Genomic DNA, 72,089 nt, shown 5'->3' on the forward strand with positions numbered 1-72,089 from the left:
TTCTTAACTATCCAGATGTTGTCTCATGTGTTTCTTCTTTTAATTGGGTTCGTTCACCAAAAAGAAAATCGTGGCACTAAAAAAAAAAAGTATCAATTGCGACGGAACTTTTGCCATGGAAATTTACTACCATTGTAAAAAATCCAATTATTGTTATGGCACCCACATAAACCGTAATATTTAGGGAATATATTCCAAGGGAGAAAACGGTGGTAAAAAACTCCGTATATACCACGATTAAAGTCTCCCGTGATCATTGATTGACTAAATGCTACGGTAATTACCGTGGCAAATAGTCAATTTCAAATTCCTTTAATTTGTTTATGGCAATTAGACTATTTGCCTGGGTGATTATAAGGCAAAAACTCCACATATACCTTCTGAAATTGTATAACAAATAGAATATTTCCATGGAAATTTACTACCGTAGCAAAAAACTTCATATATACCATTAACAATTAAAATATATGCTACGGTAATAAATTACCGTAGCAAATAGTCAGCTTCATGTTTATAGCAATTAGACTATATGCTACGGTAATATTACCGTAGTTGTCAATAATTGAATAAGCACCTATTACCCCACTTCGAATGGAGTTCAAGAATCACAAGCTGCTTTTCTGTAGTAAGGTTTTCACGCTTCACATCTGGTTTCCACACTTCACATTGGGTCGGGTCCGGTCTTGGGCCACCTATGGTACCAGGCCCATGCATTTTATGCGCTAGTCTCCCCCTCTTTAGTCCTTATGAGCTATAAATTTCCTCCCTTTCAACCTTATGTATGGATGTTGTCCTAATTGTTTATACTTTAAAATTGCGAAGTGACAGAATATTTACTTCTACTGCCCTTGGTTGAGGTCTTTACATGGCCCAAACCATGCCATGCACCACCCTGTTGACAATAGAAGTTTTTTAGACATGTTGGAATCATATGTCAATTTGGTAACATTCAGCGAATCTGATGGAAAGGTTGAAAGTTGGTTGACAATTCAAGGTTGGCAGATTTGGGGAAACTTCATTTCAGCCACTGAAAATACAAGAATCCTAGCTCGTATCCTTCTTTCTGCCTTTTAAGTTTAATGAAAAGCACTATAATTTTTTAGCCCTTCTGTTAGATTGCACTCCATACATGGTTTTCTTGAATAATAATTTTCTTACAGAGTAATTCATTATTTGGGGTTTTTCTTCTGTAATAAAAAAACTTTATCTGAACCTAAAATCTCATCTTTAAATATCTCTTTTCTCTTTCACTGCTCCCACGTTTCTTTTTTCCTTTTTTCTTTTTTCTCATTCCCATTGCTTTTTTTGACACTTAATTCCTCATATAGCACTATTATGAAATATGATTTTGCTAGAGTACTCACTCTTTGGCAATACATAAAATATATGAGACTTCCACTCTCTCAAAACATATTTACTGTTATGGCATGTGCTAAAACCTAGTTATCCTATAATACAGACTTTAATTGTCCCAGCAGACTTTATCACTGGATGGAAAATTGCAACAGACAGATAAGAGTATTCCTTCCCGTTCCTACCTTCTTTAAATTCTTGGTGAATATGCTAGGCATTTCTCTGCCTAGTTTTTGTGCCTAATATTCTGATGTTTATCAGAAGTTGTCTAATCCTTACCTCGCAGGAATGGGAAATGATCCAATGCTTCAACGGTGGTACCTGTTGGAGCATTTTGGAGCTTTCTAAAATTAAGTGGTTTCAATGTTTTACTCTCAGTCTGTCTCGACAGTTCATTCACAAGGTTATAAGCAGAAGTTATTTCACCTGCAGTAAATAATTGGAAAACATGGCACTGATGACTGAATACATTTTTCTCTTCTTCTTTCAATTGAGGGAGTTCTTGTCTGTTTTATGATGCTTGAAGTTTGCTGAATCTTTGCCTCTTTCATTTAGCCTTACTCTTTTGCCTGTGACAGTTAAAGATTACACACTTCATAGATTATGCCAATAACTGCTGAAGAAAAGGAAATTAGAAGTATCTCATATCATCTCGTGTTTTTTCTGAATTATTAATTTCTCATGGTGCAGCAAGTATATGATTATGACACATTTTCAGCTGATGACATAATGGGGGTAGCTGAGATTGATATTCAGCCTCTGATCACATCTGCAATGGCGTTCGGAGATCCAAACATGTTTGGAAACATGCAAATTGGAAAGTGGCTGAAATCACATGACAATGCTCTCCTTGAAGACAGCATCATCAATATAGTGGATGGGAAAGTGAAACAAGGTGTGTTGCTGCAGCTTCAGAACGTTGAATGTGGAGAATTAGAGTTAGAACTAGAATGGATACCACTAGAACAATAGTTATCAACATTTTGTTTTTCTGCACCTACTGTTGAATAAAACTTTGATGCAGATTTATTGTATGAATATTTATAAAGCATCGTGATTTTTTTGTAAATTCATTTTTTATTGGGTGGGATGTGCCTCGGCACAATGGTCGGTGGACCACAGCTGTAGCCTCAAGTCAAGGCATAGAACAACCACTCGGCAAGAACTGCTAGGTTAGACTCTAGGAAAATGGCACCGCCACCAACTCCCCCACAAAGTCTTCGACACGAGGTTCGCCCCGATTTGTTTTGTTTGTCTATGTTAATTATCTTTTCTGTAATTTGCATTTCTCCTTTGTAGAGAGAGACCTACATTTGAACCCTTCAATACTCTTTTAACTTTTTTTAGGGTTTTGATTTTGTACGCTTAGCCTCTTCACACGAAATGGCAGATATATTTTGAATGCCTATGCAGGGTAAACCCCAAGTAGGGATTGTCAAAATGGTGGATTTCCTTCAATCCTATGTCAGAAAGGGATGGAATAGTTCTTGCACAATAATTCCAAATTCAATCAAGATATAGTATCTTAACATGATTTACAGAAGAGAAATATGCTTCTAATCTCAAATCCATAGGTCATTAAATCTGATTTGTAAGATCAGTATTGGGCTACTGACCAATCTCAGTAAAGCTGGACCAGATTAGTGAAGACTAGTTTTACCTTTGATCAGATATTGTAAAACTGTGTGAGGATATCCTCAACCTCTAGAGGAGGGATGTGAAAGAATGTCCAAAGTGTATTGATTACTCAAAGACATTTTATAACTGTAACTAGCTAATTTTTGTTGTTTTTATTTTCCTTTCAGCAAAAAACATGTCCCAGCCGTTGAATGCTGAATGCTACCCAGCCTACCCTGCTTTTTTTTGTTTGACACTTTAATCTTTATTTTTCTTAAGATTATTATTAGGAAATGTATAATAATTTTATTTCAATAAGAAGAAAAGTTCTGTGGAGGCATGGTTCAAGGAAAGATATATTAGATTGGATTGTATGATGGATGAGACGGAGAGGTGCTTTTGGGGGCCAGGGATGTTATATGACGAATGTGTGTCTAACATTAAGGTTAAGAGGAAATACTCAAGATAATAATAAGACTAGCGAATGACATATGGGATGGAAAGCTAAACAGTAAAGAGTAACATAGGCAAGATGAGTGTAATGGAGATGTGAGGGAAGAGTAGGAGATGTAGCAGGTGCAACTTGCAAATGTCAAATATTTATACTGCCCTACTTTGAGGACTCTTGTTTTCCTTATGATGTACGTAGTTGTGCTTTCATGCCTTCACACCAAAAGGTCTTTTCGAACTTATTCTTTCAGATATATTTTTTTCATTTTCTTTATAACAACAAAAACAGACATTTTCACAATTAAATGGGATTGGCTATATGGATCTTGTCTTCTAATCAATTCTCTTTGAGACCATACTAAATACAATGCCTAAACTCTATTTGAATGTGTTTTTCAGTGAAGTTAAATAAGGCAAAAAAAAGAAAGAGAAAAGACAGATTTTGGTGGAGCCTTGTGCAAGACTACAGTCTAATTGAACTTCTTGCCAGAACTTTGAACCATCAATACAAAGCCTTTTTTTTTTTTTTTGGTTCAACCATCATTACAATGCCAATACCTTAATAATGTTCGAATTTTACTAAAGAACAAACTTTTTTTCTGGGCCACAAAAATAAAAGAAGTGTTCTAAACCTGTTCTGACATTTTGGGGATCAGTAACTGGCAATACAAATTCCTGGGTAGTTACTCTTCTCTCTCTGTTTTCTTTTCTTTGTATACACAGCCAACAAGGCAAATACAAAATCGTCAAATCCTGACAGCCAGCTGCATCCCTTCTTCTTTAGAATTGATGGTTTTACTGAAACCTCTCAAGGTCTGGTCTTTGGTCAAACTTTTGCATTGTTGAAGGATCAGGAATTGCATCAGGATAGACAGCCATGATCTTGGCCTTCATGCTTCTGTAAGAAAACAAAATTTCACTGTAACTACATAAACTAGAACTGAAGCCACCAAGCTCAATCTATTTCTAGGAAGAGATTCCAATGAAATGGCCTAGTAAATATGACAAATATAATGAATAACTAGGGAAACATAAACTTAAATTTGATATAGGATTAAATGTAAAGTTAATCACATGCAGTAGGAAGAATAACAATTCTTACCTCAGTTTCAGGAATATGTAATCAAGGTCTACCTTCATGGACTTTAAAAGAACTGTGCTTTTTGATAGATCACCAGAAAACTCTAAAAAACACTGCTCTGAAAAATCATTAAAATGTGACAAGACAGCATTGCTGTCTTGTAATCTTCCCAATCTGAAATAAAGAGTTTCACTCTATCAACTTCGACAGTTCTAATGTAAGGCGTCCAGTTTTTCACAACATAAATGTACAGAAATAATAAATTACATATTATCTAAAATTTCCAATTGTCAGGATTGGAGTAAGAAGCAGCGAAGTATGAATGTATAAGACACAAGAATTTGATTAGAGAAAACTTCTAAATTATCTTATGCCTCTTTCTTCACTCTTCTTTCTCTTACCTCCAATACTAACTTAACTTTCTTAATCTCTTATACTTAATTAACCACTCCACAATGAGAGAGATGAACCAGGATCATAATGTCTAGTAGCAGAGCTAGAAAATGGTATACAGATTATGAAGGCTTTGATCATCTGATCTCTGTCTTCTCTTTAGACTTGGACCTTTTTCCTTGCTTTTCTTTCTCTAAACTCCAATGTTTACTTCCTTATCTTATATACTTCCATCTCTGTAGAACACTGAATCAAATTAAACAAACCCACTTGCTGTTTCCACTGATAAACAGATCCAACCACTAAAACCAGATCCCCAAATGTTACTTTTTAACAATTTTTTTTAATTTACCATCTCTAATGACTAAAGCTTTCAGCAACCAAACAACAAATTATTTTATTTGCAGTTCACGAAACCACATGAAATTTTAATCTAGCAATGCACCAAAGACTCAGATCACAACCAATTAAACCCCGGAACATCACAAATTACATATATTATCTTCAGCTCTTGTGAATCATATACAATGCCAGACAAAACCTAAAAGCAGCACGCAATTCACTTCATTCAATAATTATGATTAGACCATTGAAAACCAAAGCCCAGCAGAGTCAATATTTCAGAAAAGCAACCAAATGAAATTTTAGTTTTTAATCCAGATAGAGAAAGGAAAGAGAAAAAACGAGAGGGAGAGGAAGAGAGAGTAAGAGGTTACACTAGGTCCTGCAACTGCCGGAGCGTGTTGACATCGTCACCATTAACTAGTGTTTTGAACTGCCCAGAAACCTCTTCAGAAGCGTCTCTGATAGCTTCCCTCTCCGACTTCTCCATCTCCATTAAGGGAAATACAGGTATGGCAGAATCTGTGAAGTCAACTCTTCAACTCAAATTAATTACTGTTTTTTTATGTCATCAACTCATCATCAACCAGCCATAGTGACTGGGGCCCACAAGCCCTGGGAAAGTGGTAGATGTGATACGCGCAGAGATTTGAACCCATGACCTCCTCGGGCGGCTACCACTGAAACTATGACTTGTTATAATGATTCCATCTAACCCTTCATAGATAGAAGACCATTTGGGAATAAACATCCACATAAGGAAAATTTCTTTGATTGAGGGCATTCAAAAAAAATTACTTTTCAAGGATTTCTATTTTTAGAAATTTTCTTATCTTAACGGATTCTAATTTTGAAAAGGTTTATTTAATCCTTTTTCTAATGCCTATCGTGTAAACAAAATTTTGATTTATACTACTGAAATTATCCTTTTAATGTTTTTTAATAATCTACTCCCCGCCCTCGTTTATGAACAATTCATTTGTTCAAGCAAAGGGAATGATGAGGAGTGGAGTTTGGCCGGTTGCATTCTGCAATCAACCGAGCCTTTTGGGGTAGAAAATCAACTGTGAAATTGCGGTTTCTAGTAACCAATTGAAAGATATGCTAGGAAAAGTAAGTGGAGAGGTTGAGGATATCTTGCACCACACGCACAATGTACAGGGGGATATCTCTGAGAGTTATTACAAATCTGAATTAACTAAGGATAATCAACTCAAAAATAACTTGTTGAAGATCCTCTTGTACGGCATACAGCCTTAACAAATGATGTGTAAGTTTATCTTCTAAAAGCCCACAGATGGGTATTTCTTGTCATACCCCACCTAGCCGGATCTGGTCATACCCGAATACTCGTGGAAGTGATACATTACAGGACCTAGGTTCAATGACAATTTCATATAAATACATGACATAACATAATTGGACAAGAGTATATCAAGTTTTAAATATCAATCATCAAATCTGAAATATAAAGTTTATAGTCATCCATTAACTTAGTTAAAAATTAACTAATGTTCTTTTTCTTTTTATTTTTTTATTATTATTTTTATTATTTTTTTAATTATTTTTTTTATTAATGTTGAATAAAATTTCTATTACTTAGAGTAGCAATTACATAGTTTAGTAATGTCTACTACAACAAAAGTCTATTGATATTCTACGGAGGATATGGATGCAATGTGATTAAACTAATGTTTATCAAATAAATATAAGAGTTTGAAAGGAAAGAGTAGTCTATTTGCAGCGGAATAAATTGAAGGAAATCTTTAATGGAATGCGACTCCATAAGAACAATCCTGACATGAGCATGAAGAGTCATGCACGTCCACTTCTTTTCCAATTATATCCTCATGGTAATCTACTGGCAATGGATACTCCAGGGGAGTGGGGTTCTCATATCCTGCAAAAAATTCTAAAGAAACACATACATATAAAGGAATGAGTTCCACATAACTTAGTGAGGTCAACTAAACATTCATGTCATACATTCAATCACAATTTCCACATCATATTCATAAGATGATAATGTAAGTAATGAAATTAATATAATAAATGCAAAATTATGATGTATGCTCATAACTCTATCATGAAATCTCTAAGGTAGACATGCATTAAATAGAACACCAATCTCTTTTGGGTGGTTTCAGTCACTTTTACTTTCCTTTAACAAAAGATGTCTATTGGGTTCTCCACGGTTGTTGGGTAAAGTCCGTCAAACCGTGGTTGAGGGTATAAGTCACTATTCTCTCACATCACCATTTGGTATGAGAAGCGTGTGTTAAGGATAACCCTAGGCCCAATGCAAGGTCATATAGTCTTGTATTACATATGATCCGGATATCTCCCCTCATGCATAGTACCCTTTTGATTCGATACCTTCTCACCTATTAATGGTATCTTCAATGTGAAGCATCAATTTGATCACATTCCTTAACCCAATAGTCATCCACATATAATAGATGCCCTCCATCTCCTCTCATGGGTTGGTTACTGGTCTTGAGCGTTTGGAAACCCTTATCATTTATATGCAACCTTACCAATCTATGATGATAGTGGGCCTGCTTGACTCACAATAACCATGGTGATAGTCCGAGAAGGATGCCTCAACCCAACTACAGTGGAGAATCCAAAAGATATGCTTAAGAGTTGTGAGAGAGAGTGACTGAGACTGCTTAGAAGAGTATGGTGTTCTATCTTAATGTGTGTCTGCCATTATGTACTAGAATATGTTAGAGTCAGATGCATGCTTGCACATTATCTTATATCATATTGCATCATGTTTTGTTCTTGAATTTGATTGTAATTTTTATTTATATTTGAACTAGTCGCTTAGTTCTTTTGAGCTCACTCTTCAGAGACAATGTTTGTTTAGATGACTATGCAGGTGAAGAAGAGATCCTGACCCTTGACCACAGGCACCCTAGCTAAATCTAGGATTGCCCTAGCCGCCACCACTCCATGCATGTAAGGCTTCAAGAATTAGAATCAAACTCAGCTACTTAAGAGACTCCAATCGATTGCATCTTATCCACAAGTGGATTAGACTCAAAGTTGAACACACAGGAGACATAATTCATACCAAACACAAATATATAATTTGTGTAAGTCAAACTCTAGAGTAAGAGTCCAAGATTAAGGTTGCACATAACTCATGTAACCATAAATATGTAACCTATACTACAATCAATCTCAAGGAAATAAATCACATTCCTGTGGACGTAGGTTGCAAAGATCAACCGAACCACGTACATCTCTTGTCAAACGCTCTCATCCTCTCTCTCTCTCTCTCCTACTTTTCTCTCTCTCTCTCTTGGAAATTATGGACTTTAGAAAAAAAAAAAAAAAAAAAAAAAAACTCATAAACCGTTCTTATGATTTCAAACCATCAATGAAAGAATCTATTGATCCCTCACATTGTCATGTGAGAACAATATCCACCAATTGAAGAAATATATTTGGAAACAACACCAATTCATAAATAAAGTTTATAATAATTATAGGCAGATAAAATTCAGAATAATTATCGGCATACAAATGCTAGCGGCCAGGCATTGTGGCATCCATGCACCTATATGAGGCTTATACCACAAAGCAAACAAAGAGGTGAAAATGTCGAATTTCAAATGTTCAAGGAGAAAGATATGAAAACAAACAATGACACACACATGCATGTTGAAATTCAAATGTTCTAAAATGTTGTTGGAAGAAGCTAAATAAAGAAACCAGATCAGTTGATCTCTTATGATAATACAGAAAGTAGTTTATAGAAAGCAGTGTGAATAGCTGCTAAATGAATTTATTAATTTATTGACACACTTGACAGTTGAAATGTTCTTGCAAATGCGCTCTTGCCTCCAGCCATATATCTATCCACCTGTAAAAAGACGATAACAATCAGAGTATGCTAAAATATTTAATTAACATGCATGATTGGAATTCTCTATTGGATCATAATTAGATTTAGTAATTAATGGACTTACATGTTTTCTCATTCATCACCGAGAGAGAAGCCACAAAGCAAAAAACAAAAAAAAAAAAAAAAAAAACAAAAAACAAAAAAAAAAAACAAAAAAAAAACAAAAAAAAAATTGAAGAAGAAGAAAAGAAAAAGAGGGAGATTGTTACTCTCACTCATTCTCCGAGTCATGAGGCATGAATTAATTATATGGTCCAATCATATCAATTCTATTATAACTTTCATTCATTTTACTTAAATTTAAAATGAACATGAGTTGCTTCAACAATATTCAATCTTATTGATGAACAATCACGAATAATTGAATTCAATCAATTATTTTAAAATTTTATTGTGAGACTAGAAGATAGATTGATCTCGTTGCCATAGTAAGTTTTTTGTCATATAAATGATTTAGATGATAGACAAGTAGATGAATAAAATATATTAGTGGTGCGTCCAAAATCTGCTCAGCCCTTAGATCTCCTGAGAATGACCTGCAAAATAAAGCGTCAGATGTGGCCCGACCGCTGGGATCGGGAGTCCACCTCCGAAGGCTAAGTCAGTTGATGAACTTAATCACAAACGGCTCTGCTAGAGCACAGAGATAAGGAATGAATAACAGGAATACGATTCAGATAGTAAGCATCTGAGTGTTTTCGTCCGTCCCTACCTTGTGGGTAGGTGATGTCTTATATAGAGTGTACATTCGAATCTCCTTCGTTGGATGTATTTGAGCCTTCTTCGGGTAGTCGTTGGATCTTAACAGATAGATCCGTTGAGTGATAGACTTCTACTAGTTTGGACTAGTAGATGACTCCTAGGATAACCCGATTGTTATCTGATGGTTATCCGTATGATGGCGATGAGTGACAGCTGCCGAATTCTACTAGCCGTCATTAGGTTGATTAACCTATTCCGAACGTATCGGATTATGGCGTGCTTGTGACTGATTTAGTTTTCTTCCTCAGCAAGCTACCTCTTGGACTCGGCTCGCCCGGAAGTGATTCGATTCCTTTCGTCCCGACCGAAGTCAGGGGTCGAACCAAGAATGAACCAAGTTCGGTCATATTTTCTCCATATCACGAGCTCCCCAGACCATGCGTTCGGTTGATCTTGAGGGCTTGGTTTTTAACTGGGTTCTTCGTCAAACAATAGTCTTACATAATCCTCAACCCATTAAATGTCATATCATATTTAATGCGGTTGTGTCGCTTTTTCCTCTAGCATTGTGAGGGTGACGCCATGCGTCCTTTGCAGCCGAAACTATCGTTGCTCACGCAAACGACGGTTTCTGAATGCCTGCTTTGGATTCGTGAGTTCAAACTTTCGAACCGTCTTCAAATCTCGATCGTTGATGCCGAATTCATCTCGATCATACACGTCCTTGAACACTAGTGCGGGTGCTTAAAAGCGGTTCGTTGTCTCTGTAGGTTTCATTCTCCTTGTCTGGAATTTTGAAACCTCGTTGTCTTCTTCGCGCCTTCACGATCCTCTCATTCTCGAACTTTCTGCCTCAGTGATTTAGTAAGTTTACTGACTCTTTTGCAAAGTTTACTTTCGTCTCTAGGTTTCTTTTTTCTCTAGAAACCACAATCAGACTTTTCAGTAATGGAAGACAGTAGGGTTTCTTCTGAAATTTCCCCTGTGCGTAGTGCCTGTAAAGGCGATAGTGGTGATAAAGCTTTTGTTTATGTTCCCTCTGAGCAGTCGGATAGTGACAAGAAAACCCTAACTGCTCTCTAGTGCGACTTCGCAGAAGTTAGCCAACAGAGAAAAGTAGAAGAAAAGGCTAAGACTTCTTCTGCCCTTCCTGAGTATGGACCGTCCCTGACTCCGAAGGTGACTGCCGAATCCTCTGGGCAGTCAAGACAACCTACTAGGTCCGCCGGTGGACCTGATTTTGTCGCCTCCTCCAATAACGAGGAAAATCTTCCTTTAGCCATTAAAGGTTTTGACTTTCCTTCTTTGTACCAACTTAGGGCTCCCACTTCTGATGAGAGGGTTGATTCGATCCTTCCGGGCGAATTCTCCCTGTATATAGATACACTGGAAAGCGGAGTTCGCTTTCCCTTTTTTAATACTTTGTTTCCGGCCATTCTGAATCATTGGGACATTTGTCCCGGAATGTTTCTTCCCAATGGCTAGCGTCTTATCGTCGGCTTCTTGGGCCTATATATGCTTTGAACTTGGCATCACACCTTCTCTTCCTCTTTTTGTACATTTCCATGTTCTTTCTGTCTCCCATCCTCCTGGTTGGGTTGTGCTTTCTAAGCGCAACAAAGTGGAGCTTGACTGGACGGGCAACATTCTTGCCAAAGGAACTTGCCCTTCCAATCATAAAGGATGGCTCAAGTGGTATTTTTTCTGCCGAGTGCCTCAATCAGATCTTAACTTCCTGACCGCCTAGAAGCAATACACTTCATACTCTGAGGGTAACCGGGTCCTTCCATTATCCAAAGAAGACAGAGCGGCCGTTGGGAAGATCAAGTCAATCCCATGGTATCAAGAGATATATGGATATGAGATGGAATACAACTCCATCCTTCAATACTGGGGGTTGGCTCAACGTGAGCTTTCTAACTGCCACGTTTCATTTTCTTGAAAATACTGTGAATTTTTTCAACTCTGACTTTCGTCTTTTTTGCAGTGCCTCCAAGAATGAGTCCCGAGAGTCTTCGGGTAAGAGCTGCCAAGGCTGTTGTGACTGCAGAACAACGGTCTCCTCGAGCCTTGACTGCAGAATAGGTAGCTTCTATGCAACCCCTAGACCCTTCTTACAAGGGTATTAGAAATCTGAAGCCAGTGGTTGAGGCTTCAGGGAACCTCAAAAGCCTGCTTCGGAGAAAGATCCTGATAAAGACTCTTCGGGCAACAATGAGTAAGAATCATAGGAAACCATCTCTCTTTTTTTTTTTTTTTTTTTTTTGTTAGGGTTGGCCCTCTACAGTCTTAATGAAATAGAAAGTCTTCTTTTTCTCGAACTCTTCCAATGATCGCCTTAATACTTCCTCATCTCATATCCAAGGAATTGTCTTAAGAATAATATGTGAGTGATATAAGTTATCACGTTCGGGAGAGACGTGTTCGATCACAATTCTTCTGAACCTTTTGTGACATCTGAACTTTTATCTCCCAACTGCTCCTTCATTTATGACGAAGCCCAAACGTTTCCTTGTACTCTTATACCAATTACTCTTCCCAAGGAATTGGAAATACTCCATTATTTAATATTGGTGCGACGGTTGGTATTTGGCAGTATCCTCGTATCAAGTGCACACTGTTTCACATGGAAACCTAGTTTAGCCTTCGAATTTCGAATTTGAAGCGCCGTTATCCCCTGACCGTTGATCTTGTATTTTTAGGAATTCATAGCGTCTTCTCCATCCCGTCCCTTGATTAACTTGGGCTTTCAACCGTCACAACTCTCCTTGAGGCTATTTAAGCTCCTCAAGGGGTACTTCATCCTTATCTCGCTATCTGCAAGTTATTTCTATCTGATAGATTTGCGAAGTAACATCCTGTCTTCCTTTGTTGTATCCTTACTCTTGTCCTTCAACAATATCTTCGATCAGAGTATGAACAAGTAAGTCTTCTGCTCTGTTTATGTCACGAACTTCTTCTTCTCCCTGAGTAATCTCCACAGTATTCGTACTTGGGGTTTACTCATTACGGAAGTTCAATGGTGTTCGTTACTGTATATGTTCAACAGAAATTTAGGGTTTTCCCTTTTCTGCTTATAAGGTGTTGGATTCTTGCACTGATACTGCTTTTTTGCACTTCAATGCCTCCAAGAATTAACTTGGACTTTATTAGGGCGAATTCCTGTAAGAAGACCGCCTCAGTATCGACGAAGGTTGCTCCCTCTAAGGTGATTGCCACTGGTGAAACTTCTAAACATGAGAAGGCTGCTGTTGGTGAATCTTCAGATCAGATTCTCACAGTTTTTGCTGATGTTTCTCCCATACCTCCCCTGCCTGAAGAGACCTTTCGGTCTTCCAAGGAGGACGTGGTTCCCTTCGTCGTTGCTTGTACTGTTGACGCCCCTACTGAAGAGACCGTTCGGTCTTCCATGATGAAGACCCTTCGGGCATTCGAGGAAGATGCGGTCCTTGCAGGTGCCGCCCCTATTTCCAACTCTAGAGCTTGTTTGGCATCCTCCTCCTCTCCTTCCCTAGAGCAGGAGGATTTTGCCACTAGGAAGCGTCCTAGGTTGGCTGATGATGTGTTTCATCATTCCCGGTCGTTGAAGAGGTCTGACTTGGTGACAGGTGATTTTGACAAGGCATTGGAATGGTGCACTGTTGTTCAAATGCCTGCCGAGAGTAGAGCCCTCTCCATGATCCCAGACAGGGATTTTATGAAATCACTGGTGATGTAAGTTTTTCTTCATTACCTTTTATTCTGAAGATTTTTCTTTTGCTCTTGACTAACTCTAAAGTTATTGCAGGAGTCTCACTGGTAACTTCCACAATCAAGTGGAAGCAACCTTTAGACTCACTAGACTGAGTGATGAAGTTTCCAGGCTTCGGGAAGACTCCAAAGCCAAAGATGTTGAGATTGCTCATCTTGGAAACTGAGCTTGGGAGATTGGTCGAGAGAAGAATTCCGAGATCGAGCGTCTCCGTTCGAATTTGGATGATGCCAGGGAGAAGATCCATCGGCTGGAGCGGGAAGTAGGAAAGCCAGGGGCGAAAGGGTCTGAATATACCCCAAAGGCAAGCTGTTACCCCTTTGCCCGAGTCCCTCCCAACTGATGTTTGCAGGGCTTGCATCTTCAAATATTTGCACAGTAAGCCTTTTGTTGATATGCTGAATGCTTATAACTTGCAGGCATACCGGGATGGCGAAAATGAAGTATGAGAATCGATACTAAGGAGAAATCCTTATTTCAACACGACTCCCCACCGCGAAAATTGTCATCCTGAAGTGTTTGCAAAGCTGGGACTTCCTCTTCCTGCCTGGACCAAGGATGCAACAGACCTTCCACCTCCAGATCCGAATCTCATGCATTATCTTGACGACTCTCCTCCCTATTCTCCTCTGAAAAGATTCAGCTATGAAGAGCTTGCCTTGAATGCAGGTTTGATCAAAGATCAGACTTCTCCCGATCAAGCTGGATAAAGAGTATGGAATTGTGGAGGATTTTGTTCTTGTAGAATGCTTCACAATCCCTGGGGGAGACAAACATATGTTTTCCTGACTCCATTCTTCTTCTTCTTCTTGACTCTGTGTTGCTTCTGAAAAAGTTATTTAAATTCTTGATGATCACTGATGATGACTTTCCTTTTGGTCAACACTTGTAATCTTTCTGATGTAAAGGTTGGCCCCTTCTGGTCATTTAAAGGAATAAAGAGTTAACTTCATTTTTGAACTTTTGCCAGCCACTTGAGTCATTGTTGCAGTAGATCTTAGTTGTTCAAAACAATGCCTTTACTTAGAGTTTTCCGAAGAAATTCAATAAGTTTTGAAAAGGAACTCACTCGGGTATTAAACCGATGCCTTGTAAAAGGAACTCACTCGGGTTTTAAACCGATGCTTTTACTTAAGAATTTCCGGAGAAATTAATTAAGTTTGAGAAGGAACTCACTCGGGTGTTAAATCGATGCCTTGGAGAAGGAACTCACTCGGGTGTTAAACCGATGCCTTGTAGAAGGAACTCACTCGGGTTTTAAGCCGATGCCTTTTGATTTTGTCACTGGATCTGTTGTTGTATGATGATGCCCCCAATCAAAAGACAGTATGTTGAAAACTGATAATTCTATTGATTGAGTTGTAATTTGTTACATCATGAACAAAAATGATAATCTTCTCAAGGATAATATTTCTTCAGATGTCTGGCATTCCACGAACGATCCAACTCTTTCTGGGTTGTCATGTTCTTTAGGTTATAAGCTCCCGAACCGACCGGTTTAATAACCATATATGGTCCTTCCCATGAAGGGTCCAATTTCCTTTGATGGCGTGGATCTGAAGCTAAGGTATTTCTCAATACCAAGTCTCCTGCTAAGTACCGATGATTCCTCACTCGGGAATTATAATGTGACGCTATCCTTCATTGATAATGTTGAGTTCGTGCTATTGCTTTTGCACGAACTTCATCCAACAAATCAAGGCTATCAAGCAGTCCTTGTTCGTTCGCTTTTTCTTTGAATTCTCTTTCCCGTAGTGTTCCAGCCATTACTTCGACAGGTGCCAACGCTTCAGATCCGTATGCTAATTTAAATGGAGTTTCTCCTGTGGGTGTCCGAACCGTATTTCGGTATGCCCACAGTACATTCTGCAATTCTTCGACCCACAAGGCTTTATCATCTTCTAGTCTTCTCTTTATTCCCTCAAGTAACGTTCGGTTTGTAACCTCTACTTGGCCGTTGCTTTGGGGGTATGCTACTGATGACATATGGTGCTCAATCAAGTAAGTTCCGCAAAACTGTTCAAATTGTGGACAGTCGAATTGAGTGCCATGATCGGTCACAATTATTTTTGGCATCCCGAACCGATATATGATTGACTCGAGCACGAACTTCTCCACCTTTCTTTCAATGATGGTTGCCAGGGCGCTAGCCTCGACCCATTTGGTGAAGTAGTCGATTGCTACTATAAGATATTCTCTTCCGCCTGACGCTTTGGTGAATTTCCCCATGATATCGATTCCCCACATCGCAAAAGGGATGGGGTCTAGAATCGAAGTCATGGTTTCAACTGGGCGTTGAGATACCGTAGCATGGATTTGACAATTGCTACATCGACGAACATATTCCATAGCAGCTTGTTGAAACTTAGGCCAATACAACCCAAGCCTCAGAATTTTGTGTGCCAGGGCCCGACCGCCCATGTGAGCACCACAAATTCCTTCATGCACCTCAGCCAGAGCTAATTCCGCTCCTTCGGGACCCAAACATCTCAGAAAGGGTCCAGAATAAGACCTTCTGTATAGCCTTCCATTCTGCATAATGAATCGTGCTGATCACACCTTGATTAATCTTGCCTCTTTCGGATCCTCTGGTAGTTTATCATCTCTCAGATATTCTACTATCAGATCCATCCAGCAACGCTCCGCTTCGATATAGGAAATTTCCTTTTCCTGATAACTTGGAAATGTTATCTCTTCTATGTAGACCGAAGGGTCTAAATTTTTTTCTTTGGCATTGGCTAATCTGGATAGCTCATTCTGCCATTGTATTTTCTTTTCGCGGGATCTAACATACTTTCAAATTCCTGAATTCTTTCTGCAATACTTGCACAATTTCTTGATATTTCTGCAATCGAGGTTCCTTAACACCATACTCCCCCTACACTTGATTGACAATAAGCTGTGAGTCACTATAAATAGTTACGTCTGCTATCGCCAATGCTTTTGACAATTGAAGTCCAGTTATTAGGGCTTCATACTCTGCCTCGTTGTTACTTGCTTCGAATGCAAATCTCAATGCATATCGAATAATAAATCCTGTCGGAATCTTCAGAAGAATTTCGGCTCCTACCCCCTGCTTGTTACTCGAACCATCCACATATACCTCCCATACTGTCGGAATAGTGGGTTCGACAATGATATGGAGAAAATATGATCGAACTTGGTTCATCCTTGGTTCGACTCTCGACTTTGGTCAAGATGAAGGGAATCGACTCGCTTCCGAGTGAGCCGGGTCCAGGAGGTAGCTTGCTGAGGAAGAAAACTAAATCAGCCACAAGCACGTCCTAATCCGATACTTTTGGAATAAGTTAATCAACCTAATGACGGCTAGCAGAATTCGGCGGCTGTCACTCATCGCTATCATACGGATAACCACCAGATAACAGTCGGGTTATCCTAGGAGTCATCTACTAGTCTAAACTAGTAAAAGTCTATCATTCAATGGATCTATCTGTTAAGATCCAACGACTATCTGAAGAAGGCTCAAATACATCCAACGAAGGAGATTCGAAGGTACACTTTATATAAGACATCACCTACCCACAAGGTAGGACACGGACGAAAAAACACTCAGATGCTTACTATCTGAATCGTATTCCTGTTATTCATTCCTTAGCTCTGTGCTCTAGTAGAGCCGTTTGTGATCAAGTTCATCAACTGACTTAGCCTTCGGAGGTGGACTCCCAATCCCAGCGGTCGGGCCACGTCTGACGCTTTATTTTGCAGGTCATTCTCAGGAGATCTAAGGGCTGAGCAGATTTTGGACGCATTATTTGGCGATGTCTGTGGGAACCGTTTCAAAAAGCTATGGTGACTAGATCAGCGGCAGCAGCTGCTGCTGCTGCGTTGCGAGATGCTAGCGTCCAAATTCCCGGAGTAAACAATCCAGATATTCCAGAAGGAAGTCGACCCCTTGAAGTAGATGGTGGTCAGGGAGGTAATAATCCTCCAAATTCACTCCAGTATCAACTGAATCAACTGAAACTCCAAATGCTCGAGGTAAGTCAGGCACTCCGTGAGCTGACCAGACAAGTGGTGGTACCATAAGAACCCGATCATCGTGATGCAGGAAGGTGCGCATCACAACGGGATCAAAGACTAATTGATGAACAGAATGTCGGTCAAAACTTTCGGGAAGGCGACCGAGTACCTAGGAGAATGGAAAATCTCCCTAAGCGTGACGATCGTTTTGATAGACCGCAAGGGAGTACTACCAATTCGTATACAAGGTTGGTTACAGGAGTGAGAACTCACTCACCAACTGTCAGACACGTTGTTCGTGATAATGATCATGTTGTTCGAGGCCGTGATCGTGTTGTTGAAGATCGGTCGGCGCAAATTGGTCAAGAATTGGCTAATATCAATCAAAAACTTGGGCAATTAGCGAGAGGGAGGATAACTGATGATATCTATTCGTTTATTCGAAAGACTCCATTTGCCGAGCCCATTGCCGGATATCAATTTCCTCACAATTTCCGTTTGCCAACTTTTTCCACATTCGATGGCTCCGGAGATCCCACAGCCCACATCAGTTGTTATCAGCAGACTATGGCAGTTGTAGGTAATTCTGATGAAATTCTTTGCAGGGTCTTTGGTTCGTCTTTAACCGGAGTAGCACAGAAATGGTTCTCGAACCTCCCATCAGGAAGGATCATGAATTTTGATGAGTTGGCACGCAAATTCATAGGACGATTCCAGAGTGGAATCCAGATCAAGAGGACCGAGGAAACCTTGTTTACTATTAGACAAGGGAAGAGTGAATCGATTCGAGAATACCTGAAGAGATTCAACAGGGTTACGATGGAGATAGAGAATCTAGATGAGCAAGTAGCTAAAACTGCTTTGTTCACTGGACTCACTAATCGACGACTCTTGGAGTTATTACTTCAAGATATGCCTACAACTTATGCTGAATTGGTACAGAGATGCCAAAAGCAGGCGGAAGTCACGGATATCTTAGACGCACGCCAGGGGGACAATAAAGCCTCCACTAAAGAACAAAAGGCTCCTGAGAACAAGCAGAAGCCAAAGCAGATTATTCGTGATCGGGTTGGAAAGCCTCATCAGGCGTGGCGACAGAGATCTCCCGAAAAAAGTAAGTATACTCCATTAAATACTCCTCGGGCTGATATTCTAAATATTATTAAGAAACGGAATATCTTGAAGTGGCCTCCAAAGCTTCCTACAAAACCTAGGGAGCAGGATCGAGAAAGGTATTGCCAATTCCACAAGGATTACGGTCATTCTACCAATGATTGCAGACATCTAAAGGCAGATATCGAAAGATTGATGTCCCAAGGACACTTGTCCAATTTCTTCAGTAGAAGACGAGAGGAACCACATGATGCAAGGACCAAAAGGGACCGCGGTTAGCCTAGATCAACCGAAGGAGGCTCCTAAGTCTAAAAAGGGTAAGGAAGTGGTTGATGCTACTCGGTCACCGATCCTTACAATTTTTGGATGTCCCGAACCTAAATCACTCCAGAAGCTAAAAGCAAAATCCAAATTCGTTGGGACCGGAGAGACGTAGAAGCGTAAAAGGCCAAATGGTGAGGGTTCGATCACCTTTGGCGAAGAAGATAAAAGAGGCGTTTGTTTACCTCATGATGATGCCATAGTCATCAAGGTAGAGATTGCATGTCGAGAAGTACACAGGGTGTTAGTTGACACTGGGTTTGCTGCAGACCTTTTATCTTATGCAGCTTATCAGAAACTTAAGGTGGATGAAGACTTGATGGAGCCATCATCCACGCACTTATATGGCTTTGCAGGATCCTTTGCAATAGCGGAAGGATCGATCCAGTTGGACCTGTCAATTGGAAGCTTCCCCAAGGAAGCTACCGTTCGGGTAAATTTCTTAGTGGTTCGAGAACTCCCAGCTTACAACGTCATCCTCGGGAGACCATCCTTATCAAAGTTAGGTGCTATCGTTTCTATGAAACATCTGAAAATAAAATTTCCGACAGAAATGGGAATTGGTCAAGTTTCATCTGACCAGAGAATTTCTCGGCAATGTTATGTTGCATATCTAAAAGATAAGGAAGGCCCGAGGAAGGAGACAACGCTACCAATTGAAGTGCGAGATGATCGGGACGAGGCAGAAATGCAAAGACCCGAGCCAAGAGAAAAACTGGAGCAAATCCAGTTGTATCCCGATGATGAAAAAAGAGTTACTTATATCGGGTCTGAGCAGCTGGAAGAATTCAAGGTGGAGTTAAAATCTTTTCTTCAACAAAATAGTGATGTGTTCGCGTGGTCTGCAGATGACATGCCAGGAATTGATAGACATGTTGCAGAGCACAAACTATGGATAGACCCAAAGGTTAAACCAGTCATTCAGAGAAGGAGAAATTTCTCCATGGAAAAATACGAAGCTGTTCGGGGCGAAGTTGAAAAATTAAAGAGCTCTGGTTTCATTGAACCAATTGAATGTCCAATCTGGCTGGCCAACGTGGTGATGGTCAAAAAGGCAAATAGGAAGTGGAGAATGTGTACAGATTACACAGATCTCAACAAGGCTTGCCCTAAAGATTGTTACCCGTTGCCCAGGATCGATCTCTTGATAGATGCAACTGCAGGTTATGAAACATTGAGTTTCATGGATGCCTACTCAGGGTATAATCAGACCCTCATGAATAAGGAGGACGAAAAGTTTACGGCTTTCATGACTGATCATGAAAGCTTTTATTATAAAGTCATGCCATTTGGCCTGAAGAATGCAGGATCTACTTATCAGAGGGCTGTCAACAAAATTTTCAAAGACTTGATCGGGAAGAACGTCGAAGCCTATGTTGACGATATGCTGGTAAAGAGCATTGCAAGGACGAAACATATTGAAGATTTAACAGAGGTATTTTCAGTACTGCGAAAATACTAGATGAAGCTGAATTTGGAGAAATGTGCCTTCGGAGTTTCTTCAGGCAAATTCTTGGGCTTCATGGTATCACAAAGGGGTATTGAGGCTAACCCAGCCAAAATACAAGCTTTGATTGATATGGAAGCCCCCAAAACTGTCCGGGATGTGCAATGCTTAACGGGGAGAGTAGCCGCTTTGAACCGTTTCATCTCACAATCCGGAGAAAAGTGCCTACCTTTTTTCAAGGCACTCAAAGATAAGAGGGGCAGCAAGGAGGCAAAGTGGACTGAGGAGTGTTAGAAAGATTTCGAAGAACTGAAGGAGACCTTGGGAAGACCACCGCTATTGTCCCGACCGGAGAAGGGAGAAGTCTTACAACTATATTTAGCAACATCCCCTTCGGCAGTCAACGCAGTACTCGTTCGGGAAAAGGACAAGAAGTAATGGACAATTTATTATGTCAGCCACGTACTCCTTGACGCGGAGACACGGTATTCTCAGATCGAGAAGCAGGCTCTAGCTCTTATGATAGCGGCTAGGAAACTACAGCCATATTTTCAGGCTCATTCAATCGAGGTATTTACTACTTTTCCCCTTAGTAAAGTTCTTCGTAAGCCTGATTTGTCTGGAAGAATGGTGGCATGGTCGGTTGAACTCAGTGAGTTCCAAGTAAGCTTTAAGCCTCGAACGGCAATCAAAGCTCAAGCATTAGCCGACTTTGTGGTAGAGACTACTGCACCCATGGAAGAAGTTACCGAACCCACTATCTCGACAGTGTGGGAGGTATATGTGAATGGTTCGAGTAGCAAGGATGGATTAGGGGCTGGAATTCTCCTAAAGAGTCTGGCAGGATTTATTATTCGATATGCATTAAGATTTGCATTCGAAGCAAGTAATAATGAGGCGGAGTACGAGGTCCTAATAGATGGACTTAAATTGTCAAAAGCATTGGCGATAGCAGACGTAACTATTTATAGTGACTCTCAGCTTATTGTCAACCAAGTACAGGGGGAATATGGTGTTAAAGAACCTCGGTTATAGAAATACCAAGAGATTGTGCAAGCATTGCAGAAAGAGTTCAGAAATCTGAAAGTACGTCATATTCCAAGAAAAGAAAATACAATGGCAGATGAGCTATCTTGATTAGCCAATGCCAAAGAAAATAATTTAGACCCTTCAGTCTATATAGAAGAGATAACATTTCCAAGTTATCACGAGAAGGAAATCTCCTATATTGAAGCAGAGCGTTGCTGGATGGATCCGATAGTAGAATATCTGAGAGATGATAAACTACCAAAAAATCCAAAAGAGGCAAGATTAATCAAGGTGCGATCAACGCGATTCATTATACAAAATGGAAGACTATACAGAAGGTCTTATTCTGGACCCCTTTTGAGATGTTTGGGTCCCGAAGGAGCGGAATCAGCTCTGGATGAGGTGCATAAAGGAATTTGTGGTGCTCACATGGGTGGTCGGGCCCTGGCACACAAAATCCTGAGGCTTGGGTTATATTGGCCTAAGCTTCAGCAAGTTGCTATGGAATATGTTCGTCGGTGTAGCAATTGCCAAATCCATGCTACAGTATCTACACGCCCAGCTGAAACCATGACTTCAATTCTGGATCCCATCCCTTTTGCAATGTGGGGAATTGACATCATGGGAAAATTCACCAAGGCGTCAGGCAAAAGAGAATATCTCATAGTAGCGATCGATTATTTCACCAAATGGGTAAAGGCTAGCGCCTTGGCAACCATCACTGAAAGAAAAGTGGAGAAGTTCGTGCTCGAGTCAATTATATATCGGTTCGGGATGCCAAAAATAATCGTCACCTATCATGGCACTCAATTCGATAACCCGCAATTCGAACAATTTTGTGGGACTTACTTAATCGAGCATCGTATGTCATCAGTGGCATACCCCCAAAGCAATGGTCAAGTAGAGGTTACAAACCGGACGTTACTTGAGGGAATAAAGAGAAGACTCGAAGCTAATAAAGCCTTGTGGGTCGAAGAGTTGCAGAATGTACTGTGGGCCTACCGAACTACGGTTCGAACACCCACAGGAGAAACTCCATTTAAATTGGCTTACAGATCTGAAGCATTGGCACCTATGGAAGAAATGGCTGGAACACTACGGGACAGAGAGTTCGAAGAAAAAGCGAACAAACAAGGACTGCTTGATAGCCTTGATTTGTTGGATGAGGTTAGTGCAAAAGCAATAGCACGAACTCAACATTATCAACGGAGGATAGCGTCACATTATAATTCCCGAGTGAGGAATCGTCGGTACTTAGCAAGAGACATGGTATTGAGAAATAACTTAGCTTCAGATCCACGCCATCAAAGGAAATTGGACCCTTCATGGGAAGGACCATATATGGTTATTAAACCGGTCGATTTGGGAGCTTATAAGCTAAAGAACATGACAACCCAGAAAGAGTTGGATCGTTCGTGGAATGCCAGACATCTGAAGAAATATTATCTTTGAAGATTATCATTTTCATTCATGATGTAACAAATTTCAACTCAATCAATACAATTATCAGTTTTCAACATACTGTCTTTTGATTGGGGGCATCATACAACACTCAAGAACAGATCCAGTGAAAAAATCAAAAGGCATCGGTTTAAAACCCGAGTGAGTTCCTTCTACAAGGCATCGGTTTAAAACCCGAGTGAGTTCCTTCTCAGACTTATTGAATTTTTCCAAAATTTCTTAAGTCAAGGCATTGGTTTAAAACCCGAGTGAGTTCCTTTTACAAGGCATCGGTTTAAAACCCGAGTGAGTTCCTTCTCAAACTTATTGAATTTCTACGGAAATCTCTAAGTAAAGGCACTGTTCTGAACAACTAAGACATATTGCAACAATGACTCAAGTGATTGACAAAGTTCAAGATGAGGTTAATTCTTTATTTCTTCAAATGACCAGAAGAGGCCAACCTTTACATCAAACATACATATGAGACAACAAGAGTTGGGATACAATCTTCGTTTGGTCAAAAAAGATAGTCATCGTTGGTGATCATTAAGAAGTTAAACAAGATCGAAGTAGCTTTGTCAGAAGAAACATAGAGTCAATAAGCAACACAGATTCAAGAAGAAGAAGAACGGGGTCGGGAAAACATATGTTATCATTTGTTTTTCTCCCTTAAGGATTGCGAAGCATTCTGCAAGTACAAAATCCTCCGCAATTCCATACTCTTTATCCAGCTTGATTGGAAGAAGTCTGATCTTTGATCAAACTTGCATTCGGGGCAAGCTCTTTATAACTGAATCCTTTCAGAGGAGAATAGGGAGGAGAATCGTCGAGATGATGCATGATATCCGGATCTGGAGGTGGAAGGTCTGTTGTATCCATGGTCCAGGCAGGAAGAGGAAGTCCCAGCTTGGCAAACACTTCAGGATGACAATTTTTATGGTGGGGAGTCGTGTTGAAATAAGGATTTCTCCTTAATATCGATTCCCATACTTCGTTTTTGCCATTCGGGTATGCTTGCAAGTTATAAGCGTTCAGCATGTCAACAAAAGGCTTACTGTGCAAATACTTGAAGATGCAAGCCCTGCGAACATCAGTTGGAAGAGACTCGGGCAAAGGGATAATAGCTTGCCTTTGGGGTACGCTTCAGACCCTTTCGCCCCTGACTTTCCTGCTTCCGGCTCTAGCCGACGGGTCTTCTCCCTGGCATCATCCAAATCCGAACGGAGACGATCGATCTCATAATTCTTCTCTCGAGCAATCTCCCAAGCTCGGTTTCCAAGACGAGCAATCTCAGCGTCTTTGGCTTTGGATTCGTCCCGAAGCCTGGAAACTTCATCACTCAGTCTCCTAAGTCTAAAGGCTACTTCCACTTGGTTGTGGAAGTTACCAGTGAGACTCTTGCAATAACTTCATAGTTAGTCATGAGCAAAAGAAAAGTCTTCAAAACAAAAGGTAATGAAGGAAAACTTACATCACCAGTGATTTCATAAAATCACTGTCTAGGATCGTGGAGAGGGCTCTACTCTCGGCAGGCATCTGAACAGCAGTGCACCATTCCAGTGCCTTGTCAAAATCGCCTGTCACCAAGTCAGACCTCTTCAACGAGCAAAAAGGATGAGCTACATCATCAGCCAACCTAGGGCGCTTCCTAGTGGCAAAATCCTCCAGCTCCAGAGAAGGAGAGGAGGAGGATGCCAAACAAGCTCTAGAGTTGGAAATAGAAGCGGCACCAGCAGGGACCACATCTTCCTTAGATGCCAACATAGTTGCCTCAGATTCCCGAAGGGTCTTCATTATGGAAGACCGAACGGTCTCTTTAGCAGGGGCATCAACAGTACAAGCAACGACGGAGGGAGCCACGTCCTCCTTGGAAGACCGAACGGTCTCTTCAGGCAGAGGGAGCGTAGGAGAAACATCAGTAGAAACTGTGGGAATCTGATCTGAAGATTCACCAACAGCAGTCTCCTCACGTTTAGAAGATTCGCCAACGGCAATCACCTCAGAGGAAGCAACTTTCGTCAGTACTGGGGTAGTTTTCTTGCAGGAATTTGCCCTAATAAAGTCCAAGTTAATTCTGGGAGGCACTACAAATACAAAAAAACAGTGTCAGTATGAGAATCCAACAACATACAAAAAAGGGAAAACCCTAGATCTCTGTTAAACATGAACTACTTAGAACTTCCAATTAAGTAAACCCCAAGTATGAATACTGTGGAGTTTACTTAGGGAGAAGAAGAGATTCGTGACATAAACAGAAAAGAAGACTTACTCATTCAGATTCTGATCGAAGATAGTGTTGGAGGACAAGAGTACGGATACAACAAAGGAAAACGGAATGTCGTTTTGCAAATCTATCAGACAGAAATAACTTGCAGATAGCGAGATAAAAATGAAGTACCCTTGAGGGGCTTAAATAGCCTCAAAGAGGGATGCGATGGTTGAAAGCCCAAGACAATCAAGGGACAGGATCGAAGAGACGCTTCGAATTCCTAAAACCACAGGATCAACGGTCAGGGGATAATGGCACTTCAAATTTGAAATTCAAAATTCGAAATTCGAAGGTTGAACAAAGTTTCCACGTGGAACAGTATGCACCTGATATGAGGATACTACCAAGTACCAACCGTCGCATCAGCATTAAATAATAGAGTATTCCCAACTCCTTGGGAGGAGAGATTGGTAAACGAATACAGAAAACGTTTGGGTTTTGTCATAAAAGGAGCAATTGGGAGATAAGAGTACAGATGGCATAAAAGGTCTAGAAGTTGACCGAACACATCTGTCCCGAACGCGTTTCCATGATATCCCGAACGTTAAGGTATGAGTTAATCTACGTGATAACTTATATTATTCACATATTGTTCTTAAGACAATTTTTTGGATATGAGATGAGGAAGTATTAAGGCAATCATTGGAAGAGTTTGAGAAAAAGAAGACTGATTTCTATTTCATTAAGACCGTAGAGGGCCAACCCTTACAAAAAAAAAAAGAAGAAAAAGAGATGGTTCCCTATGATTCTTCCTCACTGTCAGCCGAGGAGTCTTTATTAGGATCTTTCTCCGAAGTAGGCTGTTGAGTTTCTTCAGGAAGGGGCGGCGAATCAGCAAGATACTCCTCGATGTTTGGGTCCGCTGGAATAGGATCCTCCTCTTCCAAAACCCAGTCGGGAAAAGACAACTTAAGCTTCCCGAAAATTTCCTTGTGACACACCTCTCGAAAGGGAGTTGTGTCGAAGGAAGGGTTAGATTCAAGGATCTTTTCCCAGACGTCATTTTGCCCCGCTCGGTAAGCTTGAAGGTTGAAGAAGCCCAACAAATTGATGAAGGGGACGTTGTTCAGATACTTCCGAATGCAGTCCCTTCGAAGATCTGGTTTAATATGTTCGGGCTTGCTGGGAACTGCCATCTTCAACAAGCGTCCATTATCCAAGGACTTAAACTCGAGGCTCTCACCAAAAACAATAGCCTCATTTTTATACTTCTTGGCCTCACGTTCGGCAGCAATAGCACGAGTAATTGACGAGTCAAGTTCCTTCTTCAAGGAATTCATCTCCTCATCGTGCTTCTCCTTCAACTCTTCGGCTTCTTTCTTCAGCCGGTCTACTTCAGAATTGGCCTTCGCCAAATTCTCTTCATAGGTTTGCAGTAAGGAGCCATTGCGACCAACTCAGCTCAATGCCTCCATGTGTTGGTAAAAGCTCAACACATCATTCCTAGAAAGACAAAGAGATTGTCAAGAAAATCTCGGGGCGATTACAAAGCAGTTAGTAAAAGATCAAGAAAAATGGTACCTTGTGGAATGACGAACAAGAACATCATCCTCCAGAGCTTCAAAGGCCTGACGATTGGCAGGCAAAAGACCGAGAGAGCTCCATTCAGCAGCTTTCTCAGGATCATGTGTTGCTCGATCTATCCGCGTCAGCGTCCATTGAGGCATGAAGATCTCCTCAGAGTCTTTACTCTTCTTGGATTTCTTCAAGGCGGAAGCATCAGCCGAATCGTGCTTCCTTTTAGTTCGAATGGGAGAGGGGAGGTCTACCTCCTCCACCATTGGTTTGTCCTTCTCCTCGAAGCCTCAACCACTGGCTTCAGGTTCCTAATACCCTTATAAGAAGGGTCTAGAAGTGGAGCAGAAGCTACTTGTTCTGCAGTCAAGGTTCGAGGAGACCGTTGTTCAGCAGTCACAACAACCCTGGCAACCTTCACCCGAAGACTATCGGGATTCATTCTTGAAGGCACTGCAAAGAAAGACGAGAGTCAAAGTTGAAAAAATTCACAGTATCGTCGAGAAAGTGAAACGTGGCGGTTAGGAAGCTCGCGTTGAGCCAACCCCCAGTACTGAAGGATGGAGTTGTATTCCATCTCATAACCATGTATCTCTTGATACCATGGAATTGACTTGATCTTCCCGATGGCTGTTTTGTCTTCTTTGGATAAGGGAAGGACCCGGTTACCCTCAGAGTATGAAGTGTACTGTTTCCAGACGGTCGGGAAGTTAAGATCTGATTGAGGCGCTCGGCAGAAAAAATACCGCTTGCGCCATCCTTTATGATTGGAAGGGCAAGTTCCTTTGGCAAGAATGCTACCCGTCCAGTCAAGCTCCACTTTGTTACGCTTGGAAAGCACAACCTAAACGAGAGGATGGGAAATAGAAAGAACATGAAAATGTACAAAAAGAGGAAGAGAAGGCGTGATGCCAAGTTCAAAGCACAAACCCAAGAAGCCAACGATGAGACGCCAGCTATTGGGAAGAAACATTACGGGACAAATGTCCCAATGATTCAGAATGGCTGCAAACAAAGGATTGAAAAAGGGAAAGCAAACACCACTTTCTAATGTGTCAATATACAGGGACAACTCACCCGGAAGGGTCGACTCGACTCTCTCGTCAGAATTGGGAGCCCTAAGATGGTACGAAGAAGGAAAGTCAAAACCCTGGATGGCTAAAGGAAGATTTTCCTCGTTATAGGAGGAAGCGACGGAATCAGGTCCACCAGTGGATTTGGTAGTTTGTTTTGACTGCCCAGAGGACTCGGCAGTCATCTTAGGAGTCATGGATGGTCCAGACTCATGAAGGGTAGAAGAAGTCTCAGTTTTTTCTTCTACTCCTTTTTGGCTAACTTTTGCGAAGTCACGCCAGAGAGCAGTTAGGGTTTTCTTGTCACTATCCGACTGCTCAGAGGGAACATAAACAAAGACCTCATCACCACTATCGCCCTTACCGGCGCTGGGCACAGGGGAAACTTCAAAAGAAACCCTACTGTCCTCCATTACTGAGAAGTATGACTGTGGTTTCTAGAGAAAAAGAAACCTAGAGACGAAAGTAAACTTTGCAAAGGAGTCAGTAAACTTATTGAGTCAATGAGGCAGAAAGCTCGAGAACGAGAAAAGCGTGAAGGTGTGAAGAAGACGACGAGGTTTCAAAATTCCAGACAAGGAGAATGAAACCTACGGAGACAACAATTCGCTTTTAAGCACCCGCACAAGTGTTCGAGGACATGTACAATCAAGATGAATTCGGCATCAACGATCGAGATTTGAAGACGGTTCGAAAGTTTGAACTCACGAATCCAAAGCAAGGCATTCGAAACCGTGGTTTTGATTGCGTGAGCCACGAAAGTTCCGGCTGCAAAATGACGCGTGACGTCACCCTTACAATGCTCGAGGAAAAAGTGACACAACCGCATTAAATGTGATATGACATTTAATGGGTTGAGGATTATACAAGATTATTGTTCAACAAAGGACCCAGTTAAAAATCAAGCCCTCGGGATCGATCGAATGCTTGGTCTCGGGGGCTCGTGATATGGAGAAAATATGATCGAACTTGGTTCATCCTTGGTTCGACTCTCGACTCCGGTCAAGATGAAGGGAATCGACTCGCTTCCGAGTGAGCCGGGTCCAGGAGGTAGCTTGCTGAGGAAGAAAACTAAATCAGCCACAAGCACGCCTTAGCCCGATACTTTTGGAATAGGTTAATCAACCTGATGACGGCTAGCAGAATTCGGCGGCTGTTACTCATCGTTATCATATGGATAACCACCAGATAACAGTCGGGTTATCCTAGGAGTCATCTACTAGTCCAAACTAGTAGAAGTCTATCACTCAACGGATCTATCTGTTAAGATCCAACGACTATCCGAAGAAGGCTCAAATACATCCAACGAAGGAGTTTCAAAGGTACACTCTATATAAGGCATCACCTACCCACAAGGTAGGAGACAGACGAAAAAACACTCAGATGCTTACTATCTGAATCGTATTCCTGTTATTCATTCCTTAGCTCTGTGCTCTAGCAGAGCCGTTTGTGATTAAGTTCATCAACTGACTTAGCCTTCAGGGGTGGACTCCCGATCCCAGCGGTCGGGCCACATCTGACGCTTTATTTTGCAGGTCATTCTCAAGAGATCTAAGGGCTGAGCAGATTTTGGACGCATCAGACAATTTCTTCCATGGGTGCAATAGTCTCTACTACAAAGTTGGCTAGTGCTTGAGCTTTGATTTCCGTTCGAGGCTTAAACCTTACTTGGAACTCACTGAGTTCAACCGACCAAGCCACCATTATTCCAGACAAATCAGGTTTACGAAGAACTTTACTAAGGGAAAAAGTAGTAAATACCTCGATTGAATGAGCCTGGAAGTATGGCTGTAGTTTCCTAGCTACTATCATAAGAGCTAGAGCCTGCTTCTCGATCTGAGAATACCGTGTCTCCGCATCAAGTAGTACGTGGATGACATAATAAATCGGCCACTGCTTCTTGTCTTTTTCCTGAACGAGTACTACGCTGACTGCCGAAGGGGATGCTGCTAAATATAGCTGTAAGATTTCTCCCTTCTCGGGTTGAGACAATACCGGTGGTCTTCCCAGTGTCCCCTTCAGTTCTTTGAAAGCTGTCTGACATTCCTCAGTCCACTTTGCCTCCTTACTACCCCTCGAATCTTTGAGTGCTTTGAAAAAAGGTAGGCACTTTTCTCCTGACTGTGAGATGAAACGGTTCAATGCGGCTACTCTTCCCGTTAAGCATTGCACATCCCGAACAGTCTTGGGGGCTTCCATATCAATCAAAGCTTGATTTTTGGCTGGATTAGCCTCAATACCTCTTTGTGATACCATGAAGCCCAAGAATTTGCCTGACGAAACTCCGAAGGCACATTTCTCCGGATTCAGCTTCATTTGGTATTTTTGAAGCACTAAAAATACCTCTGTTAAATCTTCAATATGTTTCGCCCTTGCAATGCTCTTTACTAGCATATCGTCAACATAGGCTTCGACATTCTTCTCGAATAAGTTTTTGAAAATTTTGTTGACGACCCTTTGATAAGTAGCCCCTGCATTCTTCAGACCGAATGGCATGACTTTATAATAAAAGCTTTCACGATCAATCATGAAAGCCGTGAACTTTTTGTCCTTCTTGCTCATGAGGATCTGGTTATATCCTGAGTAGGCATCCATGAAACTCAATATTTCATATCATGCAGTTGCATCTATCAATAGATCAATCATGGGCAACGGGTAACAATCTTTAGGGCAAGCCTTGTTGAGATCTGTGTAATCTGTACACATCCTCCACCTTCCATTTGCCTTTTAACCATTACCACATTGGCCAACCAGATTGGGCATTCAATTGGTTCAATGAAACCAGAGCTCTTCAATTTTTCAACTTCGCCCCTAACGGCTTCGTATTTTTCCATGGAGAAATTTCTCCTTTTCTAAATAACTGGTTTTACCTTTGGATCTATCCAAAGTTTGAGTTCTGCAACATGCCGATCAATTCCTGGCATGTCATCTGCAGACCATGCGAACACATCACTATTTTGTTGAAGAAAAGACTTCAACTCCTCTTTGAATTCTTCCAGCTACTCAGACCCGATATAAGTAACCCGATATAAGTAACTCTTTTTTCATCATCGGGATACAACTGAATTTTCTCCAGTTTCTCTACTGGCTCGGGCCTTTGCATTTCTGCTCGTCCCGATCATCTTGTACTTCAATTGGTAACGCTGTTACCTTTCTCGGGCCCTCCTTATTTTTTAGATATGCAACATAACATTGCCGAGAAATTCTCTGGTAAGAGGAAACTTGACCGATTCCCATCTCTGTCGGGAATTTTATTTTTAGGTGTTTCATGGAGACGATAGCACCTAACTTTGATAAAGATGGTCTCCCGAGTATGACGTTGTAAGCTGGGAGCTCTCTAACCACTAAGAAATTTACCCGAATGGTAGCTTCCTTGGGGAAGCTTCCAATCGACAGGTCCAACTGGACCGATCCTTCCGCTATTGCAGACGATCCTGCAAAGCCATATAAATGTGTGGATGACGGCTCCATCAAGTCTTTATGCACCTTAAGTTTTTGATAAGCTGCATAAGATAAAAAGTCTACAGCAGACCCGGTGTCAACTAACACCACGTGTACTTCTCGGCGTGCAATCTCTACCTTGATGACTATGGCATCGTCATGAGGTAAACAAACGCCTCTTTCATCTTCTTCGCCAAAGGTGATTGAACCCTCACCATTTGGCCTTTTACGCATCTGTGTTTCTCCGGTCCCAACGAATTTGGATTTTGCTTTCAGCTTTCGGAGTGATTCAGGCTTGGGACCTCCAAAAATTGTAAGGATTGGTGACCGAGTAGCATCGATCACCTCCTTACCCTTTTTAGACTTAGGAGCCTCCTTCGGTTGGTCTGGGCTAACCGAACGGTCCGTTTTTGCACCTGCGTCACGTGGTTCCTCTCGTCTTCTGCCGACGAAATTGGACAAGTGTCCCTGGGATATCAATCTTTCAATATCCGCCTTTAAATGTCTGTCTGCAATCATTGGTATAATGACCGTAATCCTTGTGGAAACGGAAATAACTTTCTCGATCCTGCTCCCTAGGTTTTGTAGGAAGCTTTGGAGGCCACTTCAAGATATTCCGTTTCTTGATAATATTTAGAATATCAGCCTGAGGAGTATTTAATGGAGTATACTCACTTTTGTCGGGAGATCTCTGCCGCCACGCCTGATGAGGCTTTTCGACTCGATCACGAATATTCTGCTTCGGCTTCTGCTTGATCTCAGGAGCCTTCTGTTCTTTTACGGAGGCTTTATTGTCCCCCTAGCATGCATCTAAGATTTCCATGACTTTTACCTGCTTTTGGCATATCTGTACCAATTTAGCATAAGTTGTAGGCATATCTTGAAGTAATAACTCCAAGAGTCGTCGGTTAGTGAGTCCAGTGAACAAAGCAGTTTTAGCTACTTGCTCATCTAGATTCTCTATCTCCATTGTAACCATGTTGAATCTTTTTAGGTATTCCCGAATCGATTCACTCTTCCCTTGTCTAATAGTAAACAAGGTTTCCTCGGTCTTCTTGATCTGGATTCCACTCTGGAATCGCCCTATGAATTTGCGTGCCAATTCGTTGAAATCCATGATTCTTCCTGACGGGAGGTTCGAGAACCATTTCTGTGCCGCTCTCGTCAAAGACGAACCGAAGACCCTACAAGGATTTCATTAGAATTACCTGCAACTGCCATAGTCTGTTGATAATAACTGATGTGGGCCATGGGATCTTCAGAGCCATCGAACGTGGAAAAAGTTGGCAAACGGAAATTGTGAGGAAACTGATATCCGGCATGGGCTCGGCAAATGGAGTATTTCGAATAACCGAATAGATATCATCAGTTATCCTCCCTCTAGCCAATTGTCCGAGCTTTTGATTGATATTGGCCAATTCTTGATCAATATGTGCTGACCAATCCCCAACCACATGATCACTCCCTCGAGCCACAAGATCATTCTCTCGAACGACATGTCTGATGGTTGGTGAGTGAGTTCGCAATCCTCCACCCAACCTTGTATTTGAATCGGTAGTACTCCCTTGTGGTCCGTCGAACCGATTGCCACACCTAGGGAGATCCTCAGTTCTCTTAGGTAGTACTCCCTTGTGGTCCGTCGAACCGATTGACCGACATTCTGTTCATCGATCAGTCTTTGATCCCGCTGTGATGCGCGCCTTCCTGCATCACGATGATCGGGTCCTTGAGGTATCACCACTTGTTTGGTCAGCGAACGGAGTGCCTGACTTACCTCCAACACCTGGAGTTTCAGTTGATCCAGTTGATACTGGAGTGAATCTGGAGGATTATTACCTCCTTGACCACCATCTACTTCAAGGGATCGACTTCCCTCCAAAATATCTGGATTGTTTACTCCAGGAATTTGGACGCCAGCATCGCGCTGTGCAGCTGCTACTGCCGTTGATCTAGTCACCATAGCTTTCTGAAACGATTCCCACAGACGGCGCCAAATGATGCGTCCAAAATCTGCTCAGCCCTTAGATCTCCTGAGAATGACCTGCAAATCAAAGCGTCAGATGTGGCCCGACTGCTGGGATCGGGAGTCCACCTCCGAAGGCTAAGTCAGTTGATGAATTTAATCACAAACGGCTCTGCTAGAGCACAGAGCTAAGGAATGAATACAGGAATACGATTCAGATAGTAAGTATCTGAGTGTTTTCATCCGTCCCTACCTTGTGGGTAGGTGGTGTCTTATATAAAGTGTACCTTCAAATCTCATTCGTTGGATGTATTTGAGCCTTCTTCGGGTAGTCGTTGGATCTTAATAGATAGATCCGTTGAGTGATAGACTTCTACTAGTTTGGACTAGTAGATGACTCCTAGGATAACCCGATTGTTATCTGAAGGTTATCCGTATGATAGCAATGAGTGACAGCCGCCGAATTCTGCTAACCCATTCTAAGGGCTGAGCAGATTTTGGACGCATCAATTAGCATCTTATATGGGAAGCCAATGAGAGAAATAGAGAATGGGTTTAGTTGGATCAATGGATCACATAAGGTAAGGGGGACAAAAAAAAATCCTAATACCCAAGTTCTTAGTTTTGCTAGTTGGGTTGAGTCAATATTAATGCATAGTGCGGCATTTCTGGAATATTTTTCTATTTCAGGTGGAAGACTTCTCTATAGAGATCAACTTGGTTTTTAGATATTCCCTTGTTGATCAAATCTGGTTCATATGGGTCCATATGTGTTCCCTTGCCATTTAATTTTGAGCTTCATTTTTTGCCAGGCATGTGAAGTTACTTGCCGTTCAAATGCATTGTAACTCTGTCGTCCAAGGACGATGACCAATTTCACGGTGCTGAATCCTCTAATCTACATGCTTTAGGGGAGAGTTTATTTACTTCAAATTGAGATGAATACAGATAAAGTTACAATAGGATTCTGTATTTGTTCCATCACCCAACACATGCTTTCCTTATCAAAGTGTTTTCTACTAGAAACTCTACTTTGGTTATGTCTCATATTCTTAAAAGTAATTGACTCAATTGAGAGAAAACAAAGAAGAAGCAAACGATCATCAGTAGCATGATAGAAACAATCGTATATGAATTTCATCCATGAAGCTCCTAAATCCATAATTTGCATGCAGAAAATATTATTTGATCTTGATCGCATTCAGACCAATATATTATGATATCCATCCTGATCAAGAAAGGCACAGCCAGTGGCTATTAAATGAAACCTGGGAAATTAAAGAAGAATTGCTGAGATAGAAACTCACCAGTGTGGCTCAAATTAGAGGCAATGCAGCACCAAGATGCATGAGCTCAGAGATCGCTGTTCTTGAATTCGCTAATTGCCTTGCTGAAGTTTTCGGGGAGCCATGACAATTCAATTCTTCGAGCAGCAATCATTTCACGAAGTTCCTTTGGGATAATGTTTAGCCCAGGACACTTGATGAGGAACCATCGGTTGAGTGATGGCATCGTTCCTTCCTCTAACTCCAATCTCACTATTTTTGAATTCAGAACCTTCAAACACCGCAGCTCTGGAAATAATCCTTTACGAAGGACCAACTCATCTTTAACGAACACTGCTCTGTCTAATTTTAGTCTTCGGAGACTGGGTAGTTGTTTGTGAAACGTCTCCATTGTTTCAGGCTCCAAGACAGCCCCCTCGAGGCTAACACTTGTAAGTGTGGGTGGCAGTTTGATTGGCTTCTTGAAAGTGAACCCCTTGACAAATTTCAGAGATTGAAGGAATCTTAGGTTGATGGTGGAGTTCTGTTCATCTGAAGAGTTACACTGGTAGCCATACAACCCTAACTTGATCAAATTGGGTGCGAACTCCGCTATGTGAACTTGTTTTTTTTTTTCATTACCATTTGAGCCTCCTGCACACAACGTTCCAGCAACCAACTTTCTAATAAAATTAGGTGCTGCCGATGATCCTGCTGCCATATGCACTGGCCTGTGCTTGGCTGGATGCTGATCTTTGGATACGTAACATAGAGTTTGGAGATTGTGGAGACATTTTTTAGATGGATTTGGAGGTAGTCTGCCGGGACCATCTAAATACAGATGCCTCAAGTTCTGCATACCCCAAATCCCTTCTGGCAAGTCATTTATTGGAAACCCTCTTACGTCAAGAACTTGGAGGAGTTGAAGGTTAAATACGGATGGTAGACTACCATGATCCAAGCCACCAAGTCTTATTTTGAGGTACTTGAGATAAGTATTCGACTTGTCAATGTCTGTTACGAGACTCACTTCCTCCCAATAATCTAAAACCCTAAGCATCTTGTAGCGTTGGAATGGTTCAACGAAAACAGAATTTTGGTCACGACGTAAAAAGAGTGTTTGAACATGGGCAAGATCGACGGTACCTCAAAGATCTCTCAAGCCAGCAAGGGATACCCTTCTTGTTGGCCGCGGCGGCCGTGGCTGCAGCTGCAGCAGCTCCTGCAGCGGACGCAGCTGCCGCTCCTGCTCCTGCAGTTGCCGCTCCCGCCGCTCCTGTAGCTCCCACTTCTGCCGTTCCTGCAGCTCCCGTCGCTCCTGCAGCTGCAACTTCTGCCGCTCCAGCTCATGGAGCTGCCGTCGCTCCTGCAGCTGCAACTTCTGCCGCTCCTGCAGCTGCCGCATATGCCGCTCCCACCGCTCCCACCGATCCCACCGCTCCTGTATGTGCCGCAACTGCAGCAGCAGCCGCCTCAGCCCCGGCTGCTCTTCCTGGAATATCTCTCCTCGGGACAATGCAAGGCAGAGATGGTGTGTAACGGGATGCACGCGACATGTTTTGATGATCCTGCTGTCTAGAGTACTCGTTTCCTCTGCTTGGATCAAACTCCAATCAACGAGTTGCTGCAAGTAGTTCATACCAACTTCTTCCTCGGTCAGCTTCTTAGCATCCTGACGATCATGTTGTTGTTGTATGAACCCCTCCGCAATCCACATTTGGACCAGCTGCCTTGCTGATATCTCGTAGTCTGGAGGGAAAATGCCCAAGTAGAGAAAGCAAGGCTTATGGGTTGGGGGCAAGTAAACGTAGCTAAATCTCAATATATCCACGTACTTGGGTTGTCGTATCATAGAGAGAACACCTTCCATCGGGCTGCGATCGATGCTCTCCGGTGTCTCACCTGCAACATAAGCAGCAGCGCCAGCCAATATTGCTTGCGGCAAACCTCCACATGTTTCAGCCACGGTATCTTCCCAAGCTTCTTCCTGTTCCAAAGCCCCACCATGAGCAGAAACCTCCCGCTTGAAGATTTCAAAACTTTCCTCTCCATTTAGAAATCGAAGATTAAATGGAGGTTTAGTGCTGCTCGCCCCAAGGGCAAGGGCAAGGGCAACTCCTCTGAATTGAGTTGTAATTAATACTCGACTTCCGTTTCCTTCTTTGGGAAAAGCACTTCGGAGCTCATCCCAATGTTCACTGCTCCATAGGCCATCCAGCACTAGTAAATACCTGCCATGATCAGGGCCGGACAATTGATTCTTTATCTCTTGCTTCTGCCGCTCCTCCTCCTCCATTGCTTCCGCCTTATTCATCCGCTGCGTGACTTCGTTATGAATCTCCAGCAGCTTCTCCTCCTCCTCCATTACTTCTGCCTTTTTCATCGGCCGCATGACTTGGTTATGAATCTCCAGCAGCAACTCTTTCAGATCGATTTTTGTCTGGGGAACCGTAACCCAAGCACGACATCTGAAATGATCTTCAACCTTAGGATCTTTGTAGACCTTCCTCGCGCAGGTTGTTTTACCTAACCCACCCATGCCGGTGATTGAAATCACTTCCAATTCTTTTGTCCCTTCTTCCCTTACCAACTGATTCACCAGCTCCTTTGTCACGTCCTCCAAACCAACCATACGAGAAATCATATACTTGTCATCTTCCTCTTTATCATGCATGGGATCAGCTGCAGAAGTCCCATTCTTGTCATCTCTCTCTTTATCATGCTTGGATGTTCCATCAATTAAATTCTTGAAATGTTTTACGCAACTCAACAACTTTTCTAGCATGTCTCCTTTGTACTTCTCATCTTCTGTTTTCAAGGCATATTCGTCGATAATGTCTTCTACCTCATGAGCAACCTTTATCAAGTCATCCTCCAGACAAGTTTCATCGTACAGAATGTTATCGTAGCATTGCACTACGCGTCCATACTCTTCTATCTGATCCAGCTCATCATGAATTTGTTTGTCGACATCAGAACTGGAAATCATACTCACCCGGTTCTTTAGAAACTGTCTCACATTGGTCACCAGATTGGGAACAACGAAGATTTCCATTTCCTGTACTCGCTGACGCCTTCCCATCTTTCCTTCTAAAGGGCTCCTCCCAAAATTTAAGTTTTGTAACAACGTCCTCTTCCTTCTTCTGCATTAACCCCTGCATCAACGGCCGTTCATGTCTTTTGTTTTAATTGTATATTCATGTATTTTTGATAACCGACATCAAATTGTAGCATATGTTCTATTAAAAAAATACTACCATATGAACAACATTGGGAAACAAAACAACCACAAAAAAAAAAGGCAAAACTTAATTATTATGGTACTTTTCCCATCAGAATTGAACACAACTTTTATTTCTCCTTTATATTTACTCTCTATATTTTTTTTAATAAAATTTTTTACATTAGATTTCCAAAAAATAAAGGAAAAAAAAAAAAAAAAACTCAATTATGACATCTCCATTTCTGTTGTTGGGAGTGTTTGTTTCTCTTTTTATCTATTTTAACCCTTCATTTTCTTTTCGGTGACAGTTTATGAAAAGGTTGCTGAAAATTGGTGTATTAAATTTAAATTTGAAGATTTTGTTTTAACTTTTAACCCCAACGAAACCTCTCCCACTTCGACTTTCGTGGTTTCTTCTTTGTTAACTCGCCTGTGACATCTCCATCAACTACGTTTTTCGGTGTTAGAGGGTGAAGTGAACTGGAAGAAAGCTCCCATGATTTGAGTGGCCAAGATTTCAAGTGCCTAAGGAGGTGAGAAATCAGCCCATCTTGTTTGTTAGCTTTAGAAGAAACACTACAAGAAAAGGGATTTTTGTTGGGTCACAAAAACCTTGCTCTCCTTCCACGTTGTTTCTCTTGATCACTCTCAATTGCTCGCCTTGTCTCTCGGTTCAAAAACGAGGTTAGACCAATTCCGTCAATTTGCCTCTGTTTCTCTAGCTCAAATATGAGGTTAGATCTATATTCTCTTCCGCATTCTCTGCAACTTCTCTTTTTTTTTCTTCCTCCAGCGATGGGGTTCTTCTCATTGCTGTTTGGTGCTAGTTCTTAAAGAACAACAAATATTTTGGACTTTTAGCTCTGCTGTTTAGGTCTGGAATCAAAGGACAATAGATGATCTTCTTATTATTCTCACAATAGGTCAATTAGGGCTTGAGTCCTTGCTATCTAGGTAGTGATCTCTTGTTGCGTTCATTGTTCTCTGTGTTAGGGATAATGGATGCACAACCGCGAACAGAGAAAATCCACAAGCAAAATACACAAGAGGGATTTAACGTGGTTCGGCAAAAACCCTGCTTACATCCACTAGAGAGAAAAAAAAAAGTTTCACTATTTCAAAAAACCTTACACCACTCTCACACCGACAAAGTGTTTACCCTTTGCTTGCCTTGCCCAATCCCTATCACCAGGATGGGTTCCCTAATCCCTTATAGGGATTGAGGCCTATAGGTTATCCTACATAGATTATTTATAAGGAAACTTATAACTCTAATCCCAATATAATTACAATTTTACTCCAGTACGAGTAATTGACCAAAACTCTGTTTCAACTACAAATACAATTTAAAACCATAATTACAAGGATCCACAGAATACAAGACACCCAAACCCAACAATTTCCACCTTGGCTTGAATTCTGCAAACCACCTTGAAGAAAATTGTTGATGATGTTTCTTTGTAATCACCCGTTTCTGTGTATCCACCACACCTTACCGCATGACCCACATCGCCATGACTAAACCAGCATGGCACCCTCCCCCCACCTGGGGTGTCCAGCACAGCTCATCACTACTATACGACATGACGTGGCTCCATCTCTCCTTTTGTCATAGCCAGCTTCGAGAGATTACTGCCACTCATCAAATCCAAAGCGAAAGTCACCCGCTTCTTTTCAGATTTGCCCTTATTTTGCGCCTAAACAACCTGCAAATTCTGTCTACCTGTACCCCTTGCCAAAGTGTCAACTGGAATTCCACCTATTTCAACACTCCCTGCAAACCCGTACAGTTTACCTGATCTGTGGCTTTCGTACCCATCAATCAACTTAAAGAGCCCTTATAGGGATTGATGCCTAAATGTTATCTCACAGAGACTACTTATAGGGAAATCTAGAACCCTAATCCCAATATAATTACAATTTTACCCCAATACTAGTAATTGACTAAAACTCCGTTTAAATTACAAATACAATTTAAAACCATAATTACATGGACCCAAGACACCTAAATCCAACACTCTGTAACTAATTTATGCTTTGCTGTGGTTCTCATGTACGTTGTTCAAGTATGTGATTTTTCTGTTCATGTATTTGTTTTACAGCATTTGTTGTTTATGTTTCTGTTATTCTATTCTTGAATCCTCTGTATTGTGGTTACTATCTGACTAAGTGACTAGTGTATGAAAATGAAGAGAAAACACCTTCTTGGAAGCTTCCAAACATAATGATCTAGGGTTCTTTTATCTTTCTTCTCCATGGTCGATCTGAACCAGTTATAATATAACTTAATATCCTTGTTCATGGTTCGATAGCCAAATATTTTCAGCATATATTTTGGCCTAAAATGATGATACTTAAATTGACTTGGAGAATCTTCTATCAAATTTCAATATAAAGCTCATGTAATGACTATCTATGACAGTAACAACTCACATGGGTTCGCAACTTGCTCCCCAACATGAATGTTCATGAACTTGTGCTGCTAAGTGCTAAAATGGCATCAACATGCCTTTGGTTTAGGGAAATTGCTAATTTATAGATGTCCCAATGATGTTCTTTGGTTATGAGAAAACAGTTCCATCAAAACCCATGAGCTACAAGGTTCAAGAACTCAGTGTGTACCCTTTGACAAACATCTCCTCTGACTCGCCTTCACCTGTGTACTTTCCAAGTTGTGCTAGGGAGTTGGTCTTTGCTCGCACAAGGAGTGATTCTTGTGCAGCCTTCACATTCTCTGGCTTTTGTCCCTAAAACCATCACCTAAAATCCCTTTTATTGTAGCCCCACAAGCTTTGTTAAATCATAATATTCAAAGGGAAAGGAAGAGGTTTTGGTGCATTGGAAGGAATTGGGTCATCAGATGTAACTTAGGAGAATTTAAAGAAATTAAAGAGACGTTTTCCTACCCTTGAGGACATGAATTCTCAGCTTTCTCTCTCAAGTGATGAGGTGGTTATAGTTTAATAAATCTAACGAGTAGTTTAATTAGGGTGGAACAGGTCATCGATCTGTTGAGGGTTGAAAAAGTCCTACAAGGGCTTATTAAGAAAATAAGATTTCAATGGTAGATGTTTTCTAATTTGTAGATGGGGAGTTGGGAACTTGGTCAAAAGGTTGTAAAGAGTGAATTACCCCGAGTGTTGGGAGTTTTTAGTATGAGATCCTATCTACATATAGAGTAGTTGATGTAGTACGAAAATGGGAATTGAAATGATTCTCTAAGTTTTTGCTATCGAGAGATTAGTTCACTTTATGAGACTCTTTCTTGTTTCTCTTTCATCTAAACAATATAGGTTGAAATAGGACTACTCGATCTAGAGTATGTGATGGTGACACTTCTCTTCAAGTTTGAATGAATTTGATAAACCTAATTGAACTAATTAAGATTAATATTTTAATCCTAATTATTGATACTAAGTTGGGTGATAATATACACTATGCGTCCTGTTAATGACTAAAATGGTCATTCTATATCCCCCGGTCTGAACCGGCGGTTGCACGATCCGACCAGGTTCGCAACCTAACAAGGTCCGGCCAGGCGGTTCATGGTAGGACCGACCACACTAATAAGCCCATCCGAATAGCAATATGAGATGGCCTCATGAAGGTAGACTCCTACCACCCAATAACTGGAGAAGAGAGTTAGTTAGGTAAAAGGACTCTTCTAAAGAGTTACTCTCCTATAACAACTCATATCAGGGTTATTCCGAATATAACTCCATCACTATACACTATATAAACACCTCTGGTAAACACTAAGGGGTAGGTATTCATATTTCGTGTGATCAATTACTTGAATTCTCTATTGAGTAGTTGAGATCATATTATTGGTACTGACTTGTTCGTCAGAGATGTATCTCGACCCCCCAAGGTCGAGCTCGTATCTTGCAGGTTCGTGACAGGGAAGGACGAGCGAGATTCCGTATCAACAATTGGCGCCGTCTGTGGGAAACGCATCAAAAAGTCATGGTGCGATCGAAGGTGAAGGTCGTAAATCAGAAGGAGGTAGAGGATGATGCTTCGAAGGGAATTCCTCTACCTGAAAAATTGGTAGTTCCCGATCAGGTGGAGATTATTACCGACCAAATGGAGAAAAATACCGATCAAGGGGAGAAAACCCCCGAACACCCGAATCATGGAGCATTAGCAAATCAAGTTGATACACTCCAGAAGGAACAAACAAAGCTTCGGGAGGAAATATCCTCCTTGAATGAACTAGTCAGGATGGCCGTGGGTCATGTAATTGCCCCTAATGCAGACCCTAAAAATACTCAAAAAGTATTTGAGGGAAGCAAGAATAACCACCTAGTCATTCCTGATCGAACGCCTCGACCATCTTTGGAAGACGGACAAAAGTTAAAAGAGAAGGTAGGCAAAAAGTCCCGGGCATCTGAGAAAGAAATTCCAAATAAAGATCCTCTGATCAACGAAGATAATGATCGAGGAAGTAGCAACGATCCTCTCAAAGAACCAAAAAATCAAAGAGTTGAGTCCGGACCGAGCAAGAGGGAAGAGCGTTTGAGCAAACAAATCAAAGAGTTAGACGAGAAGGTAAACAAGTTAAACGATCCAAAGAAAGATGAGCTATATGCTTTTCTAAAAGAGGATCCTTTCATTCAAGCTATCTCTGAGGCAGAAATACCGAAAAGCTTCAAATGCCCAACTTTCATATTGTTCGACGGATCACAATGTCCAAAACATCACATCACTCGCTACAGGTCAACCATGTCAATCTATAAGCATAATGAGGCCGCCATGTGCCAAAGTTTTGCAGCTTCTTTAACCGGTTCCGCATTGGACTGGTTCTTGGCGTTGCCAAGCGGTTCGATTATGAGTTTCGACCAACTAGGGCGAGTGTTTGTGCTGCGCTTCCAGGGAGGAGTCGGATTGAAGAAAAGAGAAGACACTTTGTTTGCTATAAACAAGGTAGAACGTAATCTATCCGAAGTTTCCTTCAAAGATTCAATAATCTTACCATGCAAATTGAAAGCATGGACGAGAAAATTGCCTTTCATGCATTATACCAAGGAATTACTCATGAAGGATTGCTAGAGCGACTACTCCAAGATATGCTAAAAACATATGCGAAACTGAATGAAAGATGTCATAAACAAGCAGAAATTTCGGAAACCATAGAATCTCGAAAAAGAGAACCAAGGGCCGAAAGAAGAAGCAGTCGAGAAAGGGCTCAATCGACCAGGATGTTAGGGATAAGCTCGACCAAGAAAGCTCGAGCAGAATCCCCCAAAAAGCAAGAGATTAGTAATCTTCCACCACTGAATACAAGAATATCCGAAATCTTGATGCAAATCAAAAATCAAGGACATATGAAGTGGCCGGATAAAATCTGAGCACCGCCATGAAAACATGATAAACGAAAGTATTGTGAATATCACAAGGATCAAGGCCATTGGATGGACGATTGCAAAAATCTAAAGACGGAGATAGAAAACTTAATCTCTCGAGGACACTTCAAGAAGTATATCCAACCTAAAGAAGATGGCCGACCACAGGACAACCCTGCCCCAAAGAGAGAAAGGTCGAGCCACAGGGAAGAAAGAAGAAGTCCGGCCAAACGCCGACCTGAGGTGGATGAAAAACAAAGAAAAAGATCTCTAGTCTATACTGTATTTGGTGGTCCGACAGAAGAATCAAATCGACAAGCAAAAAGAAAAGTACGATATATTGGGAATACTGAAACCCATAAAAATATATCTACTGAGCCAATAATTTTCTCTTCCAAGGATCTACGGGATATCACAATCCCTCATGATGATGCCTTGGTAGTCAAAATTCTCCTGGAAGGAACTGAAATCCATAGAGTCCTAGTGGATACTGGATCGTCAGCAGACATATTATCTTTAGACGCGTTCAAAAAGATGAAGCTAAAAGAAAATATGCTTGTCCCATGCGAAACCAAGCTTTATGGTTTCACGGGATCATCAACCCGAGCAGAAGGAATGATCCGATTAGAGCTATGGATTGGAGAGCACCCACGAGATAGAATCGTACAGACTAATTTTATGGTCGTACGAGATTTATCAGCATACAATGCAATCATAGGACGACCAACCCTCTGCGCACTTGAAGCAGTGGTCTCCTCGCTACACATGAAGATGAAATTCCCGACCACAGAGGGAATTGGAGAATGTGTAGCCGACCAGAAAAGGCAAAGTTACAACGACTACATGCGGAAAAAGAAAAGGACGAACTCGACCATGACCATTGAAGTCAGGGACGACCGTGATGAAGAAACCTTGCAAAGAGCTGAACAAGTGGAAAAGCTAGAAAGAATCCACTTCACTCCCGACCAGAAGGAGCAAGGTACCATGATCGGTTCTGAGCAAGAAGCAGATTTCAAATCAGAGCTCACTGAGTTTCTAAAGAAGAATTCTGATGTTTTCGCTTGGTCGGCTGAAGACATGCCAGGGATCGACAGGGAGGTGGCTGAGCATAAACCCTGTATTGATCCACAGGCAATTCCGGTTGTTCAAAAAAGAAGAAACTTCGCCATTGAAAAACATGAAGCCATTCGAACTGAAGTGCAAAAGCTAAAACAATCTGGTTTATAAAACGCACAGACCACCCGCAATGGCTAGCTAATGTGGTAATGGTCAAAAAAGCAAACGGGAAATGGCGGATGTGTACTGATTACACAGATCTCAACAAAGCCTGCCCAAAGAATCACTATCCACTACCAAGAATCGATCTTCTTATAGATGCAACAGCAGGACACGAAATGCTCAGTTTCATGGAATCAGATTCTTATGCATCCTGAGGCCGAAAAGCATACGGCATTCATGACTGATAGGGACATCTATTACTATAAAGTAATGCCTTTCGGTCTAAAAATGCGGGAGCAACATACCAAAGAGCGGTAAATAAAATCTTCAAACATCAAATTGGTCGAAATATGGAAGTATATGTGGACGACATGCTGGTGAAAAGCATCTCAAAAGAAAATCATCTAACTGACCTGGCAGAAGTATTCAAAGTACTCCGAAAATACAAGATGAAGCTCAATCCTGAAAGTGTGCTTTCGGGGTATCTTCAGGTAAATTCCTCGGGTTCATGGTATCCCAAAGAGGAATCGAATCCAATCCTGAGAAAATCAGGGCAATTTTGGATATGAAAGCACCCAAAACCATCAGAGAAGTCCAATGCCTAACTGGTCGGGTGGCAGCACTGAATAGATTTATTTCTAGATCAGGGGAGAAATGCCTGCCATTCTTCAAAATTTTAAAGCAGGTAGCAGGTCAGAAAGGAAACATCTGGAATGATGAATGCCAGGGAGCATTTGAAGACCTAAAAGACAAACTATCCCGACCACCCTTGCTCGTTATGCCGACCAGCAAGAAGGAGCTACAACTATATTTAGCCGCTTCGTCGGTGGCGGTTAGTGCAGTTCTCGTGCAAGAAGAGGGTAACATACAACAACCTGTCTACTATGTCAGTCATGTCCTGAATGATGCCGAGACTCGCTACCCAGAAGTGGACAAACAAGCCCTGGCACTGGTTATAGCGGCTAGAAAACTCCGTCCATATTTCCAATCTCATCCCATTACAGTGATGACGAATTTACCACTCAAAAAAATCCTTCACCGACTAGACCTGGCCGGAAGGATGGTGACATGGGCAGTGGAATTGAGCGAACATCAAATAGAATTCAAACCCTGACCAAGCATCAAAGCTCAATCCCTAGCAGACTTCATTGTTGAAAAACAAGAAACAAGTCAAGAGGAAGACGAGCAAGGGGTAGAATCACTCAAAAGATGGACTCTGTTCGTGGACGGATCGAGCAACTCGCAAGGAAGTGGAGCAGGCCTATTAATGAAGAGCCCTGGGGGATTTGAAATAAAATATGCCCTTCGTTTCAAGTTTAAAGCATCCAACAATGAGGCTGAATATGAAGCTATGTTAGCAGGACTCAGGATGGCCAAAGCTCTAAGCATTCAACATCTAGAAATCAAAAGTGATTCACAGCTGATTGTAAATCAGGTGAAGGGAGTTTATGGAGCCAAAGAAAAAAGGATGGAGAAATACCTAAACCTGGTCAACAATTACAAACAGTACTTTAAAGAGCTAGAAATAACTCAAGTACCAAGGGTTGAAAAGGACCAGGCTGATTCATTATCTCGCTTGGCTACGGAAGGAATGGATGTCCAAGCACCGGTGATCTACCTTGAAGAGCTTGATAGCCCTAGCATAAACAAGGTCGACCACATGCAAATTTCAACCGAGCTGGGGTGGATGGAGCTGATCATACATTATCTTGACAACGACCAGCTCCCAGAAGACCAAAAAATTGCTCGGGCAATAAGACAAAGAGCAGCCAGGTTCACCATCAGGGACGGACTATTATACAAAAGATCATTCACTCGACCACTTCTAAGATGTTTGGGACCAGTAGAAGCTACAAATGTATTAAGAGAAGTTCATGAAGGAACCTGCGGATCTCACGTAGGATCCCAAACACTCTCTAATACAATTATACGCCAAGGATTCTATTGGCCGACCTTAGAAGAAGATGCCAAAGACTTCGTCAAGAAGTGTGACAAGTGCCAGGCACACGCAAAGATCTCCCATACCCCCGCAGTTCCTTTAACATCAACTCTATCCCCAATACCTTTTGCAAGATGGGGAATAGACCTGGTAGGGAAGTTACCTAAAGCATCGGGAGGAAGAGAATACTTGGTAGTGGCAATAGACTACTTTACAAAGTGGGTAGAAGCTGAACCCCTTGCAACTATCAGTACCGAGCAGATGAAGCGCTTTGTCAAGCATAACATATCGTACAGATACGGAGTTCCAAAAATATTAGTAACCGACCATGGAAAGCAATTCGAGAATGCAACATTCTCAACATTCTGCAAAGAACAAGGGATCGAGCATAGATTTTCTTCAGTAGCTTGTCCCCAAAGTAACGGCCAGGTTGAGGTTACTAATAGAACCATGCTCGATGGGCTCAAGAAGAGGCTCGACCAGCTGAAAGGGAGATGGGTAGATGAACTACCTAGTGTACTGTGGTCGTACCGAACAACTCCAAGGACGACCACAAGAGAATCTCCATTCCGACTAGCATATGGAGCAGAGGTCAGAGTCCCAGTTGAAATCCAAATTGGATCCCTTCGAGGAATAGAATTCGAAGAAGAGGCAAACATCGAAGGAATGCGAACCAATCTAGATCTGATTGACGAAGTAAGGGACAAAGCCCAGTTCCGCCTTGAAGAATATCAAAGAAGAATAGCGACATATTATAATGCCAAGGTTCGAAATGAACAATACTTGCTAGGCGAACTGGTACTTCGCCGAACAGCTGCTTCAGATCCAACCAATCAAGGAAAGTTATCCCCAAATTGGGAAGGACCATACATAGTCATACGACAAGTCGCTCCCGGAGCATATCATTTACAAGATCAGGAAACGAGCGACAGGATCCCTCGATCATGGAATTCAAACAATCTCAGGAAATACTATCAATAAAAATAGTATCTGAGAAAGTCGTGAACATGACAAAATTTTGAGCGTCTTATTCCAGTTTTCCTATTTATTTCAGGATGTAGACAACATGGGAGAATCATAATCCCAAGAAGTCAGATTAGTTTTTATATATAAATAAAGACATTTCGTACAAATTACTACTCAAACTTCAACAAGACGCTCAAAAAAAGACCGAAAATCTCAGGCAGAAAAAGACCTAGGCCAAAAAAGACCTGAGATTCCTAGGAAGGCCCTACGAATCTTGAGGCATAAAAGACCTAAGATATTACTTAGGCAGAAAAAGACCTACACTCAATAGGCAATAAAGACCTAACATTCCTTAGGCATGAATATTTCGAAAGACATACCAAGTTATCATGCCCGGGAGGTAGGGGTTATGGACGAACAGTTGTTGACGAACACCTATTTAGTCCATGACCAAACAAACCTTACTATATCGAATAGCATGGCTTGAGATGATACAAGTGCATGACAAGAACGAGCACATATATACCGAACAAGTACACTTGGAAGAAAATACAAATTGACAAACAAAAATTTACATAGGCAAAATAACCTATGATAAATTATCTATTACAAAATCATCATTGTTTAAAGCTGAACAGCAACAACAGATTGCCCAAAGTAAAAATAAAACTACTCAGCAATTACATCATCCGAGTTGATTTGCTCGGCAGGCTCGGTGCGCTGCGTAGGGCCGGCTTCATCTTCCTCCTCAGGGGCCGGCTCCCAGTCGGAATCAAGAAAATCCTGAACGGGCACATCTTTGGGCAAACCAAATGATTCTTTCCCCACCGCCCAGGCATGTCGAGGGATTTTCAAATCATCATATATGGCCGGATCAACGAACTTCTCAAACTTAGACAGATCGAGATCCTTGAACTCCCCAATGATGCTGGAAAAAGCCGCACGCCGACCATACCTAAACCCAGGGGCAGCCACTCTTGCAACAAATTGTTGGCACCCCTTAGTCCGAACCCACCTACGGATGACTTCATGCCGTAACTCATTGGAAATATCAGCAAAGGTGGCCGGAGAAGCTCGAGCAAGTTGATCGGTCAGATCTTTGATAAATTGATCTTTCTCCAACTTCTCCTGCTTGGCAGTGGCAAGACTCAGATCTTTGCTCTCCAAAGATCCCTTGAGAAAGTCAACCTGATGTTCGGCAGACTCAGCCCGAGCATCTAACTTCACCTTCTCACTGGTCAAGCTCTCCACCTGAAGACTCAAATCCTTGACCTTGTCCTCCAGCATACGAATGGCAGACAAGTCTCTCCGGGCAACCTCTAAATTTCCAGCCCATGCTTGTGTTAAAGCACAGACCAACCTGAACGGCAAAGGAGTTAGAAACAAAAGACAATAAATATGGAAGAAGGAAAATCTTGCTTGGGAAGAAGATACCTTGTCATCATATCTTGAGTGCCAGAGGAGCCAACACCTAACAAAAATTTATGGTCGGCAGGAAGAGTGACTCCCGGCAACCACTCCTTAGCCACCTCGGTTCCATTCTTTTGATTGCTTAAAACATGTGAGGATGAAGTAAGCGACCAAGAAGGTTTGAGCACGGGAGAAGATACTGTGGCAGCTTCAGAAACAGAGGGTAAGACATCCCCCTCAAGTGAGCCGGCCATAAATGACATGGGAGCTTTCTTTTTAGCCACCTGAGGAGGAAGACCGGATTCACTTGAAGGCCTCTTTTGGATTGCAGAAACAGAAGTCTGCCTCCCTTTAGAGCGATTCCGATCAACCTTGGTCGGAACCCTGTCCTCGGCTTCAGCAGCATCTTTCTCGGCAGCCTCGGCAACATTACGATTAAGCCTCACTGCGTAAAAACATGTACATACTGTCAATCCCGAACTAGATGACTTGGTCTATAAACCAAAGAAAAGAAGTACCACTCACCGGGAAGGAATCCCCAATGACGCAAAATATTGGGGTATTCCGGACAATACCCGTGAACGGCAAACATGTTTCTATCTTCGGAAGGAAGATTGCAAATCTTCTCCCTAGCACGCTCCTCGGCCGAAGTCAGCAAAGGAATGTCATTTGATCCCTGAAGCGGTCCTCGGACCCAGTAGATAGGAAAAGAAGGTTTGGAAGGAGGTCGGACAAAAAAGTATTTGGGACGCCACCCTCTGGTGTTGGACGGGAGGGTTCCAGTCCCGACGAAATTACCTTCCCAACCACATTGGGAAGCTGCTCGTTTTGACAAGTAAAACCACCCATCTTGCTCTTGCTTTTTGGTCATAAAAAAGTGAAGGAAAAGAGCGAGAGATGGTCGGACATTAACCTTCTTCCCCTGGCAAAAACCCCAAAAACAAATGACATTTCTCCAACTGTTCGGTACGAACATTCCAGGGCACATACCGAAATGGACACTAATTTCTCTGAGGAGAGGGTGGACGGGAAAACGAAATCCACTCCTTAACGCATCTTCATAAAGAGCAAATTCTCCAGACTTTGGAGAATTTGCCCGTTCATCAGGGCTCGGGACATGAATGATATGATCGGAGGGGATGTCGTATTTTTGACGGAAATACTCTAACCTCTCTTCGGTCATGGATGATGGAAGGAAGTCAGGACCCGAAGAGTATGGATCATAGTCTATGTGATCGGGAGTGAGATCTTTGTTCTTCTCAATTGTGTATTCTTCTAGGGATAAACTATCTTTCCAACGTCGTCTATCAGCCTTAAAACGAGCTCAGACACTTTGGGCTACACGTGGACGGGATTCTACATCCCCCTCACCATCATTACTGGGAGGTTCTCGACCAGATAAAACTTCCTGGGTTTCTTCGGTCCTAGCATCATTACTCTGATCGGGCCCTGACGACAGCTCGGGCTCATCAGAGGGCTTTGCTTCTAAGTCTCTCCTACATCTCAAAGACGAAGATCCCTTCCTTACTATGACCATGGACCTCTATTGGACTAAAACAAAGGACCCTAAGCAGAAAGAAGAATGTACCAAGGACAAAAGAAAGCAAAAAACACAAGCTTTTAAACCTCAGCTATAACTATTGCAAAAACAGAAAGAAAAAGAGAGACAAGGTGCTAAGGACTTACTTGTTGATGATCGTACGAAGAAGAAGAAGAAGAAAACAAGTGATATAGCTCCCCCAAGCAAAACACCCAAGCTTGAAAGTACAGCAAAACCACACGTCCTCAACACAGAGAAAGCTCACAGTGGCAGAAACGAAGTGAAATGAAGAAGACGAAGTGAAACGCAGAAGAATGAAACAAGGAAAGAAGATATGCATATATATAAGGGTTTAGATGCTAATCTAAGGGATGATATAGATACAAAATCAACGATTGAAACTTACCATCACTACATATCCTTATCTAACGGCCAAGATAGCATGTAAATGGATAGTAGGAGATGAAAAGTCTTTCCATCAACTCGTCATATCTGTATCCAACGGCTATGATCTCACATAGGTGGACGGTGGGAGATGAAAGATCACATCATCATAATGGCAGGCATTTATGATGAAGCGACAAGTGTGACATGTGTCAGTCACGCACGAGCTTCGAAGGACGTGTTTCGATTGTCGTGCGAAGTTGACGGCTACTTATGAGTGGGACGTTACAGATTTCGAGAAAGAGGGTACTGGTCGGTTCGACCAACCCCTAAAAAGAAAATATATTCCCTTTAGCCGATCACAAAGTTCTCGACCACAATGGACTAGGGGGCTTATGTTAATGACTAAAATGGTCATTCTATATCTCCCGGTCTGAACCGGCGGTTGCACGATCCGACCAGGTTCGCAACCTAACAAGGTCCGGCCAGGGTGTTCATGGTAGGACCGACCACACTAATAAGCCCATCCGAATAGCAATATGAGATGGCCTCATGAAGGTAGACTCCTACCACCCAATAACTGGAGAAGAGAGTTAGTTAGGTAAAAGGACTCTTCTAAAGAGTTACTCTCCTATAACAACTCATATCAGGGTTATTCCGAATATAACTCTATCACCATACACTATATAAACACCTCTGGTAAACACTAAGGGGTAGGTATTCATATTTCGTGTGATCAATTACTTGAATTCTCTATTGAGTAGTTGAGATCATATTATTGGTACTGACTTGTTCGTCGGAGACGTACCTCGACCCCAAGGTCGAGCTCGTATCTTGCAGGTTCGTGATAGGGAAGGACGAGCGAGATTCCGTATCAACACGTCCAAGTCAACTTAATTAATAAGCTATTCATATGGTCTTTTTTTATGGGCCTCACTCCAGTGTTCCTGACTAGGCTGGTGATGTTGACACTAGTCGTTGCCCCTCTGGCCATCGTGTATTCTTTTGGCACCACCTCATCTCTTGGTGTTCAGGTAAGCAACGCATTGTGTCTCAGTCTTCTACAGAAGCAGTGTATCGAGCCATAGCCACAACTACACTGAAATCATTTGGGTTGGCATTTTTCTGCCTTCTTGTATCATGTGACAACTTAAGTGCAATTTTTTTGACTGACAGTCTCCAGTGGTGGTTTCATTCACGAACAAAATATTTGGAAATAGATTTTCATTTTGTAAGAGAGCTGGTTGCCAGCCATCATCTCTTTGTTCATTTCATTTCATTTCTACAGTGCTACCAGAAAAGAAAAAAGAACTTAAAAGTTCATTTGGAAATGCTCTTCTAGGCATTATGCAAGACTACTACACGACCAAGTAACTTTTCTTGAATCACAATTTTAGTATATGCTCTTTCTCATTCTACGAAACAAGATATTTCTTGTACAAAAACGCACCAAGCAATTTACAAAGCCAAAAAAGAAAAAATTTCTCTTGAAACCAGCTGAAATTATGTTACGGATAGACATTTTCATATGACAAAACAAGAATACCGGAAATTGCAAATAGGTTAACCCTTCTTCCAGTCAATCAACAAGTAGTGCTTAATTATGAGCCTATGTGAACTTGGTCACAATATATCTTTACGATCTTATATACTCTGCAGTACAGAGCAGGGAAATCTAGTAAAGGACGAATCAGAGAAACTAGCAGCGTTTAGAGGTAGCCTACCTGATGATCAGTGTTGACTACTGCCATGCCATATTTATCCAATGTGTCGGAATGGGCATAAAAACTACACAAATTTCGCTATTCGTTAAGCATGAAACTGTAGATTGTGCAAAGAGAAGCAGCAAAGAAAATCGTATCATAAATGGAGAAAAGGGCTTACCAAGCGATTCATCAGGTCTCTTTCATCTGCTTGAAATGAACCAGCTAGCAGCTATTTGTGTTAGATCCTTATCCTATATAATCAACTCCTGCTACTTCTTTCATTTATATGTGAATTAGATACAACTCTCTTGAGTGTCAGTCACGGTAGGTATGGCCAAACTTGCAAGTCTTCTTTTCTTCTTCGTTGTAAAAGGCTTGCAGGAAGTCTACTACATAAACAAGTTAAAGGGAAGAAAAGGATCACAAAAACCATTAGCTTGTTTGTCTCAATGAAATAAAGGACCCCAGCCGGCTTACGAGAGAAGATCACATACATACTACGAAAAGAGAGGACTTCACAGCAAACATTTCCCCCACGTACAAGAGACCATAGTAAAGAATACACAAATTATAATTACACTCCTTGTCATTGCAAACAATTATGTTTATATCCTTTAGAGTTTATTCCATCACGTTTATACCCCTAATATTTTGAATTATATAACAACCATATCTCTACTGTTAGATATTAGGGTTAAGTTCTACCAAAAAAAAAAAAGATATTAGGGTTAAGTGATGATTCAAGTCATTCAACATGTACTGTACTTTTGAAATTCCCAACATTATCTTTATTTATTTCAAAACCTCAAAATAAACGAAAAAAAGGAAAAACATGAAGATGCAACTACATTTGAGATAATGTTGGCATCTAAAGATCCAAGTATGTTTGAGAAGATGTAGACTTCTGAATATCTAACTATGTTAGAGATAGTGTAGACTTCAGAAGATCTTCTTGTATTTTAGATAAGGTAGAATGCCAAATATTGTCTGCTGTTGAGGATAGGGATTCAGCGGTTATATATTGAGTTTGTGCATGAGAAGCTGAAGATGGGAAAAACATAAGTGAGGAGAGAGAAGCTTTGGGGGACTCGGGTGTTCCAAGGGAATCAATTTTTTTTTGGCGCCTGAAACTATAATATTATTTAATGGTATAAAATATGTGGCATCATAGTAGGGCAGCTACTAGTAGGGGTCTCTCAAAAGGAATGGATATGGTTGAGAGGAGTATGGCTCGGAAAATTCCTAATTTGTGTAGAAGGGTTCTCTCGGTGCTCCTTGAAACTCTAGTAACCAATATGTCCCCTCAGAAACAACCTAAATGTTACTTAGATTCGTAGTATTCTAGATGGTTTATTGATGTGAAAAGATTTTTGTCATTATGGTTAGCAAAATAAGATATGAGCAATAAAATTGGAGAACTGACCCAAGGTGATTGAAGAACCGGTAGGAGATAGTACCTTCGTAATAAAAAAAAAAGACGAATAAAGAGATGGCCTTATTTTCTTTATATACTCCTTGTTGTGGACAACTCGGCACAAAGTGGAACAAACCTGTCGAGTCAGACCAAAGACTCTAGAACCGATGTGAGCCAGACCTGTTGGCAAAGTCCTGGCAATGGCGCTTCTCGGGGTGGATGACAGCAAAAAAGGCAGGAGTCTTTTTTCAGAGCTTGATGACAATTGTTGTCGCGCGATAGCTTTTTAGTTGGATCAGCGCTGGACAGGGGATTCGGAGTATCCTCTCCTAAACGTCATCCCTTAACATTTAATTCAGCAATAAATGCCTTGAATCCCCTTAAATGCCTAGGGCAGCTTGGAATCTTCTTATTCGCTCCGATGCTGTCTCGAGGACTACGAACCTCTCTTTTGTCTCCTCAACCGCAAAACAATGTCACATCAACGTCAAACTCAAGCTGATTCCTTGATTTGCTTGTGAATCCAATAGCTGTCCTGAGGATTGTGCTAACCAACCTACAGTGTCATTAACATCCAGAAGTCATCTCTGCCGCTCGTTTCCATCGGAGGGCCAAAGCGTATCTTGAAGCCTCCAAGGCTAAAGGTTCGTTATAAAAAGAGGGGTAGTGATGCAGGTAAGGGGGAGGTTCTCCAACCATTACTCTCCTTCATAAATCCACTAAGAACATTCTCTCCATTATTCTCCAGCATTCTCCTTGAGCCTTTACTCCTCTAGGAGTGATTCACAGTTTCTTCTTCAAGGATTGACTTAATCATTGGAGGTGGCTCCCCGTCCCTAGAGGCGGCCCACTCTCACCTCTCTCTTGATTGCAGGAGAACCGGATCTGAAGTGAACCTGAACCAGTACGAGGAAGATAAGTTTTCCCATAACATTTGGCTTCGTCTGTGGGAAACTACTGACAAAAAGTGCGGTAGCTTTCCCCGTAGCTAAGAAATATTAAATCTCGGAGAGATGGCCGGAGACGAGTCATCAAACCGAGCATCCAAATCCTAAGAGCCCCATCGCCAGAAGAAGAAGGGACCCAGTTGGAAGGCTGGGACTTTGAAAGATATGCAGCCCTTCGTGGGACATGAAGAGCAGGAGATTGCCCCTGATCCACCTTCTGATCTCCCCCACCAGGTCTAGCCCAAGCTTTAACTTCCATCCCAAGATGCTGGCAAACATGCAACAAATGATGTTCGAGATGCTCAGTTCCCTTCACTCCATGGCGACTCAAGGAGGGCATTTCAAACCTTCTCTAGTTCTTGCCACTGGCCTTCCCGAAACTGCAAACCCTACCCTCGTCGGCGCTGCTGACAGGGCCTTAGGAGATGATGACGACATGCATCGCCCTCGACTAATTAGGCGTAAAGAAAAGGGAAAGACCAAGGTGACTGGAAAGGGGCTAAGGGGTCCATTTTTGACAGACTCGGAGCTCTCAATGACACATATTCCTGTCTAGGAGCTATCACGAAGCATCCTCAAGCTCCTAATACAAAGAAATCTCCGAAGGAGCACATGGCGGAATCAAAAGGCCCCCAACAGAATGATAGGGCCTCTAGAACGTCCACGTCCATTCGTGACGAAAGCCTTTATTAGCAGGTCCAGGACATGAATGAATGTCTTTTCCAGTTAGACAAAAAGGTCCCTGACGAGGTCCAACTTGTGCTAAGTTAGGACCCTTAGTCCCGAAAATAATGTCGGCACCCGTACCGATAGGTTTCCGTACTCCTACTTTCACTTCCTACAACGGGACTATAGATCCTATATCCCACATAAGTCACTTCACATCTATTATGACCATGTGCGGAGGAGGGGACTCCATAAAGTGTAGGTGCTTTCCTGCATCATTGACAGCTCCGGTTACTATCTGGTTCTCCAGGCTACCTAGACACTCAATACACAACTTCATGGAGTTAGGGTACGCCTTTGTAGCAAGATTCAAAAGCGGCATAAAAAAAGATAAGACAGAGGACAACTTGTTGGCCCTCAAGTAGGGACAACATGAATCCATTAGAGATTTTATCTCCTGTTTCAATAGCATCTCCATTATGATCAAAGATCTTGACAATAAGGTGGCGTTCACCGCTTTCAAAAGAGCAGTGACCAACGAAAAGCTAATCACGTCCATTGTGGAAAAGAAGCCAAAAACCCTAGTAGAACTTCTCAACTTACGGTACAAAATGGCCACGGTGGAAGAAGTTCTGGAGGCCAACCGAAGCCATTATAAGGACCAAGAAGGTCTGGCTGCCAAGAGAACCCCTGAGTCCAGCACCAAGTCTCGTTTCTCGAAAAGAGATTCAAGGCCTAGGCAGGAATGGCGTGGCAAGATGTCACACCCCGCCCGCCGGGCCCGGTTACCCGCCCGACAACCCGTGGGTGCGAACCGTCATAGGATCCATGGTTTTAGTCTATCAACAATAATAAATACAAATACAGATAATCAAGAGCAAGAATAGTGCAATAATTAATAAAAAGGTTACAGGAGTCCAAATACTCCGATAAATATCCAAGAACGAACGAAAGAGGGAAAATCAAGAATCAAAAGTAATATCGAGTTCAGCGGAAGCAAAATAAATAACTAAATATTCTTCTTTTTGGTTTTCTTTTATAAATCTAAAAGCTAGTTTTCTAATTTAGCAAGTAAAGATGTCCTCCAATCTTTCTTCATACGATCATCAAAATCCTGGCAATCTGCCTCTGTCGCCCATCAATGGGTGCTAAAAGTGCACACAAGCATCTTCAGAAGGCTCCATGCTCTGCAAGTCCATGTATCACTGTCTGTGCCACATCAGCTTCAAACGAGAAGGCTCTTTCATACGAATCATCTCCAACTTCCGACGTTGTGCAACCATCTGTACAACTCATATAATATATACAATGAAAGGAATGAGTTCCAACGAACTCAGTAAGGAACAAGCAATTCTCATATATATGTCAATACAATCCACGAATGCACAGATGAAATGAAATGGAGGGTATGCCAAAATATGAATGCTACTAAGATCTAACTATGCAAGTCTCTAACAGTTGACATGCTTTAAGATATACACCAGCCCTCCTTTGGGTAAGTCTCATCACTCTGATCCGGCAAGGACTGGTTACCTCTGTAGGGATCCTGGGCAAAGGGATAAGTCCACACCTGGCTCTCAAACCATGGCTGGGGGTTAAGTCAACACTCTCTCACCATGACCATTGGCAATGAGTACTGGCGCATGTCGGGGTTTCTAATCCAATGCAAGGTCATACTGGTAACATACTATATGAAGTCCAGATACTTCCCCTATGGCACCAACCAACTCGGTTCAGTATCCTTCGCAACCTAGGAGTGAGAACCCTCACGGACTGGCTACCACATATTATTGGGGCGGATGCTCTCATGACTCCTCGCGACACCCGGTCCGCTCTTTAGACGCCCATGAGCCAACCCTAACATATGCAACCCTACCATTGCATGACCAACAGTGGACCACTGAGTCTCCACACGGACTGGTTACCACTGTAGGATGAAACATAGTCACGTCACCATTGTCACGGGTCACCCGGCTTCAATTCCCCTGCCGAAAGGGTAGTAGCATGTGGGGTACCTAGCCATGCAATTCTAGACACTCCTAAGTATGTCATCCAGTAATCATGATAGTGCTGGAGACATCAGTGAGTATGTGTCCCATACCACAGCCCTTTGATATCCCAAGCCAAGATATCCCAATGGAATACCCCTTCCATCACAACTACACTACATCACTCTTTATCATATCATGAACAATTGTGCAATATCATAAAAGATGAAGTACATTAAGGAACACCACGAACAGCAAGTGTACAATAAGATTCACATGCCTTATACAATTACAGCAAGTTACATGATCAACGCATAGTAAATAGAACAACAGAATCATCATGTATATGTAATTGCATATAAATAAGAATGCATGTCCTTACTTGTAGTTATGCAAAATTCCTCTAACTTGAATTCCAAAAACTATTATAAGACTTTTACTTGAAACAGAGAACACCTCGGCATAGGGTTACAAGAATATATAAGAGTCAAGAGTCAAAACAAATCCAAAATCAAACTTACACAGACACTGGAAACCGACCGGTCGCTTGAGCCGGTCGCTTAGGTTGAGCGACCACCACTAGTGACAGCCCCAAAAACAGAGAGTTTCAGATCCGAAACTCAGGCTTCTGATCATCCGTTTTCAATCAGGATTTCGAGTGATCATGGCCTAAGTCTCGAATCTAAACTCCTAAAGACAATAGGTGAAGGGAAACCTAACAAACACCAAAAATGGATTACCCAGAAACTCTCCCCTTGACTGGATCTATCCATTAACAAATGCAGAGATTCGTTTCTGGACAGGATCTCATCAAGAACATTGGAAAGGGAGTACAACAAATCAATTGGGTAACCACTAACAAAAAGGGGATGGGTTCATATCAATTAGAGGTTAAAAAGAAGAGAATTGCAGATGGAGATTCATTACCTTAATCAGAATCACCAAGAATAGAAGAGAAAAAGTTTCATAACAATAACATCACTTCAGACCTGAATCCCGCAAGTTTCCACAGCCGCCTAATCGCCCAAAATAGCAATCCCGAACATAATAATGCGTTAATAGGGTGAGGGATGCTATTTATAACGATCAGGGGGCAAAATAGGGCAAAACCTCGAAAACATAACCGGGCGGTTGCTCCAGGCGGTCGCTTGGTTCAATCGACCACCACTAGCAACCGCCCCCATGTATATTGCTATACAAGGGTGCTTTGCTCATGGGGTTGAAGACCAAGTACAACCTAACCCAAATGAAGACATGGGGGGGATCATAGTCCGAAAAATCAATCTCAATAGGTCAATAATAAAGGGGTTAGGGTTTCATCATAACATATGGCTCATGAAAAGGTTATGATCACGGAAAGAGAGGGAATACTTGTTATCAAGAAAATAACAAGAAATCATAGGAAATCTAGTTTAGGTTAATAGAAACATTACCCATGAGGTTTCCCTCACATGGAAGGTTACAAAAGGTTTCCAGAAAGATCATTCAAGGGTTAGGGTTAAGGTTTCAAGAATCTATTGGCTAGGGTTAAGATCATGATGATCATAGATCTCAAAGAATAGAATGAGATCATGGAATAGATGGTTGCAAGGATGCATCATCTTTTTCCTGATCTCAATCAAGAACAAGAACGAAGAAAGAATAATTAGAAATCCTAATTAGGTTAAACATGGATCATGAAGAAAATATAGTGTGATCAAGGATAATGAATTAGAGAATGATAGGTTACAATTTTAGTAAAGAAAACACATTGATTGGCTGTTAACAAGATCAAACTAAGGGTTCTTGGTTTGATCCAAGAGGTTAGGTGTCACATCCTCCCAGCCGGTACCCTAACTGGCATACCCGAGAGTGTGATCCACAGCCCTAAAGATCAAGTTTAGGAACGATCATATCCATTTCGCACAATAACCTAATCAAAAGCAAGAACAAATCATACTGTTCAAGTAATTTATAATAAAAGTCAATAAAGGATCTCAGAAGGATCACTAAGAATATCAGAGTGCAGAAAACAAGATACAAAATCAAAAGACAACTGTAGAGTATAGCGGAAATATACTCCACAACATATGCGGAAGGTAGATTAAAATCTAAGTAAAGCTCTAAGCTAATACAAGTAAAGTAAAAGATAAGTCTAGAAGAAACAAGAGAAATCTAATCCACATCTTCAGTCTGCTCTTCTTCATCTTCAGTCTTCATCTTCTTCACCTTGCCCTTCCTTATATGGACCGTCATCATATTTCAAACCTGCAGAGAAGTCTAACAAAAGATATGGTACAAAAGGAGTGAGTTTCGAAAGAAACCCAATAAGGCAGTTAAATCCATAATAACATACATTTCAGAACAAACATAAATGCAATATGGTATGAGACAAACAATGAATGTATGAATCTAACTCTATGTATGCTGGTCTCTATTGGCAGACATGCTTTAAGTCATAGCACCGTACTTCTTTAGGAAAGTCTCATTCACTCATCATCAGTTGGTAATGGGTCCTTCATCCCTCAGGATATTCCATGGCTGGGGGTATAGGTCACCACTCTCTCACATCACCATTGGTCTAAGTACCGGCGCATGTCAGGGTTAAAGCCTAGCCAAATGCAAGTCTTCTACTTAGTTACATCAAGTCAGATCCAGATACGTCCATTCCTCGTCCCTGACGATCCTTTCCGGTATCCTTCATACTAGAGTCCTCATAGTCCCTGACTACGGACTCATCAACCCTATTGGTTATCCACATATGGTAAACGGGAAGCTCTCACGTCCTCTCACGGGTTGGTTACCGGTCTTAAGCGCCCGTGAGCCCAAGTCTATCCATATGCAACCCTACCAATAAATGGCCCCCACAATGTGATTCCTGTCCTCTCACGGGTTGGTTACCGGTCTTGAGCGCCCATGAATCCCCATTGCTACCACGGGTCGTTCGGTCTCAATACCCCTCCGATTAGGGTCTGACATAACGGGACATCCTAGCCAAACACTACTAGACAGTCCTAAATATGTCATCCAACAGTTTAGGAAGGTGTCCAGAGGGCATCTCCGGAAACATCCCATAATATTCCCGTAGTAGTCCAAGGACAGAAGTGTCAAAAGGACACCTCTCCTTTCCAAACCATACTTAAGCATACACAAGCATCAATTCATAACATCACATATATGGTAACTTCATATATGGAAAGAAATCAATAATTACAATCAACTTGTATATAACTGGTAAGTAAATCATACATGAATCAATTAACATAAACAAGTAATGCTACTGTAATCAAGATTATGCAACAGTAGTATATTCATAAAAGAATGTAATTATGGTAACAAATCCAAAAGATTCTAATATAGAAACTAAAATCACACAATCTATGCTATTATAGAAGTAACCATCCTTACCTTATATAACTTGAAGAGAATCTCCAAGGATCAAGGAGAATCTTCCCAAACTTGGCAAGAAGGTCCTAAACAAGTATATATATCATATTAGGAAAGAAACCTAGAAGGAAAGATATCAAAACATCCAAAACAGACCAAATCTGGAGTTGCTGTACTCATTGGTCGATTGGATTGGTCTACTGTCTCAGTCGACCAATGAGTCGACCAATAGAGACAGTGGCCTTCAAAATCATAGTTTTTAGAATATAGAACCGAATTTGGTGGTTCAAAAGGGTACCAAACAAGGGGGAAACTACTATGACAGTATCCTAACATAAAGAGGACTTCAAAACACTAATCAAATCAAGTCTTCAAGTTACAAATTAGGAAACAAAAGTTACCATAATTAGATTAATCATGGTTCTTGAAGAATTCATAGTAACAATCATGGACAAGAACGATAGGATGATGGATCATTGATTGTGATAAAGAAATCATGAAAAGCATGCATAGATCTTCAAGAAAAATAGATCTAAGACTGAAGAACATGAATCTAAATAAGGAAACAAAACTTACCATAAATGTATTAGTCATGGTTCTTGGAAAAAGCATTGTATGATCAAGAAGAAAGAACTAGAGATTGATAGGTTACAACTCTTGTAAAGAAAACACAGCGATTGACTACTAATATGATCAATAAAACAGATCTAAGAAGATCAGAATTTGAATCAAAAGATGAACGAAGACAAGATCATGATTCCTTCAAAAGCTTGCAATGATCATGATTAAGATCATCGCATTAGCCATTAATCCTTAGGAAGATCATGAGGGATGAGTAGAGAGATGTTTGCAACAGAGAATGCAGCATCTTCTCTACTGTCTCAGCCCAAAAAGGAAAGAAAAACAGAGATGGAGAAGAAGAAGAGAGTGTAGACATACCTTTGATGCAAGAGGAAGAAGATTACTTGATTTCTTGCGAGGGATCAACCAATGATGCAAGGAAATTGATTAGAATGGAGTTCTAACTCGTTCAAGAGGCTTAGGAGGCAGAGGAGACGAACTAATCCCGAGATTGGACTTAAATAGAGCAAGAAAGACCTAAATCTGGAAAACCCAGATCTCATTGGTCGATTGGATTGGTCTACTGGCCCAGTCGACCAATCAGTCGACCAATGGAGACAGCAAGGTACAGATTGCACTGTTTTGGTCATAACTTCTTCGTTTGAAGTCCGATTGATCCGAAATTCGAAAGGGAACTTCACACAAACATACTAAGACTATCTAGCATGAATTGGGCATCATCCATGGTCCAAAAATCAGTACTTTATTACTTGGGAACATGAGTTTCTAAATTGGAAACAGCATGGTTCTCATAGCAAACTCACCATGGATTCAAGGGAAGAATTAGAGAGAACAAGGCTTCTCTTTAATGGAATATCAAGAACATATCAGAGGCAAGAATAACTAAATAGAAAATTAAAAGAATACTAATCCTAGAATGAGAGGAATCAAAAATAGAAACTTTCTAGAATGCTTATATCGATGGTCAATATAGAAGGCTAAAATGGCTAGAAAGAAAGGGGAATTGATTCAAGGAGATGAAAAACATTGGAACAGTAGTAAAGGCTAAGACCAAACATGTTAAACATTAATTAGAAAAGAAGCTACAGTAGAATGATCATGCTGTCCAAAACTCAATCAAAATCAGTGAAGAATTGAGGAGATTCACCATGTGGTTTCAAGGAATGGATAGAGTGATTGGGGGTTCACTTTAAGACATAAGGAGATTAGAGAATAGGTAGTTATAGTAGTGTAACACCTTCTCACAATCAAAACATCAAGATAGAACAGTAAAAAGAAGAAAAGAGAGAAGAAGGAGACAGAACACTGAAATCAAGGTCCAACTTCAAGATGTAACATTAAACTAACCTTTCTTCACCCAAAATAGATAGGGTGTCCTGGCTAGGTTTGGGCTGGATTTCACATTCTCCCCCCTTTAAAATAATTTCGTCCTCGAAATTGGGAGAGTACCTGGATTCCGAAAGACAGGGGTACTTTCGTATTATCTTGGCTTCTTTCTCCCAAAGTCCACGGAAAACAAATAACAATAAGTCTTATGTAAGAAAACAAGGAATATATATGACATGCTTTGAAATCAAATCGAAAGTATGATCATGGCTTCATGAAGATTTCACAAGGATCATGGCGAAGATTAATATGAAGATCACACTTGATTTCCCTTCGAAATCATCATGTGGAGAATTCACAAGGTTATAGAGTGTATGTAGATCCACTCTAGAATAGAAGGGATAGAAGGATCAATCATGGGAATGATTTAAGATCATCCTCCTATCAAAGGGAATGTAAAACATAAGAAGAAATCGTGGAGAGAATAGATCAGCTTTGGGGTAAATTTCTACCAACGAAACTAGACATTCGTACAATAGAGAATAAATCAAACAATGCATATGGTATGCATATGGTATGTATGCATTTGGTACAACAGCAAGGTTAGGGTTAGGTGGGATCTCACATTAGGGTTTCTCCCTTTTTTGGCTCCCAATGAAAAGGTTGAGAGCACTGGATGAAGGGAAATAAATTGATAGCCAATAAAACAAGAAAATAAAGATGATCAAGTTTAAGTTAACACAAATATCACCCAAGGGAAAGAGAAACAAAGAATGCACAATCTGAAAAGGTGTTGGGGAGTTTCCAACAGATAAAAGAACATTAGGGTTTCATATATGGTTACCTCTCATGAGAGTTGGTTACCTCCCATGAGAGTTACCCATAATTAATCCTCACAAAAACAACCCAAGATAGATAAAGGAATATCTCATTAGTATTTCAAAATAAAGAATGGAATTAGGAAGGGTCTACTAATGAGAGAAAATAAGGTTCTCAATTAAAGTGAAAGGAAAGAAATTCAAATCATACAATTAGGGATTTACTAACAAGAATCCGTGTATCCCACAGAAAGACTAAGGAGAATAAAGATTCCCCCTTAGGGCAAAGAATTTACAATCAAGAAAGGTTTCGAGGAGGGTCCAAATGAATTAATAGAAAATAAAAGGGTTGCCAATTGGTTACCCTCTCATGAAAGTTACCCAAGAATTTCCCCTCAAAATCTCACCCTTTTGGTTTCCAATGGTCCAAGGAATATTAGGGATCAACTCCTCAATCATGAGGACACAAGGGAAGGTCATGGTAATAGTATGAGACCTTCCCCACAATCATAAAGATAGGTAGAAAATTCAGGGAAAATATCATCAAGATCTTTGGTGGAGTCAAATTCAAGGACCATCGCCATATAGCTTCAAGATCATAGAGTGAATTGGGGGATTCACTCAAGGGCTAAAAGAATTAGAGAAGAGGTCATTACAGTAGTGTAATACCCCTCTCATGATCAGAAAATCAGAAGTAGAGAAGAAAGAATGAATTAAAGAAGAAACGAATTGAATACTAACCTCATAGAAGAGAAACCGATGAAGAAATTTGAACAGATGCTTGAGGATCTTCCTTGGCTTTGAAGGAGAGGTTCTAGGGATCTTCCCACGTTCTCCAAGGCTTAGAAACAGATTGAGAGTGAAAAAATGGAGTTCCCCCCTTTTAAATAGCACAAAGAGTTCAAGAATTACTAGGGTTTCACTAGACTGACCAAACTGACCCTGTTGGTTGATTGGTTGCCAAAGAGAAAGTTCTAAGGTCCTTCCCACGCCATCAAGAGGTTTAGAAACATGGTAGGATAGCTTACCATGAAATTAAAAGAAATAAAACTTTTTAAAAACCTTCAAAACAGATAATTACCAAAATGCCACTGCCTAGACAGCTTGTTCAAAACAAAAGATTTAATGGGCCTAACTTCAATATTTTTGGATGGGCTTCTTTCAACACATCATACTACTTACCTAGTATGGAGGGAAGTCTTCAAAACAGGTCCAACTAAGCTTTAGGTCCATCAACCAAGTTCTTCTTCACAAATGAGTAGTTCAACTCCAAATCAAAAAAGGTTTCCATAAGGAAACACCATCATCAATATCCATGGGTTTTGGGTCAAACACCATATCTTCTACTGAGATGGCCCACCAGGACATCTTCCTTCATTTTGGGACATTGAATCAACCCTAAGGGAAAGGTTTGACATGGCTTCCTAAGATTTTAAAAGATAGTAAAACTGAAATCACGGTCAAACTTCAAAGTCAACATTAAACAAACCCTACTTCACCCAAAACAGATTGGGTCTTCGGGCTAGATTTGGGCTGGGTGTCACACAAGAAGATAGTAGAAGAAGATGAGGAAGCCTTTACTCCCCTTAATAAATAGAGATCTGTAGTATTTATGCAGATCTTTGACTCGAGAGAATCTAGGTTGTTGAAAGTCCCTGGAAAGTTGTAGGCGCGCCCACAAAATAGAGCAGACATGGCAAAATACTGTCAATACCATAAGGACAGGGGGCATCACACAAACGATTGCTGCATGTTAAGATTGAATTCGAAAAGCTGATCGCTAGAGGACATCTGGATCAACATGTGAAGGCCACCCATTGTTGAGAGGTCTCACCCTCACCAAGAAGGTGCAGCAAAAACCCTCCTACTGAAGGACTGGGATCTATGGGAAAAGCTCCAATGGACCCAAGGGACGAGGACCTTCCTCGAATAAATACGATATTTGAAAGGCTCACTCCCGGGTCGGTCAGGCAAATGAGGCAAGGGACACGTGTCATAAGCGCCATTGAGCTTGTTACTATAATACGTTTTGTCCAAAGCGAACCGATCATCTTCGCCGAGAAGGAGCTTATTGATGTTTATACCTGGCATGAGGATGCTATTGACATCAAGCTCAGATTGGTAAACCACTTGATTTATAGGGTTTTGGTAGACACAGGATCATCAGCAGACATCTTTTCTTTGGATGCTTTCTGAATGCTTAAAATTGACCAAGAAGCCCTTCAGCCAACCACAGCCCTACTCTATGGCTTCGCTGGAAGTTCCACCACCGTGGAAGGGAACATTTACCTGGATCTGACTGTGGGAACTTTCCCTCAACATGTAATCGTACCTACTATGTTCATGGTTGTACGAAACCTCTTAGCGTACAATATAATCTTGGGGTGCCCCACGTTGACAACGTTGGGTGTGGTAATTTCCTCCAAACACATGATGATGAAATTTCCCACCACGGAGGGAGCAGGGATTTGCAAAACTGATCAGAGGCAGTCTAGGATTTGCTACCTAAACTTCATTCGCAAGCAGCCAGCGACCCTAGTCGCAGGGATAACCCTCATCGTCAAAGTGCGCGATGATCGGGATGAGAGCCAGCTATAGCGGGGTGAACCAGTAGAAAGGTTACAAAAGGTCCCTTTGAGCTTAGCACATCCTAAGCGGGAGAGAATGTGGGTTCTAAGCAGCTGAAAAGCTTCAAAAGAGAATTGATCTCTTTTCTGGCTCAAAATGTTGACATCTTTGCTTGGTCAGCTGAGGACATGCCAGGAATCGACAGAGGCGTCACAAAACATCATCTATGGATCAACAAGGGGGCTACTCCTGTAGTTCAAAGAAGAAGGAACTTCTTTACCGAGAAGCAGTGCGCTATTCAGACAGAGACTGAGAAACTTGCCAAATCCAGCTATATCTCACCAATCGAGTGCCCAAAATGATTAGCCAATGTGGTAATGGTCAAAAAAGCTAGTGGAAAATTGAGAATTTGTACGGATTACACATATCTAAACAAGGCCTGCCCGAAAGACTGTTACCCCCTACCCAGAACCGATCTTCTTATCGACGCAATGACCAGACATGGGGCGTTAAGCTTCATGGACACTTATTCAGGGTATAATCAAATCTTGATGGCCCCTAAGGATAAAGTTCATACAGTGTTCATGACCAATAGAGAGAGCTACTACTATAAGGTGATGCCCTTTGGTCTGAAGAACGTTGGAGCCACTTATTAGTGAGCCATTAACAAAATTTTCAGTGAACAGATTAGAAGAAACATGGAAGTCTATGTAGACGACATTCTAGTCAAAAGCGTCGACCCAAAGGACCACATTCTTGACTTGTCGGAGGTCTTCAACTTCCTTCGAAAGTATAAGATGCGCCTAAACCTAGAGAAGTACGCATTTGGAGTGTCATCTGGAAAGTTCTTGGGGTTCATGGTCTCGCAGTGGGGCATCGAAGCAAATCCTGATAAAATCAAAGCAATCATATACATGCAGCCACCCCGAACCATGAAGGAAATCCAGTGTTTGACTGGAAGGGTAGCAGCCTTAAGCCATTTCCTGGCGAAATGGGGGGAATGTTGCCAACCTTTCTTCACGGCATTGAAAACTCTCAACATCACAACAGAGATGATCTGGATTGAAGAATATCAGGGCGCTTTCGAAGAGATAAAGAGCAAGTTGAGTTCATCTCCGATTTTGGTGTGTCCCACCCCCAAAAAGAATTTGTTCATGTATCTTGCCTCATCCCCTAAGGCTGTAAGCTCGGTGTTGATTCAAGAAGATGGAGGCATCCAAAAGCCTGTTTATTATGTCTCTTATGTTCTATTGGATGTGGAAACTAGATATCCTGAAATTGAGAAGCTGGCCTTAGCAGTAATGGTATCTATCAGGAAGTTAAGGCCTTACTTCCAGGCTCATCCATTGACCATCCTTACCAATGCTCCTCTGAAAAAGATTTTACATCGACCAGACTTGGCGGGAAGAATGGTTGCGTGGGCCATGGAGTTGAGTGAACACCAAATAGATTTTCAGCCTAGAACGGCAATAAAGGGCCAAGAGTTAGCAGACTTCATAGTGGAATCGACGGTTATGGAATACTGAAAAAGACCAAGAGAGGCCCACTAAAACTTGGACCCTGTTCATGGATGGAGTGAGTAACGCCATTGGAAGCAGAGCAAGTCTAGTACTAGAGAGTCCAGGTGGTTTCATCATCAACTATGAATTGTGCTTCGCCTTCTCAGCAACAAATAATGTGGCCGAATACAAAGCGTTGTTAGCAGGACTTCGGTTGGCAATTTCTTTATGTGCTTGAAACTTAAGGATACATAGCGACTCCCAGCTGATAGTGAGCCAAGTGAAAGGCACCTACAAAGCCAGGGAAGAAAAATGAGCGGTATTTGGCCATGGCAAATGGTTTGAAGGTTAACTTCAACTAATGCGAATTTGTCCAAGTCCCCAGGGAAGAAAACTCAAAGGCCGACATACTAGCCAAACTAGCTTTTGTTGGCATATTGGACATAGAGGCTTTAGTTTATTAAGAGACCCTTCACGAACCTAACATTGACTCTTGGAAAATGATGGAAATAGAGGAGACGGAGCCTTCCTGAATGGATGAATTGATAGCTTACTTGAAGCATGATCAACTCCCAGAGGATCAGGCTCACTCTAATACCATAAAAAGACCAGCAGCGAAGTTCACTCTGATAGAGGGAATTCCGTATAAGTGATCTGTGGAGGGGCCACTACTAAAATGTGTGGGTCCAGCAGGCTCTCATTATGCTTTAGCAGAGGTCCATGAGGGAATTTGCAGAGCTCACATGGGGGCTAGAGCATTGGCTTTCAAGATCTTGAGGCAAGGAGTCTATTGGCCAACCATGGTAAAAGATGCACAAAACTATGTTCGCCACTGTGAGCCTTGTCAACTGCATTCCTCAATCCAAAGGTTCCCTGTAGTCTCGTTGGTGTTGATTCATTGTCCAGTACCATTCGCAAGGTGGGGAATGGATCTTTTGGGATCATTCCCGCCAACGTCTGGGGGAAGAAAGTTCATGATCGTGGCCATCGATTACTTCACCAAGTGGGTAGAAGCGGAGGCTATGGCAACCATTACGAAAAAACAGATGGAGAAATTTGTCCTCAACAAGATTATATACAGATTCGGTTTACCTAAGATACTGTAATGGAACTCAATTTGATAACCCTGTGTTCGAAGTTTTTTGCCGAACTTATCACATTAACTTCAAGAAGGCCTCAATAGCGTACCCCCAATGCAATGGGTAGGTAGAGGTTACCAACCGCACCTTGTTGGACGGTATTAAAAGGCGATTAGAGGAAAGACGTAAGTAGTGGGTCAAAGAACCCCCTCACGTTCTTTGGGCCTAAAAAACCTCATCAAGAACTCCAACGGGGGAGACTCCTTTCAAACTATCCTATGGAATGGAGGCGCTGGTCCCTGTGGAGGTATTGGCGGGATCGCTAAGGTCAACATGCTTCAATGAGATCCAAAACGAAGAAGGGCTTAGAGCAAATCTGGAGTTCATTGATGAAGTTTGAGAAGTAACCTTATACTGAAATGTTGCTTATCAAAAGAAAGTAGCCAATGTCGCATCCACCCAGCCAGTACCCTATCTGGCATACCCAAGTGTGTGATCCACAGCTCCGAGGATCAGTATTGAGGAAATCAACCTCCTACATTCACAATAATATAATCAAGAACAAGACTAAATCAAGGTTAACAATATTAATTAAGAGATCAAAACATTAACGATATACCATCAGAGTGCGGAAATGATACAAATATAATATAAGTCAAAATGTAGAGTGAGGTGGAATATTACTCCACGAATACAATGGAAATGTAGTTCAAAGATCAAAAGAAAGATTACAACTGGTTCCAAAAGAAAGAAAGAAGTAATCTAACTAAACTAGAGTTTCTTCTACTTTATAGAGGATGTCTTCATAGACATAAACTTTAGAGGCTAAGCACGGTCGCTTCCACTCCAAGGCAAGGCTAATCCTGGTATGCAACATTATCACATAGGGGATCTTCACCGTAATCTTCGTAATTGCTAACACCTTGAGTGTCATATGCTTCATCGGTTTGCGCTTCATCATACTAGCCATCATAGTCATATTCACCTTTAGAATAATCTAACAAAAGATGTTTGCACGAAAAGAGTGAGTTCAAAAGAACTTAGTAAGGCAAGTTATTCCAAAGCAACATAAATAACATGATAATAGAACATAGCATGATGCAATATGATATGAAGCAGACAATGCATATATGAAACTAACTCTATGTATGCTGGTATCTATAGGCAAACATGCTTTAAGCCATAGCACCATATTTCTTTTGGTAGGTCAGTCACTCTCCCTCAACCATCTTGGTATCTTGGGCTCTGCTGGAGTAGTTGGGTCTTGCATCTCTCTAGGACATTCCATGGCTGGGGTTTAGGTCACTACTCTCTCACATCACCATTGGTTTAAGTATTGGCGCATGTCAGGGTAAAGCCTAGCCAAATGCAAGTCTTCTACTTAGTTATATCAACTTAGATCCGACGATCCTTTCCGGTATCTATTGCTTGTATCTCAAGATGTTATACAAGTGTACATATCGCAATCAAGTAGTAAATAATAAGTACGATATCGATCCCTCGGAGAATTATATCTTTAACTTTCAATGTAAAAATAAAACTGATTTAAACAAGATTGATTTGTGATTGAAGAACTAAATAATCAAATAACAGGTAATTAAATTAAAGAACTGAAATGAAAATGAGCAATAGAAGGAACTTAGTGAGTGTAAAAAGTGTTGGGAATCAATTTCCCTTCCCTTGAATTTCTAATGCAAGTACTATAGTAATACTACAGTCGAAAATATATCAAGAACCTGGAATGAAATGGCATAATGGTATTTTCCAATACACATATGCTTTAGCACCCTAAATCAACATCTGCATATTCCTATGAAGAAATGAAATACGAATGCAATTTAAACCCAATCCCAATCATGGCAATGTGAGGTAATTGAGTATTCCTACCTAACCTACTAATTAACTCAATCTAATTAAAGATTAAACTAACCCACACCATTCAACAAGCATCTAGATTCAATTAACTTTTCAATTAACTAAATCATAGCAATCGTTCATGAAAGATCAATCAAGAAACGAAATTAATCAATATATAACATGCTGAATTCATTGACAATAAATTGTATTGCAGTAAAACTAAAGAACACTTGATAGCTACATCTCAAATTCAAGTTTAGGTACTATTATCATCCCAACACAGCACAAATTTAGCCCATAACAGAAATCAAATACACAGAAATAGATATAGTTATCATTAAGTTAGAAAATAAGAAGATAAGGTTATAAAACTGAAAGAAACTAAGAGCTGCAATGTTTCCACATGAACTCCAGTCTTCTCTATAGCAGCTCCCTTCTCCAACAGCTCTCCCTACTTCCGCACGAGTCTAGCTCCTCTTCCGTGTCTTTTGTTCTGCCTCCTCCTCTTTTCTCCCCTTAGCCTCTTCTCTCTTTCTTCCATAAATGCATTCAATCATTAGGGTAGAACCTGCCGTAGGATTAGACATTCCTCCTGAGATCAAGGGCTGAGAACAATCATGTATTTACAAGAGTAACGTCCTCTTTAGTTAGCCCCTTCTGGTCATTTCCACTTGAATTGGATCTGAGAATATTATGCTTCGTAATGCTACAACAAACTTTACAGCAAAATTAGATAACAGGTTCTTCTTCTATTATGGATCTTCACCTACATTTTTCAAGAGAAAGAGAATTAATCAAATTCATCCACTAAACTGAAGAGAAATTCATGCAAGAATGACAATAATGACCTTTTCAAGATGCAACATGTTAAGACTCAATAAAACAACAACTAATGACTACTAACACTAAAACAAAGATAAAATACTTCTAAATCAAGCCATCTCAAGTATAAAGTTACCAATCTTAACTCTATTTCATAGAGTTATCACACCCCCAAACTTAAGACATTGCTTGACCTCAAGCAATAATGAAAAATGAAAACACAAACTAACTACTAATGAAAGCATTAAGAGAACAAAAGAAAATAAAAGCAAATAATCTGGCTTAATCATGCAATAGGATGGATGTTAGACAGAAGTTGCCTCTCAATCTTTTTCTAATTTTTCAGATCCAACACGTCTGGCCAATAACACTTAGATGTCATACTTTACTCATAAGGATGCCCTTAAGTGTGTGTGTGAAAGTTAAGAATCTTGCCCCAAATTACCCTAGTTCAGCTGAATCATGGTCCTCAAGTTAGTTCATTGATCTCATATGTTGACCAAATGATGGCCTCTCCACTAATTAGAGACCCATATCCTTTTACACCCCAAAAACTTGTTCACACTATTTTGAGTATTTGACCCCCAAACTTATTCTTTATGAACCTTTTTTTTTTTTTTTTTTTTACATATGCTACCGTTCTCATCTTGCCTTTTTACACGAACATCACTCATTTGTGATGAAGATATCTGTTTACTCAACAAGATCGCAAACAAGAGTGCCTTTGCATGCTCATATTTCGGGCCACTGTTGGCGTCAAAAGTACACATGGGTTACATGCATAGTTCTGGTTACTAGGCAGCCCAAATCAGTGGAGCATTATTCTTCTCGCTCTTGTTTTTTTAATTTTTTTTTTTATATATATGTGCTCATATTCCAGGCCACTGTTGACGTAAAAAATACACATGGGTTACATGCATATTCTTGGATACTAGGCAGCCCAAAACAGCAGAGCATTATT

At 41.3% G+C, this 72,089-nt stretch overlaps 3 protein-coding genes and 1 pseudogene across 4 annotated transcripts; 1 reads left to right on the forward strand and 3 right to left on the reverse strand.

Annotated features, from left to right (window-relative positions):
* The first annotated feature begins 1,898 nt into the window (after positions 1 to 1,898).
* On the forward strand, positions 1,899 to 2,774 carry LOC148998875 (ADP-ribosylation factor GTPase-activating protein AGD12 pseudogene; annotated as a pseudogene).
* A 1,097-nt stretch (positions 2,775 to 3,871) lies between these two features.
* On the reverse strand, positions 3,872 to 5,756 carry LOC148998876 (kxDL motif protein). Its single transcript, XM_089141643.1, has 3 exons — positions 5,611 to 5,756; positions 4,523 to 4,675; positions 3,872 to 4,318 (listed from the first exon to the last, which is right to left on the reverse strand). The coding sequence occupies exons 1-3, from the start codon at positions 5,730 to 5,732 to the stop codon at positions 4,216 to 4,218; spliced, it is 378 nt and encodes a 125-aa protein (XP_088997769.1). The 5' UTR covers positions 5,733 to 5,756; the 3' UTR covers positions 3,872 to 4,215.
* Positions 5,757 to 8,785: 3,029 nt separating this feature from the next.
* Positions 8,786 to 35,600, reverse strand: LOC148998877 (putative late blight resistance protein homolog R1A-3). 2 transcript variants are annotated; one of them, XM_089141644.1, is made up of 2 exons: positions 34,508 to 35,600; positions 8,786 to 9,110 (listed from the first exon to the last, which is right to left on the reverse strand). In XM_089141644.1, exon 1 carries the CDS (start codon positions 35,523 to 35,525, stop codon positions 34,554 to 34,556), a length of 972 nt encoding a protein of 323 aa, XP_088997770.1. In that variant the 5' UTR covers positions 35,526 to 35,600; the 3' UTR covers positions 8,786 to 9,110; positions 34,508 to 34,553. The 2 variants fall into 2 exon arrangements, with proteins under 2 accessions (XP_088997770.1, XP_088997771.1); XM_089141645.1 differs by lacking the exon at positions 8,786 to 9,110 and adding an exon at positions 34,387 to 34,428.
* A 12-nt stretch (positions 35,601 to 35,612) lies between these two features.
* Positions 35,613 to 52,436, reverse strand: LOC148998878 (putative disease resistance RPP13-like protein 3). Its single transcript, XM_089141646.1, has 3 exons — positions 52,375 to 52,436; positions 52,215 to 52,278; positions 35,613 to 37,620 (listed from the first exon to the last, which is right to left on the reverse strand). The coding sequence occupies exon 3, from the start codon at positions 37,545 to 37,547 to the stop codon at positions 35,613 to 35,615; it is 1,935 nt and encodes a 644-aa protein (XP_088997772.1). The 5' UTR covers positions 37,548 to 37,620; positions 52,215 to 52,278; positions 52,375 to 52,436.
* Between the last annotated feature and the right edge of the window lie 19,653 nt (positions 52,437 to 72,089).

The sequence above is a fragment of the Hakea prostrata genome, unplaced genomic scaffold (genome assembly GCF_041222555.1).
Source record: "Hakea prostrata isolate BN-2017 unplaced genomic scaffold, UWA_Hpros_2 contig_102, whole genome shotgun sequence".
Lineage (NCBI taxonomy): Eukaryota > Viridiplantae > Streptophyta > Magnoliopsida > Proteales > Proteaceae > Hakea > Hakea prostrata.

What these genes read in the sequence shown, in the direction of transcription:
- LOC148998878 (XM_089141646.1), bottom strand. Translation starts at nt 37,547, where the DNA reads ATGGGAAGGCGTCAGCGAGTACAGGAAATGGAAATCTTCGTTGTTCCC.
- LOC148998877 (XM_089141644.1), bottom strand. Translation starts at nt 35,525, where the DNA reads ATGCTTAGGGTTTTAGATTATTGGGAGGAAGTGAGTCTCGTAACAGAC.
- LOC148998876 (XM_089141643.1), bottom strand. Translation starts at nt 5,732, where the DNA reads ATGGAGATGGAGAAGTCGGAGAGGGAAGCTATCAGAGACGCTTCTGAA. An exon ending in CGGCAGTTGCAGGACCTAGT is followed by an intron (nt 4,676 to 5,610) that starts GTAACCTCTTAC and finishes TCTTTATTTCAG; the next exon opens with ATTGGGAAGATTACAAGACA. An exon ending in TACATATTCCTGAAACTGAG is followed by an intron (nt 4,319 to 4,522) that starts GTAAGAATTGTT and finishes GTTTTCTTACAG; the next exon opens with AAGCATGAAGGCCAAGATCA.